Source organism: Patagioenas fasciata, chromosome 3 (genome assembly GCF_037038585.1).
Source record: "Patagioenas fasciata isolate bPatFas1 chromosome 3, bPatFas1.hap1, whole genome shotgun sequence".
NCBI lineage: Eukaryota > Metazoa > Chordata > Aves > Columbiformes > Columbidae > Patagioenas > Patagioenas fasciata.
The window spans coordinates 113,032,993-113,105,081 of NC_092522.1; the positions used below are offsets into that span (position 1 = coordinate 113,032,993).

Genomic DNA, 72,089 nt, shown 5'->3' on the forward strand with positions numbered 1-72,089 from the left:
GATTAGTAGCACAAAACCCATGTAGAGGCCAGTCAGTAGTGGGACACCACAGCGGCTGATACTGCGACCCAACACTGTAACTTCATCATTAATGACCTGGAGGGTGGGAGAGAATGCACCCGCAGGAATTTTACAGAAGATACAAAACCGGGAAGAGTTGTCGATACACCAGATGGTTGTGCTGCATTCAGAGGGACCTTGACAGACTGAGGACTGGACAGAATCTGTACTGGGTTTTGGCTGAAACCAGATGTGGCATGAAAAAATGATGCAATATTTCCCAAATGTGCAACCACCTAACCGGCACTGTGTTTTTGTAGGAATATATTGATTCCATTAAACACCTCAAGAAGAAAATGGGGGAGGAAGAGGAGAGATAATTTCATATGAAGAATATATGTCCCATATGTAAATGTACGAACAGAAGTCATCTTATATATTACTTACATTTTCCAGTTTAAATTTAGCTGAAATACAACTCAGAAAGTACCAACTTCTTTTTGCTTTGAAAATTTTAGTCAACGTGGAAAACATTATTTATCTGAGTGATGTGGTCTATCACAAACCAGTAAATATAATGTTAGTAACTATCCATTGTGACAGCCATTTAGTAGCAGCAGAAAGCTTAGAAGTCATAAATTACGTTTCAAACCCATTTGTTTGCAGTAGCAAATTCTAGTCTTTCAGATTCATACCAGCCTAAAATAATATTTTCTTTAACCACAAAACAAGGAAGTATTTTAGGACTGTTCTGACCCAAATTACTCACACTCATTTATTTATGCTTACTCTGAAATGCTGCCATTATCAGGCTAAAATATTTATCATACTACAAACATGTATTCTTACATAATGACGAGCCAAAGAAAGAAGAAACAATGACAAAATGGAGATCAATAACTTTGACCACTAGTCTATTGTTGTGGTTTAACCTGGCAGGCAGCTAAACACCACACAGCCATTTGTTCATGCCTTGCCCAACTCGGACGGGGGAGAGAATAAAAAAAAATGTGAAACTCATGAGTTGAGATAAAGACAGTTTAATATGACAGAAAAGGAATGGAAAATAGTGATAATAATAACAATGATGATGATAAAGGAATATACAAAACAACTGATGCACAATGCAATTGCTTGCACCCACTAACCAATGTCCAGCCAAACCCTGAGCAGCAGCCACCACCTCCTGGACAACTCCCCCTGGTTTTTTTGTTCTGCATGATGTCATATGGTTCAGAATATGGTTCTGGACATCCATAAATCCATGGGTCCAGATGGGATGCATCCATGGGTGCTGAGGGAGCTGGCTGAGGTCACTGCTGGACCACTCTCCATCATCTTTGCCAAGTCGTGGGAAACGGGAGAGGTGCCTGCGGACTGGAGGAAAACAAATGTCACTCCAGTCTTCAAAATGGGCAAGAAGGAGGATCCGGGTAACTACAGACTGGTCAGCCTCACCTCCATCCCTGGGAAAGTGATGGAACAACTTATCCTTGCTGCAATCTCGAGGGACTTCAAGGATAAGAGGGTCATTAGGGGCAGTCAACATGGCTTCACCAAGGGGAAGTCATGCTTGACCAAGCTAATTGCCTTTTACGAGGACATCATGAGGTGGAGAGATGATGGCAAAGCAGTGGATGTGGTCTATCTTGGTTTCAGTAAAGCATTTGACACAGTCTCCCACAGCATCCTCCTGGTTTGGATGATTGGGTAGTGAGCTGGACTACGAACTGGCTGAAGGAAAGAAGCCAGAGAGTCATGGTCAATGGGGCAGAGGCTGGTTGGAGGCCTGTGTCTAGTGGAGTGCCTCAGGGGTCAGTACTGGGGCCTGTATTATTCAATATATTAATCAATGACTCAGATGAGCGAATAGAGAGCACTGTCAGCAAGTTTGCTAATAACACGAAGCTGGGAAGAGTGGCTGACACGCCAGAAGGCTGTGCTGCCATCCAGCGAGACCTGGATGGGCTGGAGAGTTGGACGGGAAAAAATTTAATGAAATATAACAAGAGCAAGTGTAGAGTCTTGCATCTGGGCAGGAACAACCCCAGGTTCCAGTATAAGTTGGGGAATGATCTGTTGGAGAGCAGTGTAGGGGAAAGGGACCTGGGGGTCCTGGTGGACAGCAGGATGACCATGAGCCAGCACTGTGCCCTTGTGGCCAGGAAGGCCAATGGCATCCTGGGGTGTATTAGAAGGAGGGTGGTTAGTAGGTCGAGAGAGGTTCTCCTTCCCCTCTACTCTGCCCTGGTGAGACCACACCTGGAATATTGTGTCCAGTTCTGGGCCCCTCAGTTCAAGAAGGACAGGGAACTGCTGGAGAGAGTCCAGTGTAGGGCAACAAAGGTGATTAAGGGAGTGGAGCATCTCCCTTATGAGGAAAGGCTGAGGGAGCTGGGTCTCTTTAGCTTGGAGGAGACTGAGGGGTGACCTCATTGATGTTTATAAACATGTGAAGGGTGAGTTTCACGAGGATGGAGCCAGGCTCTTCTCGGTGACAACCAATTATAGGACAATGGGCAAGGAGTACAAACTGGAACACAGGAGGTTTCACTTAAATATGAGAGGAAACTTCTTCTCAGTGGGGGTGACAGACACTGGAACAGGCTGCCCAGGGGGGGTGTGGAGTCTCCTTCTCTGGAGACATTCAAAACCAACCTGGACACATTCCTGTCTCTCATCTAGGTGTTCCTGCTCTGGTGTGGGTATTGGACTGGATGATCTTTTGAGGTCCCTTCCAACCCCTAACATTCTGTGATTCTGTGAGAATATCCCTTTGGCCCTCTGTGTCCCCTCCCAGGTTCTTATGCACCCCCAGTCTCCTCGCTGGCAGGGCAGTATGAGAAGCTGAAAATTCTTGACTTAATGTAAGCACTGCTCAGCAACAACTAAAACATTAGTGTGTTATCAACATTATTTCTCATCCAAAATTCAAAACACAGTATTATACCAGGTACTAGGAAGAAAATGAACTCTATCCCAAATGAAGCCAGGACATCTATTTGGCTCTTTTTCCCACGGCAATTCATTTGCACTTACCTTAAATGAATCATCCTCTGGTGACCTTATTGATTACAAACGCAACCTGAGATGGCAACCATTGCCTAGCACGCCTAATGTGAAGATATCAAAGTCATAGAAGGGATTAATGCCCTGTATTCTGTAAAGCAGTATCAATAACTTCCCCTGGTCAAGATGACAGACAAGTGCCAAAAATGATCTAAAAAACCCAAGAACTGTTTAAGTGACATGAGGCTACATTGTTACAGCATACAAGTGAAACATTTGAAATGCTTTTTAAATAAACTATGAACTGTGTAAGTGACCCTACTATAGCTCACATACAAAACTTTAAATTAAATACTTCTCACCTTGTTTATGTTTTCTCTAAATACAGACAGTCCCAGTGCTTACTGTACCAAACTTTTTATTATTTTAAACACACTTCTGTACAAAAACATCAGAGCAGGCAAAGAAATTCAGTGACTTGGGCAAACAGCACATGACAACTCGCAGAATGCTTTAAGGTTTACATTTTTATTATACAAGTGACAAATAGCTTTCCTTTGGGCCACTCAAAGATAAGACTTCATCGCTTGACAAATAATCGCAGGTAAAGCATGTATTAACTTCAGTTACCAAAGCTCAACAGAATGACCTGTCATCCACCTAGATTTACCTAACTGGAAGTGACTATGAGCAAAGCAGGATTTCCCCTAATATACATTTGTAAGTGTCCCCCCATCAAAAATGGAGTTTGTAAACAGTGGATTTACTACTGTGAAAAAGCAGTGTGATCACTGCATCCAAAGAAAATAACTAGCGTGATGTCTAATTCTGCTCCCGACAACAACACAGTGATCTGCTGCTACAACTGCAGATGTGTGACACGAATGCTGGAGTTGCGGTGCTTGTCCAGTACCACGACACATGTAACGTTGGCACCTCTGGGGTCAGATCAGGCTTGAGAAACCTCATAGTGGTAGTTCTGCTCAGAAATGAACTCTAAGGCAATTCCTACTCCAAAGAACTTTTGATATTAATACCGTTTAAGGACTCAGTTCAACGACTGAATTTGTCACAGTGCAGCCGAGTTTCAGCAGACCAAATGCATCTCCAAAGTTTTACGGTAATGTTTTTAAAAGTGGTATGTGTGAAAATTCCAGTGATCACACAAACCCTGATTTACGTACACAGGAATAAGCAAATACAAATCCGAATCTGTGCACAAGCACTGGAGTTTTCACACACACATGCAAGCAAAGTACTCAAAATCAAACACATTTTCAGAACGTGACCTCTGCAAGAATATGTACAGCATCTGCAGGCCACCCAGAAGACACACTTAACAGAGCACAAGCACTTTCCTGCTTCTGGCAAGGTATTTCTATTCCATTTACTGGAAAAATTACTAGAAATAATAACTTGGCAAGGAAATCAATCCCTTAAAGTATCAATCACATCTCAAAAGCCAAGGAAGAGCAGTCAGCTGATACATATTTCTGTGTTGACTCCGAATGATCTATTGAATAATACTATCAAGGAACTTGATGGAGTGACTAACAGCTCAGCTCTTAAAACCTATTTATACCATCCCTAGTTTGATGAGGCTAATTTGACACTAGGGAAGTTTGCTGCTACAGTGGAGCATTCTGCTTTATACTGGTTTTATCAGCAAAAAACTTACCGAGTAGAGCTGTCTGAGAGAATGTTCATCATGATATATTTACACTGACAAATCTTTTCTATTTAAGTCAAGGCATTAGTATTTTCCCTTTCCTTTCTAAATCTAATAAAATTATACAGAATTTTCAAAATCCAGAAACGGTCTTAAAACATTTTTTTCCATTTATTTATATTGAACCTGAAAAAAGGATATTGATTTCCTCAACAGTTGAGAGGGACAGGTTATACTTAATAAAAAAGGTAAACTGACCTCTTCGCAATATGTTTTTGGATCTGAGCCAGCACCTAATCCTTAAAATTAGGTGGATCTCCACTTATTACAGGAAAGACAATGTATTTTATGAGACTGATAAACATTCAGGTTTTCTTCTATTCATAGTAGCTTGATGAGATCCTAAAACTGACTAAAATACTGTGCAGATGTTCTTAAAACATATCCAATGAATTTTACTTTCTCTTACATTAACTTTCTCCTTCTTTAAAGTTTTTTGTCTATGGTATCTTTGACATTTCAGATTGTTTGATTTCTATTTTGTCTTCACTACTACTTACTTCTCTGATAGAGAAGGTGTTTAAGGATTAAAATGCACAGATATACTGTTGTAACTGAAGTATCTAAGTAAAAAAGTATTCTAGAAGTCAAAAGATAAAGACTAGCATAAAAACTTAGGCTGCACTATATAAAGTCAGTCAGGTTATGAACAGATTCATGTATTTTAGCAATGTGAAGAAAATGGTTATGTAAATACACACAAGTATTAACATCAAACTGTATTAAATTATGTAAACATACACATCTTCTGTGATCAATACAAACACTACTTGTCTCAGGATACTACTGCAGCATAGCTCGAATTTGTTTTGAAGTAGATTCATCATTCAGGTGTTTTGTAGTGAACCTAGAAATTACAAGTTAAAACAATATTTTATAAAATGAATAAGTATTAGAAAAACCTGAAAATTTCAGTGCCTGTTCAATCAGTGCAGTTCAATTACACAAAGGAGGAACTTAGACGTTCCTCTAAACACTGATCACTGGAATTTAACTTCTAGTAGTCTGGTGTTCTTTATCTTCTAAATATCTCTTGCAATCAATTATTCCCTTTTAATAGATGGAGAATTGTGGCTAAATCCTGGCTAAATACTGTTTGTGATCTGCCTATAACACTGTCATAATTTTGACCAAAAGGATCTCCTTCTTTCCAGCTAAAAGCCTCAAAAGAAGAAAAAAAATCATGGAAAGACATAAGAAAATAGGTAGATACTTAGGAATCTAGATTGAATTTTGGCATAATCCATAAACTTAATTTTAAGCAGCTTTTTTAAATGTCCTGGGAGGAATGAAGAGCTTTAGTGTGTTTTTTTCCACTTAAGCCCAAACATTCTCCACTGCTTATGTTCCTAGGGAAACTGATTATCACATAAGCTCAAAACACATCTGATACCTGTAGGATTTAACTCTACATCAATTTTAATTCAAAAGACATAATAAGCAAACATGGAGGTCGTTATGGCTGCAGCTCTCACTCGATTCAAGCATTCAACAGTTAAAAGAATTAATTACAGCTCTGAAAAACTTGGTACTAAGGCTCCCTTCTCAGCTTCAGAGAAGTGTCAGACCACTGTGTCTTGCTTCCTGAGACATCACCTTCAACACTTAGCTACAGGATTGGGATTTAGGTTGCTGTTCTCTTGACGTTGCATCATTTAGCAAAATCCAGAAAGGAAAAAAAAAATAAAAATCTTGATAAAAATGAAAAAGAGAAATATCAAAGGTCGGAGAAATAGAAATTCTACTCTTCACTTCTAAAACGTCTAGTTGCTGGGGTATTTTATATAACAAATCTTAGCTCAGATGTATTGTTTACCTTTGATGCATTGTTTAGCTTTTACATGGCTAATTTTTAGGTAATAAAATAAACCTTAAGTGTCTCTGAAGGACATTATGACTTCCAATACTCATAGTCATTGCTTATCAAAGTGAAATGGAATTGAAAGGAATGAATATTACTTAAGAAAACCCCAGGTGACAACAGCAAACCTGAAAGGACAATTTTCTTAATAAATCAGGCTTCTAAGGTGAAAAGTCTTAAACATAAATAGATGAGGAAAGAAGAATTTGTTAAGACTGCATAAAACAATTATTCCACACATACCTGAGAGCATTCAGAAGTCCTTCCACAGCGTCAGGTGGTTGCTCCTTTAAAACCTTTATGCATCCCTTCATCTGGGAACAGAAGCATGCCACTATTGAACAATAATATATGAATTGCACTAGCTGAAAACAAGGAAAAATTTCACCACACAGAGGTAGGTTTTTTCCTACTGAGAGTTAATGCTGCTTTATATAATACAATAAACGCATTAAAACTTATTAAAAATATCTTAAGTAAAAAACCTAATTTTTGAGAAAACAATATCTACTTTAACAAGCTTTTGTAGATAGCAAATTATATATCAAGTGTATATATTTTAACTTGCACATAATTTCTCCAATTTCAACTTAGAAAAAAAATTGAGAACAGCTGATATAAGCTGATAAAAGAGATTATGGAAGAGGGTCCCATGTCATTGCTGTTAGCAACTACCAGAAGAGAAGGTTAAACTTAGACTTTCATTCTCATACTTGCACACAAGGAAGTAATTTTCAGTATTCAGTTTTGAGTTGCAAACCTAACTGGTAATAACTTATGATTTGTTTCACCACAAGTGGTTATGAATTTAATCTGAGATAAGAAGTCCATGATGTTGATTTTAAACACCACACTGAACAGATGTCTTCGTGAAGACTGTAAAAAACAGGCTGGAACTCTGTACAAACTTGCAAAAGGGGAAAAGGAGAGAAAGCAGAGGTAGAACTCATTTCACCCACTATATAGACTGCCCATCTAGTCAGTGGAGAGAAGTAAGAAATTCCTCTAACCTATTTAGAGTATACTTTCACATTGAATGAATCGTGCTTCAGAAGTACCTAGTTATTCCCACTGCTATGAAGACAACTAATAGCTATCCAAAAATCAGTCTAGATTAATTCCATCGTATTTGAAATTACTTACAAAGACAGGGCAAAGCCAAGATTTGAACCTTCTAATTTTCCAAGCCACATTACAGTGCTACATCTACATGCCAGTATTTTCTTTGCAGCTAAAGAGCAACTCTGCCTTATTACAGAAGTGGATGCCGAAACACCTCATGGAAGTCAGGGTCCATGTATTTGGCAATAGAAATTATTCAGAAAAAGTAGTTCAGCCTTCTGCACAACGACCAGCCTAAGGGTCACTGATCACTGCTCAATTGGTTCATTTCTACCTGGAAGATAAAACTAAAATAGCTTTGCAAACAGCAGATCAGATGAAATTCTCAGGGTAGATGAAATTCTCAGGTATCTCTCAGTACAGTTTCAGGTGCTCCATCAGATCAGAGCAGACAAACTCAAAGGGATAAAAATTCAAATCATTCTTTTCCATTTTTGTTAGAATCCCTAAAACAGTCCAAAAAGAGAAGCTGTTAGGACATCTAAGCTAGGAGACTGTAATCAACAGCTTGAAATATGGTCTCCAGTTGTGAAAGAGTAAGAAAAGGGTAATTTGTATCATTGTCCCTGAAATTCTCTTGAAATGGCTCCCAATAAGAGACTAGTTTGGAGAAATGAACTGTTTTTCACAGTAAAAAAACCTTGTAATCAGAAAAAAAGAAAACATACATATATATATATGTAATTTTTTTTAATTAGAGAAGAAACACTAAACTCATCAGGAGAATCAAGATTTGGGATCATTATACTCATTTTAAAAAACTGAGTCTTACATCTCCTACCTCCCATTTACATCTAGCTAACTTTCCTGTAGGATTACAGGGCTTTAGGATAAACGTGAGAAACAAAGTACACACACTGTATATTTGGTCCTATCAAAATTTTACTCGTCTCTGCAGGCAAGAGACAGAATGAGCAGTCAGGAAGTCTGCATTCAATTCCTGGGCTCTATCTGCTGCATGACCTTCAGCAAATCAATTCACCTCTTTGTAACATATCTTTTCCCTCTGTAAAACAGAGTCAAAGAGGAGATGTGGTAAAATACTGATATCTGCAGATGAAAAATGCTAACGAAGACTCACTGTCATGGAGCGCAATAACATATATGTTTTTTTCTTTTCTTTTGAAGTAGGCCCTCTTGTAAAGGGAAAGACTTAGCATATTTGTTCATGAATTACAGCTTATTTCTACTGAAAGATATGGTCTATGAGATTTAGATTTGTAAAAGCATGTATCAAAAATGAGTACTTTTTTGTGTGTACTCGCAGTATCTCAGATGGAAACAGAAGTCTGATTTCCCTGTGACTGGTCATGTAAAAGCTAAAACTGAAGGCTCATTATCAATATTGCAACAATAACATTTCAGTTCTGCTACTTCAGACCTCAGACAAAGCAGAGATGATGTAGAATATCTGCTATGTACAACAGCGCTATTGCCAAAGATAAGCATTCCAGCATAAATAAATTACATGATCAGTAAAAGCTTATGACCATAGAACTTATTCTAGGATAGGCGTAATACAAAATTGTTTTAGTGTAACCATGCAGTTGGCAGGAAAGCAAGACTAAAAGACAAATGAGCATCTGTGCCTGGAAGAAAATACAAAGAAATATAGACTGTTCCTTATTTTAATTTTAAAGAAACTGGTATATTAAAGTATGCAGGTGAAGATAAATTCAAAATTTTGCCATTCAAAAATAATTAAAATGATTCATACAAAGTAATAAGCTTAGGCTGAAAGAAAAAAAAAAAAAGCTGCAGACTAGTATTCTCAAACCTACAGAGTATTAAAGAAAAGTCACTCTTACATCAATCTTTGATGTCTTTGAGAAAGCTCCCACAGGATGAACGTGATCGTACAGAATAATAACTCCCACCATTACTCGCATGCAGAACATAAGGGTCTCTTCACTGGTGAATCTACTCCTGTACTCTCTAGAAAACAGAACAAAATAAACACTCTTGACTTTTTAGTGGACAATTTTGCAAACTAGACTATGAGTACATGAAATCTGACCATTGAATTTTAAGGTTGTAGACGAATCTCAGTAAGATTTTAAAGGGCTTCGAATTGCTAAGTCCTTGCCAATTTAGAAGGAAGGTTAGAAAGCAAATAAAGATAAGTGACCCCCTTCTAGCATCCCTTCACAGTTCAGATCCTCACTTCAGCAAAATGTCTGAAACAATGGCTTCACAGAAGACTTCCAAAGCTCATGAGAAGTTATGGAGACTGATCATGGTTCTGTTTAATCTTAGAAACACAACATACTAGGAACTCAAAGGAAAGCTACTCTTTTTGCTTAAATTCCTACTTCGAAACAGTTAACACTTAAATGGGATCTAACTTCAGCAGCTTGTAAATTTAGGGCTTCACTGAGGCAGTTCATAGTCATTGCTGTCTCTCTCTTTTCTATGTCCATCGGCAACTTCAACAACCCAGGTTCACTCAGCATCTAAAATGTGGAAAACTGAAAGCAGGACCGGACTGAACTAGAGTTTTTATTTGACTTTTCAATTCCAAAATAAGATTGTGGACAGCACAGTTAAGACAGCTCCTATCAGCTCTAATCCCTGAAACCATCATCAGGACATGAAAAATGAACTACAGCAGAGAAAAACAGAAATCCTGAAATAATCACAATTTTGCTAATAAATATTATTTTTAGTAGATAGTACACAGATTTATCTACTGTCACTCATTGGTTTTCAATATAAAATTTGATTTTTTCACTTAAACGTATTATTAAAAATACTAAAATCTGTACCATACTACCTTTCAGTTTACAATAACTTCAACTTTTATTCTTCTGTTTAAGTAACACAGCATCATAACATGAACAGATTTAAAGGCTACAGCCATTTTGACGTGAAAACGATTCATTATCTCACAGTTAGAACTAAATATGAGACAATCTTCTGGTAGATGACTCACAACTGTTTCTCTACTTTTGCCAAAAAATGAGCTGACACATAAGGTCACTTCTGTGATGTCCTGGGATTGTGAGATGAATCCCACCACCTACATACACTTCTCCAGAATTTTCATAAACAAACACAATAACCTCAGGAAATCTATCCTTTCCATGGCACCATGAACAAAGACAGGAAGACTACCTTGACTCTATCTTGCATTGTGCTTTCCACTCACAGAGATATCTAACCTAAAAAATACTTGCTAAATGCACAGCTAAACAATAGTAACCCCACTGGCTATACCTGTGCTAGCAGATAAGAAAACAATTGTACTGTTTCCATACAGCTGAAGTTTCTTGTACCCAGAGAAAGATGGCTACATCCAAAAAAGATGCGCTCAAGTGATCCTCAAAATAGTCCCTGTGTATCGTTTGTGAAAATGTTACTTGGAAAAGGCAAAATCTTGGCCTTAAGTTGCTAATAACTGAGCAGCACTGGGAACCGAGAGACAGCAGTTGGCCTGTGGCCCTGGTTAGACAAGACACAGACACTGAAGCCTATGAGTGAGTAAGATTACACCTGTATTTTAACCTTTTGTTGAAATCCAGGCTGGCCAGGTGAGCTCTCCCTAACAAAACTCAATGCTGATTCACTAAGTGTATCGTGAGGGGGTTAAAATAGGAGCCAAGGCGTTCTAATGCCAGGTCATGCTTTGTATAAAATGTGGTAACATCTTAAGGAATGAATTTGGAAAAAAATGTGTTCATCCCGGGCGGCTACTTAAAATAGAATACAAATTCTAACACGCAAGAAAAACAAGATTTAAGGTAAAACTTACGGTGTTTCCAACATGACTTTACATACACTAGCCATAGTACTTAGACAGTCCGTTGTATTTTCAATTGGCAACGTTTTGTTCTAGAAGGGTTAAAAACAGCCATCGGTCAGTAAACAATCTTGTAAAATTAAGAACAAAAATATCTGTATTAGACCTTTTCTCCCCCATTACCTACTTCTGATACAAAATGTGTAGTTGCATTACTGAGTGTTTTCAGCATTGGTGTGGCTTCTGCATAAAACAGGGACATCCTATTAGCCATTTCATTGTTCACTTCATTCTCAATGTCTAGCTGATGAAAACATGAGAAAAAATGGTCAGTAAAACTCTTTGAAATCTTGCCAGCAGCAAGAAAATGATATAGAGCATGCTCATGTCAGCAAGCAGATTATTACATGAATAGTTCCACTCTAATCACTTCATCTGGACTGCTGATTAACTCTCGGTGGGAAAGAACATGACAGCTAGCGAATCAAAAGAAAAAACATTGCCACAAATGGTATAAATGCATATGATGAATACCTCAGCATGAAGAATGGATCAGATTTTATTTACTTACATGCATGTTGTTTATTCTGTTGCGACTTATTGTCCGCCTATAATAACTGAAGTCATTCTGAATTGCTGGGTTTCTCATCTTAGAGGAAGACAAATAGGAAATAATGAGTCTTGGTTCAAAATACATGGGAAAAAATCAGCACGTATCCAAAAATTTTATTAACCTTAAGTTCATCAAAACGAAGAGTAAAATGTAAGATTTCCGCAAACTCTTTCGCTAGAGCCTGTTCCCGTTCCAGGTGCTGGGTTGGAGTATAAGGTGGGCACGTCAAGGACTCCAATAAGCTCTGCAGGGCTTTCTCTGAATAAAAATGAGAAGCACAAATTCCGTTCAGTCCACATCATGACAAAGTTTTCAGTAAGTAACTAAATACACTTTGTTTGAAGAGAAGGAACCCTCCGAATATGCAGAGCCCCAACAGAAATGTTTTCTTCTTGCTATTCTAAGGTAAGAAACATCAGTCAAAGACACCTGCCTCCTCAGGTTCTCAGCCATTTTCTCTCAATTTTGTATCACTTAGCTGTTTTCCCTTTTTATCACTCTTTATCTGGGTTCCCTATCAAAAATCCTAGAGAAAGCATTTTTCTTGTATTCAACTCATTCATCTTCCCCGATTAGCCACCAGTTCAGTATAGAGATTTTTCTCGCATCTGTAACTAAGAGTGTACTCTAAGGCACTGATAGCAAAGTAATTCAGCTCCCGTGGCTTCAATTACTAGCATAACTCAAAAAGCGAAAGACGTAGAAAGGAGGAGGATGTAGAAGTACTCCCTTGCATTGGGAGCTCTCCCACTTCATACATGAGATTTTGCACACTGGTTCTTTTTCAGAGCTGTAATTCAAGGAGTAATTACATCATGTTTTGGGTTTGTAGGGATGACAAAGTCAGTGCAAAACGTGCCCAACTTTGGATTTTCACGCTGTGAGAGATTTTGTTGATACTCTTCTCCATCTGTTATCCCTGTTTTTTAAAAGTCTCAAGATATTAATGGTTTGCATTCCTTTTAAAATGATGAAGGATTCAAAATATGAAAAATAAATTTAATTAGTACAGTATGGACCAATGAAGTGCAGAAGCAGGGCAGGCACCACTGAAAAACTTCCTACGGTTTTATCATGTTGTTTCCTTGTATTCTATTTAGATACTATAGATTTATTTTAAGTGACAAACTAACAAGCCATAACAATTTTGAAATGAAATTAAGATTAAAAAATATGCCTTGGCAAATGCAATTGCAGTTAAATGTCTGTTGATATTGAACAAAATGAATAATAAACCTTTAAAAGTCTGTGGAAAATTAAACTATTTATATACAAAGTAGGCTAATAAACAGGCATACTGAAACAAGGCTCACCTAATCTGAGTGAAAACTCATAAAAGCGCTTCAGCCTTACAACCAGAGGACATACTGAATTCCAGGCTTTTTCTTGCAACTGGATATCATTGGGATTTTGTATTGCCTGAAATGAAAATATTACTGTAAAGAACTACAGCATAGGAATAACAAGCAAAAGGTGGTCTGGAATTTTTCCACTATATTATTTTAGAAACTAAGCACTGCAAAACACAGAATAATTACGAGAAATTATGTTGCACAGGAACAGGAAATTAGTAAATTCAAAAAATGTTTTCCACCTTCCCTCTCCCCCTGTAACACACCCATTTTAAATTATTCATTCCAATGTACCACTGACATACAGAAATATGTTTTAATATATTTTTTGGGGAGCAAAACTATTTTAGAAGCATCAGGTAAGACCTTTTCTATGAATAGTGGTTGCAGAAATAGCCTTTTTTTCAGCTTTTGATATCTTCAAAATACCCAGGTTCTTAAGTAAGCAACAGCTCACGCTAACAGTAACTGTGAAGCTGATGCAGGAAAAAGTTTGGTCAGCTGAGAAAAAAACTAAGATACAGTTCAGAATTGTATTGTGGGGCCAGTTTCATAGAATAAAAAGCTTGTAAAGTGGAGGTAAGGTTATAATTTACTGTGGTTCATACACAGAACAACTATCTTCAACTTTTTTTATAGTGTATTTCTGACATCTGAGCGCTATTTCTTCCATGTCCTCAACTTTGACTTCTACCGCGAGAGACATGAAATGATGTATACGAACTGGCGTTTCTTGAAGTGAAAAATAATTAACGATTGCTACTAGTAAGCTTAAAACAAGGTCCAACAGCCATCATTTAGTTTCACATTAGCACTTTATATTCAACGTTATGTATAACCTGTACCATATTTTCTAAATACAACTTTTACGAAGATTTTAATATAATTTCATAGAATGTGCTTGGATACAGAACAGAAGCAAGGACCACATTAAGTTTTGCTTGATTTTGCTTCCAAAGAACTGTCATTAACTCTAACAAACATACATCTCTAATTTCTTGTCCAGCTCCTTTGTAAGCCTGAAGGTCTGCAAGCATACTTTCCGAGTCCTGCAAAACTGCACTGATCTGGTTCCATACCTCCCTTTCTCCATCTGTGGGCTGCGCATCTAAGAAACAGAAAAGCCAAATGCACAGAGTCAAAAGGCAGCTGCAATACAAACGGAAAGATTACTCAGTCCTACTTAACAACATTAAATCCAGCTTGACTATGTGTAACTCCATTCTGATGTGGTTTTTTAAAATATACAATTATCTTGCACTGCTATTCTGCTAACGTCCAGGTTTCTGCTTCTATAGCAAGGAAAGAAAAGAAGTACGTTTTTTTGTATGTTCTGGCTCATAATGCCTCTTCTCAAAAAGCAGCATTTTAAAGTGAAGCAGTATCATACGGCAATGTTAGTAGAAAACAGGATAATGCATCAGTCCTTCAGTAAAAATGTCCCTCTCTTTCATGAGTTCCACAGCTCGATTACAAAGAATTGTTCACTTTTCTTGCAGCTTGGGGATAAAATCAGGCCTTTCAGTGGATGGAGCAGTGGGATATTACACCACTTTTGACTTTCCTCCAGGTTTCCTTAAGCAGGGTAATTTATGTCTCCTTTTGTAAAACACAGATACCGTACTGTTAAAAATAAACATTTTTCTTATGTATGTCAGAGATTGTTCCTGCTACTAAAATAAATCCAGCTCTGTCAATGATCAGTTTTCAGGGTGGGAGTGACCTGTAGACCTTTATTGTTCAGAGAAATGACATTTGGAAGCAGATCAATTTTCCCATTCAAATCCTATCCGATGGGATTTTAGCTGCAGTGAAACACCAGGGAGGGATGTTATCCCCAGAATGCCTTAGATGAGGTAGAGATCTTCTGCCTTCTTTTGCTTTAAAACATAGAAATGACTGGCACTGATTAAATTAGATGTCCTATATATAGAATTGTAGTCAGTATTTGTTGAAACAGTCACATTGTCCCAGCAAATTTCTACAGAGAAACAACTCTTTTTTTTTTTCCTTAGATTTGTATTAGTTTATAATTCTTATGGAAAGAAAAAAAAAAACACTCTGAAGGTGAACCTTAGGATTTAAGGACCACTTGTTTGAATTAAAAGCGATGAGATACCTTCAGTTCAAAACTCAACAATTAGGAAGAGCTACTGTACACACCTCTATATCAATGGACAAGAAATGCTGAAAATACTTTTTCTATTTAGTCTTCCCAGGGTTCTTAAGAAATAAGACACAGTTTTCCACCCATGTATCAGTACAGGATTCATTTACTCACCCTTCACTAGAAACAAATGAACCAGTCCACCTTGGAAAGTATGGAAAGAGCAGGGATTCTCTCCATGATATTTCAGGTCAGGATAATTTGTCTAAATGTGTCAAGTTATCCACAGACCTTGCACAAACTAGACACAAATGTCTGAGATTTACATGTCTGTAGCTCTGAAGCAACTAATACTTAAAATCTTTCCTGTATTCCTATGTCACCATAAGTCCCATGAGGCTGGGCACAAGAAAGAAAAACTGATTTGACTTCCCTTTTATCCTATAAGTTTTCCTTTAGCTTGTTTAAAAGAACAAGAGAAAGTAAAAATAAGCTAGGCTTACTCGGCTGGGTTTTATATCCAAAATACTTAACGTAACTAAACAATTTCACCATCCTTCAAAAAGTGAGGGTAAGTGGCACCAAAGGGGAAAACTACCCCAAACAGGAAAATCCCAGCTGGGACACAGCTGTTGAACCGACCTACTTGTCACCCGGAGTCCACAGAGTTACTGACCGGTTATTTCCCCAAGCTGCAAGAAATTTCAGGTATACAGCATAAGGTGTCTGTCACCTTCTGATAAAGAAACAAAACAGTAAATGCCTCCAAGTTTAACAAAGAAAGTGGTAATCTTGCTGAACAGTTACATACCATGGAATAACAGAACGGGGGAAGGATAGGAGTCACCTATAAATCAGCATCTATATTTTAAGAGTTCAGTAAAAAATTAAAATAACATTTTCAGTGAAAATTAAGACAGAAAAGAGAATAAGTAATTTATTAGTACAGTTCATGAGTGTAACATTTGTGTGTTCATGTCACTTGAAGCGTGGCTTGGTTAACAAGGTACTTCTGTGTTACGCTTTACGACTCATTTGCTTTAAAAAATATTAGCCCCTAATAGAAACATAAATACTATAGACTGCTCAGGACTTTGGGACTTAAAAATGGCCTTAAATAACACCCTTTATTGTTAGTCTTTTTCAATTTTTTTCCAATTCATCTTTTGGAAGTTGGGGGAAGGTTGTATATTTGAAACCCATTGAGCTTTCTGTAGTAGCCCAGCACCTGGGGAAGCCGGAGGAGGAGGAAGGTGAGTGGGTGGAAGAGGGAAAGAAAGGGAAGGGAGATGAAAAGGGCTGCAAAGGCTATAGAGCAACAGGCTTAGCTTGCATTTGCAGAAGCAGTTTGTACTTATGCTGAAAGTGTTTAACTTAAAAATAAAGGTAAGGAGCATGATTCAGGCTCTACTTTAAGAAAACATGCATCTTATGAAATACATGCTATGCAAACAGATGTTCTGATAAGACCATGGCCATGTTTCAAAAGGGATTTTACATGAAGATCCTGCCAAGAATGGTCAGTTAGAATACCTGTAATTGATCACTTTGAAAAAATTTAATCTTGCTGTCAACAACAGTAATAATAATAGCAGCAACAATAACTAAAACAAATAGAGACTTCTTTGTTACAGATTTTGGTTTTCTGTTCCAACAACACCAAAGCTTGTTTCTCTGTTCAGAGTGAAAAAAAATGCCATTCCTGAAGCAAAGTGTGGAATCACTGCTTGGCAGTGCTCACCTGTTACCCCAAACCACTGAAGAACCAGCACGCACTTAGGCAATTTGAGCCCATTTTAAATAAAACTGTAGCCACTGACTAACCAACATTGAACACAAGCCCTCTCAATAACGTTACCATAAACACCAGACTTACAGCATTTCAAGTCTGAATTTTTAGAATACTCATGATTAGCATATGGAGCATGCTGTCTTTACTAAGACAAAACAGGAAACCCTTTCATTCACCTGTTTGTCCAAACGTTTCTAGCATGAACCCTAAACCTGACAACTACAATAAATGAATCCTCTATCAAATTAATTCAAGAGTCAAACCAGGCTTGACTCTTCTGTATAGAGACTCTACCAGCAAATTCTGTGGCTCCATCAGAAATAGCCAGGATATGACAGTTCATCCATTCCATGAACAATGTTTTCTTTCATCTTCACACATGGTCTATTCCATGTTTTGGATGGGGCTTCAGACTGCATTAAAAAAAGAGGGAAAGCTGCATCCACTACTGTCCATTTGTGGATGCACTAAATATTTCAGGTGCATGGTGGGGTGCAAAGGTGGAATCATCATTCTTTTCTTAGAAAAATATCTGTCGTTTGTTCCAAAAAAGTCCAACCCTAACAGCACAAGGTATCTACCTCATCCTTCACCAAATGTGCTTTAGAAGTAACATAGAAATGGCTACGTAGGTAAGACATTAGTACTCATAGGACAAGATTAAATATAAAAAATAACAGATTCGAGGCCTTTACCAATACAAAATCAAGTATAACAGTATCTCAGTAACTAATTTTTATGAAGAGATAACAAGACAGTACTAAAAGAAGTGCTTCCAACCCACACATCCTTTGTGTAGATGAAATGCAAACCAAATAGCACGGAACTTTATCCCACCCTCAGTCGAACTGGTGTTAGGTTAAGAGGATTCCCACTGAAGCTGGTTGGTGTTTGCATTTCAGTGAATGTGCAATCATGTTTGTCAGAAAAACATCACAGCCTCCCAGCCTAGTGAAAGAACAGTGAGTAAAACGAGATGTCTTACAGGCTGTGCTCTCAGCTTTTCTTGTCCTGTCCACTGTTGAAGGTGGTCAATAATTCCACCAGCCACTCACAGCACGTTAGAGAGCAATACATGTATTTTACTGTATAATGCTAAAGTCCTATTTCAGGTTTGTCACCACAACAATGCTTTTTCCCATTCCAATCTAGGACAAAATTAGACAAAGAGCTACTCCCTAGAAAAGACAAAAGGCATTACAACTACAGTGAATACTGCATTTTGAAGGGTATCAGAACCCACTGTTGTCCACACATTAAAAGATAGTATCGGGTAGAAACAGTACCCTATCCAGTCAACACTGGGTTTTTGAATGTCATCCTTTCTGAACTAGCTAGAACAAAGTGAAGCTCCCTAAACTGTTAATACTTGCTACAACACGGTGTGTGCCAGGGTTATCAGCGCCAGGCTCCGGCTCCACGCCCAACAGAGAGGACAGGGTCCCTTGGGCATTCGACAGTGCAGGAGAGCAGAGTTTAACCTCCCACAGGCTGGGTACAGATGACATCTCCAGCCTTGCCACCCGTGGAGCCAGGGTGTTAATTAATAACCTCTTACACAAATGTGGGCAGTTGCTCTGCTGCCAGACATGTCCTAATAATAGACACTTTTAATCATACATGAACAAGGAAAACTGAAAGTTTCATTAATCTTTCTGGGAATGGGGGGGTGGGGAAATCCTAGAAAGTAAGCGTCTTTGATTCTTGGGAGGATGAAGAGGATTAAATTAGGATCAGGTAATGAGCCCACTCAGGTAACATTCAGGAAAAAAGGGAACATGCTTAGGTTAAGGTTAGAGAGCTTGGTCTTACAAAAGTTATTTGTATCTGAGGAGTGGATGGGACTTAAGGACACCTCCTCCCAATACTCTATAAGCTTTAGTCTTTTACAGAATCACAAAATGACTGGGGTTGGAAGGGACCTCTAGAGATCATCCACTCCAACCCACCTGCTAAAGCAGGTTCACCAGAGCAGATCACACAGGAAGGTGTCCAGGCAGGTTTGAATGTCTCCAGAGAAGGAGACTCCACAACCTCTCTGCGCAGCCTGTTCCAGGCTTTGGCACCCTCAAGGTAAAGAAGTTTCTCCTCATATTCAGGTGGAACCTCCTGTGCTTCAGTTTGTGCCCATTCAGGTTCAAAACAAATCGTTGTTACCTCAAGCTTCGAATTATTTCCAAGAATTTGTGTGGAATTAGTTACTTTGCCCGAAAAAAAGCCATCTACGGGCAGCAGTAATATGACAATGTTCTGCAAAAACAGAGCACTCGTAAGCTGCTATGGAAAGCCCCTCAAATACCCAGAATTCATTTACCTGTAACTAATTTAAACAAGGCCAGCAACTAAAGAACAAAACAGTTATTGAACTGACAAAATCAATTTCAAGGTAATTTGCCTTTATGGCTCATGAAATCCTGAAATCCACAGACTCTGAAAACTTGCCATGCACTCACTCTTCCTAACGTTATTTTTGAGCTGAGAGCTAAAAAGGAATTAAGGTAAAATAAGTGGTATATAATCAAATCCAATTTGTAGCAGTTTGATTAAGAATACCCACACCAAGACCCAAGTGTAAAACAGCAATGTGGCTCACCTTCTGTTAAGAAAGAGATTATTTGTCTTTAAATAAACGTTTCAGTAGACCTTCAAAAAAGTCATTTGGCTGACTGCTTACAGTCTGCACTATACCTAAAGATTTTTTGACCTACACAAGAGAACACTTTTCTCCGTATTACTCACTGAGGTTACCACAGTTCCCATTTGTCCCCATTTGCTTTCAAGGCTGGACTGAATGGATCTTCAAATTGTTTCTTCTTGCACAGATCCCAAATAACTGCATAAAGTCTTAAATGATTACTGGACAGCATACAGAACTGCTTTTGCTATACAACATTAACTGGAACTAATGCTGGATTCAAGGTTTTTCAAGTATGATCATGGAGTTATGAAACCTGGTTCCCAGTTTGGAATGAAGAATAATGCCAGTAAAAGATGTCGTAAGAATTGCAACTGCTGATACAGACAGCTGCAGGAAAGGGGGGGGAAAGAGATGATTTCAAACTTTTTTTTTGGAGTCTAAACTTTTCTAGGGAAAAATTAAAATAGCTATTAAAAAAAACCAACCAACAAAAAACAATGGGAAGGTAAAATTTTGAAATGTACTTCTCTTTCTTTCATGATTCATTCCTGTTTTCAAATATAACACAAGACAGAATTTTTAAAAAACCCACAACTTTTAATTAGGTCAGAAAACTTAATTTTTCTAAGTTTTCCTGCTTCTACCTGCCCATTTTTCAAGACCTCAAGAATTGCATAGAAGATGAGGGGGGAGGGACCTAAGCCTAAATATAAAAGAAATCAGGTTGGTAAAAATTATTATTTAAGAGAAAAGTGAGCATGAACCTGATGAAAGCAACTTGTAATAAAGTATATTTTAAAACAAACACACAAAAAACCCCAATGATGAGATTTTTCAAAAGATGCAATATAAGATTGTCTTCTTCAAATTTGTCATTGAATCAGAACTCTGCCCTGAACAATAAAAAAATCACAAGAAAACAAATCCATTTTTGTTGCACAGAAGAAGTCATCCTTATAACACATTGCCTCTAGAAAGCATATTAACCATAGATAATAAGGTAAAATAATAAAATAACCTACCACGCTGACCTTGCTGTTCAGCTTCATGGTTGACCTGAGTTATCTAAACCTGTACAAGTGTTTGCCACCCCCTTGCACATTCTGTTCCCATTCTGTGCCACCGCCGCAGCTCTCCCACCCACACTAGCATCCACAGCACCCTGACCGGCTGGAAGAGCACTCGGGGACAGAGGTACTTGGGTGGGTTTAACAGCTAGATCTTAGCAAGTTCATTTTCCCATGCAGCCATCATTCACGATGGGAGTAATCGTTTTTGTGCGTTTGGATACGAGACCATGTGGCAAAGCATCACCCATGGGATGGCCCCTCTGTCACAGCACACACTATATCGACTGCAAAATGAAGTTAACACCTCAATATTTTTTTCCCACTTTCTTTGTATAAACTCTTGTATTAGTTTTGACCGACATCAGCCCACAAAGCCTCTGATTTTTGAGGCATGGAGACAGACTGTATGTGTTCTACTCCTGTGCACAAGGAGAAAGGCTGTTTCCATTTTTTTTTAAGCAATATTTGTGTGGTATGTTGTGCACTCAGCAGGAAGGAGTATGTCACACACCCTCCTTTTAGGTACAATACATATAAAATGAAGAGTAGCAAAAAAACCACAAGGGCAACAGTATCCCAAAACTCCATAAAATTTTCAGCGATGCTGACAGATTTGAGATTTCAGCTAATGAAAAAGTACACAAAAACCAGAAAGCAAGATGCTGATGCAAGTAAGGAAATACAGTAAACACATTGACTCAACATATCCCTCATTCTCTGAAGGGCCCACGGTACTGACCACTTTTGTCCATGAACTCAAACTGAAAACTCAGGCCACAAAAAGTTACACATCCAGCAAGCACACAAGCGGCTCTTATCTGTGTCCACTAAGAGAGTCCTTTTACACCGTACCCTGGCTAATTAAAGGAGAACAAAGCACACACCTACAGGCATCTTCAGTCACATCCCTTCAACGCAACATGGATTTTGTGCCATAAAAACCTATAGGACATTATTTCAACAAGTAAAACATTTTAACCTTTCACTCAGGAGCATCAAACTCACTGAAATTTGGAAATGACAGATCTGTTTCTCTCTAGGTAGATGTGCCTGATTAGCGTGTCCACGCGCTTGCACTGACCATTGGTCACTGCCCATGGGAAAGGTGCTTCACCCCGCTCAATTCTTGGCAATGGACTTTTGGAAAATAAAACAACCTTAGCTGTCAAGGCAAGGAAACAGACATATTCACCTTTCACCATCACCTCTGCTCCACCAAGGCTTCCTGTTTCCAGAGCCAACTGTACAGCCTGGCTTGGGAGAACTTTCTTACCACCCAGGTCATGATGGGGCTGATTAAACCTGGAAGCTCAGAGCAGCTGAAAACCCTCCTAAGAGCTTGGCAAAGCCACCGAACACTACCGAAGCCTTCAAAAGTTTGATAGAAAGAAAAAATATGTGGTGGTTTGGATAAAGGTTTGACATCCCAGGTTTATAATTAAACTCTCAAATGATATGGGCAACAGAGAAAAAAGACTACACGGCTCGCAGGACCTTCACCTAAACCCAAACTGATTCTTCATAATGAGAGAAAGAAGATCTAGATGAGAAGGTATGTGCAAAGTTATAGTCATACACTGTAGCTTTCATCCAAGGAAGCATGTTTGAACAATTTCATGAGATTAAATATGTGTTTAAATGACTTTTTTAACCAGTGCTTCAGAGCGCACACACATGTACAGTCTCATATCACGTCAGTAACTTTTTTTTCAGAAATGTAAGTCAGGAGTAAATTATTCCAGAAAACTATTTTGAGGTGATAAAATATGTCTAATCACGTGACATTCTCTCTTAAGCCATGCATCAAAATAAAGTTATTTTAAAAGCATTGGCTTTTCAGTCAAAACTTGTTTGGTTTTGTTTTAGAATATAGGTATTAAGAGACAAAACATTGCACACTGTTAGCATTTTAAATAAAAAGCATTTCACGTAAGTGGCAGAGTAAGATAAAACCCATATTTAAGGATTTGATGACCAGTTTTTCAAGACAATGTCTAGAAGTACATGCAGGGAAACTGTAACCACAAAAGTGAAATAGTTTTGAATAAGATATAGGTGTGACAAGGAAATTAGAATGCAAAACACTGTTTTGCAAACTGATAACCATGCAATTAAGAGAGATGCAATCAAGCACATACACCATGACCACTTCACTACCTTTTAGCAGCTATAATAATCCCAGTTAAATCATCACTGAACTAAGTAAAAGTAGTGTCACCTCCACTGCTTATATTTTTTCAGCTTTATATTTCTGTTTCCAATATATTTCTATTCACGGAAGCAACATAAATATTTTTTTTAACCCAGATTTGTTAAAGAAAGCTGAGGTCAAGCTCATCCATACGTAAATTTAAGTATGGCTCATTAATGTTTTGAAACTAATTCAAGGTAAGGTTTTACTTGTATATCTATCATTCTGCCCTCTTCTCTGCTCAGAATGAATTTAAGTAATTTTGTATGGCTTTATGAGTATCAAGTAGTAATATCCAACTGAAGTGTAATTTGATTTGTTTGCAAATCCCTTTTGAATTGCTTTATGATGCGTAAGCGCATGCAGTTTATTAGGAAACAATAAGCAAAGAAGGCAAGCCAGGCAAGAAGCTTTGCTCACTTTCAAAGTCAAGGAAAAAATTTGGCCCCTGATCAAGCTCTGTGCAAGTGAGAACTTTTAAAAGATTTCCCATTTGGTTCCTGAAAAATAGAAAAGGAAGAGAAAAGGAGTCCTGAGTGAACAAATGATTTCAGAGACAAGGACTTGGACAGGCTGGTTGTGCTGGAAAATACAAACTGCAAGCAATCACATTTTGAAAGTTTTTCCTCAGTTTGCTGTTAATCAGGGAAAAGATTCTCTCATTGTCTTGTAGTTGTTTGAACTTACTTTCAAAATCCAGGAAAAAATGTGGATAGTTTTCAATTTCCCTGGTAAGGACCTTAAGAAGATTACCCATCCCAGCAAACCTAGTAAATGCAACAAAATCATAAACAGTTATATACGTAAAGTTAGAATACTACAACTAAGGGCTTGATACAGTCTGCATCATATAGTAAACATTTTGGCAAGTTCTGGACCATGAGAAACATTTTGATGGTCGGTTCTGCAATATTAATGCATGGAGACAGAGAGAGTAAAACCTTAGATAAACACAGAAATAATTCCATTCAACAAACTGGAATTTAAACATCAGTATAACATCACAGAGTACAAACATATATTTATGAGTTTATTTATTTAGTAAGAGAAACAAACTTGGAACTATATCTGTATTTGTAAATTCCCTCAATTGCTAGATACAAGATTATAGAATAACATTCCAGGCAAAAAAAAATATGAGGTCTTAATCCTTGGTTTGGATTCCTTAACATAAATCCATGTTATTCAATGAAAATAACTCAATTACATCTAATTTTTTCAATCAGTAAGGTTTCAAAAAAATACTACTATAAAACATATCAGAAAGACAAGCTAAAAAGCTTGGTTTTTTAACCTTGTAACTTTAATACATGTATGCATTTAAAAAATAAAAAAAAAAAGAGGCTCAAATTCTGTCCTTTTATCTCTTTATCTTTTATCACCTTGGAAGCCTTTGCATTTCAAGTTATGAAAAAGTCCCCAAAGGAAAAGTGACCAATTCTCAAAAAATTCTCTATGCAAGACAAGAAGGAAGGACGTCTGAAGAAAATTTTTTACCAGTACAGTCCTTAGGAAGATACATTATTCTAAAATTATGTAAAAATATAGCTTTCTTGGGCAAACTAAACTTCTCCTCAGAAGAGAGAAAAATTAAACCATGAAAGGCACATACAAGGATAAAGAGGCCTGCCTGGAGGGATGCAGAAAAAAGTAATTTTAGATTTAAAACTCAGATTGAAAACTGATTTTTGCCTCAAAGATAAATATTCTCAGTACTCTAAACCATGGCTCTTGGGGCTCACATCTGATGCTCATCTATTCTTCAGTTTAACTCTTTTCCCACTTAAGAAATCAGACCGCAAAAAATTATTCTAAGCATGTACATGGTTCATACTCCATATGAGGAGACAAAGTGTTTTTTCAAATTCTCCCCCAAGCATTACAGAATAAAAGTATCGTGAACCCTCATTTCTATATGCATATTAGGGATACATTTCCATAGCAGGAAAACCTAGAAAGGTAATGTAGGTCTTGGAAATTTTACAGCAGACACAGTCATTCCATAAAATGATATAAATTTAACCAATAATCCGTTCAGTGCATGCAGCTTCATGTAAATGAGGTTTTTGTTAGACAAATGGCTTCGTTTTGCATTAACTACTTCTTCAAAATTTTCTCTCCAGAACAAATCCAGTGAGCAGACTGTCAAGCCCTTTAAAATTAGCAACATCTTGCATATACAACATTGAAACATGAAGAAACATTCTCCATTATCCATACAGTTACAAGAAAAACAAAATACACGGTTTTACTTTCAGAACAAGATCTGCTCTTTATGAACCAAGCCTGACTTTCTGTTTAGCCTACAAAGGGAAAAAACCTGCAAACAGAGCAAAATAGATTTTATACAGTGTTAAAACTTGTATCTTCGATAACGTTTTCATCACACTGGTATAATACATTTTATCAGTACCAGGTAAAAGGGACAAGATAATGGGCATACTTTTAATTTCCTTTTCATAACCTTCAAAGAAACGATTGCGATTATTATGAAATACCATCACAATCTAACGACTCAGTTTGGATTCTTCACTCTCAACTGGTTTCCAGCCGTCTCTTACCTCATTGCCTTCGATCTTCAGAGAGCCTCCAACCATTTCTTCTGCTGCCAAGGCGGGCGCTGCAGCCGGCGTGGGGCTGGGCCCGCGGCTCCTCCCGCCAGCCGGGAAACCTTCCTGCCAAAAACCTGCGGATCCACGGCCTCACCCGTACCCAGCAGCTCCAGGGCATGTGCCCAAGCTCTGATCCTTCCTACAGCTCTGGAGATTGAGTACTTTTTCCTGATTTTTGACTATATTTCTTAGCTTGCTTTTCATTTCATGCCCCTCTCCTTCAATCTCGCTATAGAAACCGATGCAGCTATTCAGGCTGCAAGTATGAAACAAGAGCCCTGCCACAAACTTTATTCCCATTTTCATGGTCAGTCTGCATCATTTTCCAAGGATCTCGAAGGCACTGGTTTGACATAATTTCTGATGTACATCAACCCCCCAAAATAGTGATATTCAACATCAACATCTAGGAGATATGGTTCAGGCAGTTGCTAAACATACTTTACTTCTTTATGATTTGAAAAAAACCAAACCTAAACATTTCAAGAAACTTTTACGTTAAACTATAACTCATCATTCAACACTAAGTTTTTAACTCTGCATTAAAAGGTCAACCTTCGCCTTAATGTAAGTGCTAATAAATATATTCCCTTGCCCCAAAATGGATTATTTTTTCTTTATGGTTTGCTGCTTCCCAGTACCTGGATTTTCTAAATTGTCTTTTCCTGGAAACTGTAACAATGTATTCCTAACCTCAGCAACTACAAGTACCTTCCAGGAAAATTTTTAATGATACTTCAAAGTAACTAATGACACAAATTCTGAGCAGGTCAGTATATACACTGCAGTTGTAACAGATATGCAAATAAACAGCTGATGCACAGAAGCAAGACAGAATGGTTTAACTGAAGACCATAACATTCCATTTCATTAAACTGGAGAGCATTTTGTTTTTCTTACTGTTAAATCAGTTTAAATGTTGAAATGAGACACAATGCACATATAAAATCTTGCTGTTGCAGCACTTCTAAATGACAGCAGCTTCTCTTTAGTGTCCCAACCCCTTCAAATCCCAGCTTAACAGTATGCTTTAAAAATGATGACACGCTGACATGACAATGATATTTTCACGTTTTCTACTGTTTTCCAAGACATTAAAGTTTACTCTAAGATATTACATAAACATACAGAAAATACTTTCTAGCATAATATTGACAGTTTAAAGCTCATTAGTCAATTTTTGATGCTCAGTATTTAATTAGCAGCACACAGACATTAAACTGTAAAAATAGTTACGAACAAGTCATGAACATGTAGCATTTTGCATTTTTATATACCATTATTCAGGCAATTATTTCAAAATGCTGAGCTCTGAACAAAATAAAGCATGCTGGTTTTCTAACACACCACTTTGTTCCTAAATTTTCATTAATTTAATTTTGACATTTTACAGGCATTATGTAGGATGGGAAAATAAATTCCTTCTCCTCCACTAAAATGATCAATTTATTTTTGAATTCTGATGGATAAAATACTACCCCTTCAAAACAAATCAAAACGCAACCTTTCAAATCTGACATGGATTTTATACACACATACTGGAAATATACTGTAATACGTATTTATTATATTCTAAAAGAGTTTTGAAAATTTAGTAAATGTTCACAAACCGGGTTATTATCTACTAAATATAGCATGCCTAAAAATAAATCTCATGTTATTTAACTCTTTAAAATATTCGTTTACACACAGTTTTAAGTAATTACATAATTTTGAAGTGTGGAGTTTTGCATTATTTTGTAAATGATAGCTTAGCACTATATAAATTGCTACAGAAGTACTAATTTATGTCTTCTTCCTTTACAGGACTAATTTAATCAATTCCAACCAAAGACATCAGCATCACTGCAGCTACACTGAAGGTACGACAGACAAAGCATTTAAACCTGGTTTTAGTGAAAAAAGCCACATTCTCCAGGTCAACCCTTTGCTCCTCACCACTGCTCCTTTGCCAGATAGTATTTTCCTAAATCTGCCTGCTTACACAAACATAGTCTAAAAGGCTTGCGTCAAAATGAGCTGGATCAGCAAATACCTACTGCTTAAACTCATTCAGATCTCCCTAACGAAGCAGAGTTGAGAGTGTTCTCATGAGCGGCTCCATCGGGAGTTTCAGGAGAAACAGAGACTCCCAAGTTCAGGAGTGGCAATGAATGATTAGGAAAGATAACCCCTAATGGCACATCTGCATGGGCAGAGACAGGCATCCTGTCCGCAGTCTGAGGGAACTGTATTGCACGAAGCATATTAGCACCATTAAAGCTGTGTAACTGATCTTACTGCATGAATAATTAACTGTGGTTTCAAAAAAACACCAGCATCTGAACTCAAGATCTCCCAAATCAAAAGCACGACTCCAAATCGTTGTGATATTCATCGCTATAAAGTTTGTTGAGGTGCTTAGAACAGCAGAAGAGCAAGACTCAGAGAATGGTTTTATTCTATTAAGGAATAAAACAAAAATGAATAAAGATTAAAAAGAGCAGAAGTTTTTGAACAATGATCATCTACTTTGTTTTCTGAAGGAAACAGTGTGTCACTCACTAGTTTTTGGTTGGGAGAGGAAAGAAGATATGAAACAGAATTTTTAATTGCATTAGCACACTCTATTACTAATGTTTTTTCTGCTTTTTTCGTTTTCTTTCTTCTATGCAATAAACAGGGAAGCATTTTGATTCACATTGACAGTGGTGCTATAGAACTGTTACAGTTGGGGTTATCTAGACCCCAAAGCAGGAACAGCAGGAGCTCTGTCATTCTGCACTGATGTTTGTCTAAACTCTGCTTAAAGCTCTTCAAAAAGCTCCTTAAACTCAATCACGAGAGTTCACATTTTATTATACCTTACCAGTCTCACCGCCCTTCTCAGAAACCTCTCCAAGAGGTAAAAATTCCACTCAGCTCTCAGTAGAGTGCTCCAAATGCATTCAAGTATGGTGCCTTATAAAGAAGGAATCGTGTTGCAGAAAACTCTGCTTTTCCCTCAAATACTATTTGTACAGTTTCGTTTCACTCATTGCTTTCCCTTCTGCATTTTGGTCTTTCATTCATCCTGCTTCTATACAGCACCTTATATTTATCACCATCAAACTCCACATAGGGCTTTTTTTTCAAATCATCTCTCCAATTTCCTTACAGTTAAATATATTTTCATGGATATAGTAGTATCATTATCTACACTCATTTTAATGGTAAATGTTTTAATTTTATAAACTGTAGTTGCATTGCTGAAGAGAAATATAACAGCTGATATTTAACAGATAGCTGTGCAAATAGATGTTGTATTTGAAAAGTAGTATTATTCCTCTCTGGACTTTATTTTATAAACAAAACTGCATTGTTAAGAAAAAAAAAAAGTGTATTGGCTTTATAAGATTTTCATAACGTAAGTAACATATTCACACAACAAGATGCACCAAGAAGCAACCGACACACAAGCAAAGAAAAAACAGTGCCACACTTTCTTTATGCAAGCGATGCAAAAACCACCCCAACGAAACTCAAACCCAAAAAACAGATGTAAAGAAGTGAAAAGCATAATAAGAGAAAAAAGTTGCTTGAGGTGAAAGTAACTCAAGATAAAGGAATCATTTCTGCTTTGAACAATTATTTTATTACAATTCCTAGATAAGCAACACTTCAAGCCAAGAGCCTTTGCTGTTAACTGATTCGCAGATTGCAGGACACAATTAAAGCATACAAAAAAGGTGAGGCAAATCAAAGGGAATTAATAAACAGTTTGTAACGACAAATACATTTTTCACTAATCATAAAATGCTAAAAGAGCTGGCCAACAATATTAGTACCTGTAGCTCCAAGGATTAAAGAGCTTGGCTCATGGTTTCACTAAAATAAAAACGGTTAGAAAAGCTGATTACCTCAGATGAACTTGTAACTTACTCAAGGGGGCAATTTTTCCAGATGCCAGCTCTCACACCTGAACATACTTTGAACAGAACTCCTATATATTTTTGAAGTGCATAATGGCAGAAGAGCCATCATGAAAGGATGAAAACCAGGCAACCAGAATATCTGGATTCCAATTCATAGCTCACAATAATAATTTTTAAAAAGAGCAGAATGGAAGTCAATTAAGTAATTAGAATAGAATTATATATGAAATGAAGAAAACACTGCTGTACTTTGATCCTTCCACAGGAGTGTACAGTGACTACAATAACCTAGTTTGAATAGGGTTTGCATGCACAGACGCTGCTACAGAAAACAGGGAGACAAGTTCCCTGCACGCAATAAATGAAGCCTCTATCAATTGATGCTGTTTGGTAAGAAAAGCACGATACTAATGTTTACCAAACTGATACACAGGAGAGAGATACCTTTAACAGAAACAGAACAGGTTTGGCTAGTTCAAGAGTTTCTTCCTTCAAAACAAAACCACTTATTTTTTTTTTTTTTCCAGGTGGAGTTTGACTTAGAAAAGCAGCCACATCATCATTTTTGTCTTAGTTTTCTTGTCCTTGTCTTTTCTCACCAAAATCATAGTGAAAAAGAAAACACACCATTTCAGAACATGCTCCATTTTGGAAATCTCAGGATTTGGGCATTTGAACAGGTATCTGGTTTTGACATTTGTGAATACGTGTAAAAATATCTACTCTAGATCATATACATTCTTCGATACAGGATCACAAACAGGAATCTCAGGTGAAAAATCAGAAACAGAAAAAAATGTGGCTGGTCCCTTCTGTTAATGACTGTCAAGTATTCAGCCTTTTGACTTTACCACACGGAGTACTGTGTACTATACTCACAGAAAATCCAAGGCAAGTGTCTGAAAAAACAAGATGAAAACCATCATATTCTAGTTCTTTGTGCAACTGTGGTAAAGATTTTCCCCAGAGTGATTTTATTTCCAAGTTATTTCTTGTGCCAGTTGATAATGGAATAAGTCTCTGCATGTTAACTTTGTTCTCTATTTATTTTACTTCTCTGTTTAATACATAAAAGCCAAACCAGCACATGTAATCTGAGTCGAGCAAGACATAAATCCCAGAGTGACTGGATTTCTTATTGCATATTTGCTAGTGATCTGCTCTGAATGTGTCAGTATGTAGGACATAATGTATTCTGCTGGCTGAATTTGTACTTCTGGTTTGGAAAGCAAGGATCTGTAAGATATAGATCTGAAGCAGTCTTTATAAGTATTCTTTACTGGAAAGGGGAAGAGAAGTCAAACAACATCTTATAATACTAATCAGACAATTCATTCTGATCAAACAAACATATACATATTACTGGAATTAAAATAACTGTCTGACACAATATGTATCAATAGCTCAAGATTTAAGGAATTGAAGATGAAATGTGGTCTTCATAGGGATTAGCTGCCATTAGCTTAAAATACTGTCGTTTGTATAATAGTGGTCTGCTTTAATACCTCATTACACAAAATAAGAAAACTTGCTGAACAATTTGCATTATGATGCTGTTGATGGAAACAGCAAGAGTTCCACTGGGCTGGGGGGGGAATAAAATAAAGCACTGTAAATGGACTGGAGGACAAAATATACCTTTTGTTAAAACTTAAAATCTCAGAAAAATGTCTCTGGGTGAGGATAAAAGAGGAATGAACAGGTATCATCCCAAGACAGCAATGTGAGAGATCACCTAATCCCAAGAAAGTGGTAAAGAAATAAGGTTTTGCTGAACTATAGAGGCATCTGAATAACAGAATAAGACAAGAACCTACAGGAGGGTTCATTAGCCAGATATCTGTAGAAGCTCCTGGAGCTCACTGGTGATAAACGTTCCTTCTATAGCACAGAGGAGTTTACCAAAGGAATGGTTATTTTAGACTTGTTTGGTACTTATGTGGAGAATTAATTGAATAAGGATGGAAGCACATGAGAAATCATTAAAAACAGCAGACGTTACTAAACAAGGAGAAAACAGCAAACTGAAGATCATGATTTAAAAAAAAAACAGTTTCAGCAATTTCACATAACTGGAAGAATAGGTCTCTCAGAAAGATGATTTTTGGGAGAAGGGAGTGCAGGAAACTCGACAGTTAAGAAAATACAAAACAGGTTATTCCCATGGACAAAACAGAGACTTCAAAATCGATATGCCTGTATAAGCGTACGGAAGAACTAAAGCAAAGGAATATATAAAGGAGGGAGTTTTGACAAATGACTGGAGATGAGAAAAGAGAAAATGCTATTTAGTATCATAAATTTGCTGTGACACTGAAAATCCGAAAAAGTAGTTGCCACTGGTTTACTGGCAAAAAAGATTATGGTATTTTTAAACAGTATCTGCTATCTGCTGTATAGATCTGGTTTTGTTCAATAATTTTAATTAGTGACAGAGAAGAAGAAAGTACCCTTTTAAAATATGTACCAAGCTAGAAGGGAATTAAAATATCCTGGACCCTAATTCAAAATCACTTTGATAAATTTGTGATATCCTCCAGGAAAAATTCACTAAGTGCAAATGGGAAATACTCCAGGAAAACAACAAATCAATCCCAGAAATGCAGATGGAATGGTAAGCAGAAAGTTAGAGGAAAAAAAAAAAAAATATTATTTAATCTTTATACTGGACTATACATTACAAAGGGCAGAAAGCTGCTAAACTCCACAATTGTTCAAAGACTGCTCTCAAAGTCAAGTTAAGCGACAAAGTTACTGAATACTGAACAAGAAGAGATATTCTCCAAAACACTAGTCTAATCTGTAATTATGAAGGAGTTACAGAAAATTATAAATTCCGATAAAACTTCCCCTTTTTTCTTAGTCAGTTTTGTGTCATTTTTTAATCCCTTCTGATATTATTTTATTAGTTCATGTTCTTTCACATTAAACACTCAATTCATTAAAACGTATTTCGGCAGATTGGGTCCATGACATTTTTCTGCAAAACAGTCAGTCTTCAAAATTGCCTTTAGTTAACAGGCAAAAACACATTAATGATGTTAACATAAAGAGATCCTCAATTTTGCATTGTGCCCAACACTTTAAGAAGTGCATTCCCTGGTAAATCTATTTTCAAATAATGTGTTTTACACACACAGAATACCAAACAAGCTTTTGTGCCCCAACATGAGCTACTAAAAACCAGTGCAACCTCTTTTTATACATTAACAAGCCTGCTATTTGCCTAAGACGACCAATAAGGAAGGAGTACTGTGGATGCCGCTGAGTTAAAACCATGTTTAATTTTAAAATTAGATTTTTTTTGTAAGTGTAAATGAAAATTAAACCTCCACACTGACCCTGACATGCTTCACAGTAATTAATTCAAATCACTGCTGAAAGCTATTCCTAATTTAGCAATGAAATTTGCACAGTAACTTTTTATTAAGACAATAAAATTAATGCACAGTGGTGACTTTATATCCCACTCCTGCCTTGCTATAAAATCTATTTTTAGCTAATTGACAAATCTGGACGGCGATTAATCACCAGCCCATTCACGGCACAGCTCGCTCCCTTCCCCGTTACGAGATGCACAAGCCTATAGAGGCCCATTATACAAAGAAAACCGAGCATTGTTCAACCAAGCGAGTGAAATCAAACACACGCATAGGGTGGACACGGGGCGGGGCCGGGCCGGTGACAACCCCGGGGCCGGGCCGGTGACAACCCCGGGGCCGGGCCGGTGACAACCCCGGGGCCGCGGTGCCCGCGCAGGACGCGCCGAGCCCGGCGGGGCGGGGGCGCCCCCTGCTGCCCCGCGGCCGCCCCCGCCAGTGGCCAAGCCAGGGGTTTTGACACAAAGAGCAGGAAAATTCATGCTCTGGAAAACAAGTGGTTGACTTCTCTGAAACACTTGTACCTTTACGCCTCAGCAAACGGCCGGGGCTAGATCTCATCATTAGTTTATATGCGCACCGAGTCACTGCGGCCTTTCGGTACTTAAAAGCGGTCTATAAGAAAAGTGGCCTGTAAGAAAAATGGGGACAGGTTTTTTAGCAGGGCCTGTTACAACAGGACACAGGTTAATGGTTTTGAAGTAGAAGATTCAGGCTTGACATAAGGAAGACATTTTGTAAAAAAAAATACACTGTCCCAGGTTGCCCACAGAGGTGGTGGATGCCCCATCCCTGGAGACACCCCAGGCCAGGCTGGACGGGGCTCTGAGCAACCTGACCTAGTTCACAGAATCCCAGAATGTCAGGGATTGGAAGGGACCTCAAAAGATCATCCAGTCCAGTCCCCCTGCTGGAGCAGGAACACCCAGATGAGGTTACACAGGAAGGTGTCCATGCGAGTTTTGAATGTCTCCAGAGTAGGAGACTCCACAACCCCCCTGGGCAGCCTGTTCCAGTGTTCTGATACCCTCACTGCGAAGAAGTTTCTTCTCATATTTAAGTGGAAACTCCTGTGTTCCAGTTTGAACCCATTGCCCCTTGTCTTACTGGTTGACACCGAGAAGAGCCTGGTTCCATCCTCATGACACTCACCCTTTACATATTTATAAACATTAATGAAGTCACCCCTCAGTCTCCTCCAAGCTAAAGAGCCCCAGCTCCTCAGCCTTTCCTCATAAGGGAGATGCTCCACTCCTTTAATCAACTTCTCTGCACTGGACTCTCTCCAGCAGTTCCCTAAAGATGTCCCTGCTCTGTGATTCTCTGATTCAGGGGGGTTGGACTAGGTGGGGTTTGAAGGTTCCTTCCAACCCAAACTATTCTGTGATTCAATGCTCAGTGCTAACCCACTTCTGCAGGAGATGCGCGCTTCAAACTGAATTTTTGCAGGGACTACAGCTCCAGTACCAGTGGATGACTTTGTCTTCTACTCTTACTTTTCAAAGCCAAACTAATCTAAGTAATATTTTAATAACCACACGTCAGAACGAGTAACAGTATTAAAAAAAGAAAATAGATCATATTGCTTTCCCTTTCTTCCCACTGAAACTCAGAATTTAGTTGAAAAAGAACTGTGTCTGCATCGAAAATTTTGAAAAACATCATTTCTACTGGAATGCTAAACAGGGTAACCAGGCTTAGCAGAGAGCGAAGTCCCAAGGCTGAGAGCATTCTTAGCAAGGCATCCCAGCCCGGCATCTGACACGGGCTATGTCAGCCCTCAGCTCCAGTCCTGCACCCTCCATGTGAGCAGAAATACCACTTTTCTTTGCCTTTATCCAATGAAGTTACAAAGCAGACTAAAAGCTGAGAAGGAAAAAACTCTGGTTTCCCTTTTGTAGTCACTGACTAAAACCCAGATACATGGGATGAGATACGTTTAGCTTTAAAATGCCAATAATCTACAATGAAAAATGGAGTGAGGTAGTTACATTCAATATTTTCTTATTGCCTATTTAATACTCCTGTTTGAAAGACAAATCAAGTCTTTTAAAACCAGGAACTATAGAAAAGGCACTATGTTTAGATTCAGAGCAAAATTTAAGTTTTGATTTTACTTAAAAAGATCTAAGAATATTGTTAATGTCATTTTCAGTACAAAGTTAACTCCCCATTCACACCTGAGTACAGATGACGTAAGTCAAATGTAAAATACATACACCCGTGTAAAGGTACAACACATTACTTTCTGTCAAAACTTCAATTTATTATCAACTGTTTAAATAGTTCATTTAAAAAAAAAAATTAAATGCATATAACTTATTAAAAACTTAAATTGTACAAAGATCACACATTCACACAAACATGCATAATGTATGTACATATACACATGTACACACAGCATGTTCAACAAAGAACTGAGAAACATTTGCTTTCTACAGGAAAAAAAATAGATAAATCAAGAATACAACTTAACACAACAATAGAGATTAAGATTAAAATAACTGACTTAATGACACTGAGTTTGCTGACTCAAACCCATCTCCAGGTGTCTGCAGAAACAAGCAGTTGTAGACCCGCAGCACAGGGTATAGAGTCAGGGAATATTAAAACGTCTTAGCTCATGACTTAGATGTTGTGAGTTCTCTGGAGGATGGGATGGGGCAGAAAAAAACCCCTCAATTATTCTCAATTTCATAACGAACAAATGGAAGATAGAAATTTTCTGAAAAGTGTTAATATTTGTCATTAATAAAACCATTTTGTGGTAAAGCACTGAAACGTGGCTGGAAATTGAACTGATCTTTTCTTCCTCCTTCTTTGAGCCAATCATTATTTTAGTTGCAGTTTATTCAACTGGCTTACTAATAAAAACAACATAACTGAAAACTTTAGAAAAGCCTGAGAGATGAAGTAAAAATATGCTCAGTGACTGAAGATTATCAGGGTTGAGAGGAGGTAACAAAAATTAACTTAAGGAAAAAAGTTCAAAGAACACAGTGTAAAGACTGAAAAGGAATGGAAAGACCTAAAACAGTGTATGTTTCAACAGTGCAAAAAACCTTTTCCACAAAAAAAGCCAATAAATTGCAGAGGATAGTGCTATTTTATTATAGATTTTTTTTTTTTTTTTTAATACCGATGTTAGAAAAAAATATACGTATATATACAAAATATAAACTATATATGCATACGGAAAACGGTCTCAGATACAAAGTTTTAAATTTTATATGTATATATCAGATATACCATGTTATTAACACTACCATCCAAACTACTTAGAGAAGTCTCTGTGAAAATAATATATTCAAGAATTAATAACTGTAAATGACAGTGATGGGACATTTGGCGTCTCTCTCACCTTTCTGACATTTTAAAGCAGGATTATTTGAAGTCCACAAAAGTCCAACTAAAGCAGGACCCAGCCCAGTGCTCCACTCCCCTTTTCTGTACGCTCTCCACAATGTCATCCAAGAAAATGCATTAACTACTCTCAGTCTGTTTCTCTTCAATTGAGTTCTTGAAGAACTGGCTTGTTCCAGTTCAGTTTGCCCGGCCACCAACCTTACAATCGCAAGTGCCAAAACCAAGCATTGCCTAAACCACCAGAATTATCACCATATTACCAACTAAGAACCAGTGCAAAAGGACCAAGATTGTTGTTTAATCTATCCAATCAAATTAAATATGCAAATAAGAAGATAGTTGTTTTCCCATAAGAAGCTTAAAATTCTGTTACAAATGATGCCCGCATTTTAATGCATTTTATCTACAAATCAAATTGGCTATCAAAAACATCGTAAAATGGGGTTAATAATATAAGGTTCTTTGAAAACATGCTACAGTCAGCACGTTCTAGCCAGGAGGAAAATCCCAATATAAACCAAGATAGCTGCTGCTGCTACCCGATTATGTTTTGAAAAAAGGCTGCAGTTAAGGCTGTTATCCACTAAGTGGCATCATCAACTCAAACACCTAAATTTGACAAAAAAATAATCATAGTCCACTGCCTTTTAACTCCTACATATAAATTGATGGAAAACATTTTCTTAAGTTGATTCATTTTATTCAAGTTTTTCAGAAATTTAGGGATGATTACAAACAGTCAAATGCATTAGTAAATGAGCAGTACCAATTTACTTTTCACACCGAGACATTTGTAAATGTTTAGCAGAATGGTCAGGTTAGAAATAAAATTATCATGATAGACATATTAAAGAAAGCAACCAAAACGCTGGAGTAATATGAGCTCAAATCAGACACATGAAGGCATAAAAAGGTATTTTTAAAGTAGCTGGGGTTTCAGAAGAAGTGTTGTACACCAGCAATTCTAGTATTTCGTGTTGTGAAGCGTGAAAATACCAAAAGTCACACCAGATGGTTAAACACTTAAAAAAAACCACCCAGTAAATCCAATAGAGTAGATAAACTGATGCCACCTGATGCTAGAAGGTAATGAAAAAACTACAATAATTGGGAAATTAAGGAAAGCATTACGTTTCACTAATTATTTAAGGATCAGTTTTTAAAATGTTACTTAAGGATTAATGACTGTAAATATAGATTGTTGATAATTGTTCAGAGGAAAAAAAGCATTTAGGAACAGCGTAAATACAAGAAAAAATAATAGAACTCTCATTTAAAAATAGTTTTTGTCCTCCCTATTCCTATTGTTTGTCCCTGGTCTTTTATCACTGTCAAGTCGTACACACTTAAACAGCAACTGAAAATAAAGGGAAAAAAGAAATCAGCATTGCCATGTATAAGAGTACAAGAAAATGAAATAAGCAGCTACTTCTGTGTCTCTGCCTCTTAAAAGCACATATTTTAAGCTTGTGAAATGTCCTATACATGCACTAAAATTCTGAGCATACTTCAGTGCTGGAAGGACTAAGACATTCTTTTTTTTAAGTTATTTTTTTTTCCTCACTGGCCACAGAGGATTCGCATTAGGACATCGTCCTCCTTCCCTACATCCGCCTATGACAACAATTTGCTTCAAGTCAGCGACTCCAAAACCAAATTGTTTACAATTAACTCAAAAAGCCATTAAAAAACTTGTTTCTTTGTTCCAGTTGGAAGGGGAGACAGCCAGATGTGTGGCTTGTTGATCTTGCTCTTTTCTGACCTCTGAGTGTAGGAAGAACTGCAGCTGAGGAAGGAAGTCAGCAAGTTGTGTTAATGAAGGTGAACATGGCAAAAAAAGATGTTTACAATCTTTTTTTCGTGGAAGAAAAATCTCTTTGAAAGAGTTTGTGTCAAAAAAATAGATATTGCAGAGCCTTAGCTTCTGCTATTGCTGGGGAAAATAGAGCATTTATTTCTAGAGAAGTTAGCAGTCTGCAGGTTTTCTTACTTTTGAAAAATTCTACCCTTAATTTCAAGAACTTCATGAAGTTTCACTGCTGTAAATTAGCAAACGCCTCATCATTAAAAGCTGCTGGGAGACCATCCCCCTCTGAGGATGCAAAATTCAGGAAAAGCATTTTAATTTTAGGCTCTGAGTCACAGTCTACCACTACAGACTAAAATCAGGCCTAAAACTGAATTCCAGACTCAGAGAGCGCGCCCACTTCTTTGGGAAACACATCTGGCCAACAGCACGAGGCAACAAACTACAGTTACCTGTCTTCACACCTCGCCCTGAACCAGGTTTCTGCACTGAATCTGTAAAGCACCTGGCAGTCAGCGAACTAGAAATCCATGCTGAAAGCTTCATTGCGTGGTGCTCCTCACAACAGTACAGAACAGCCCTGTACAAGATACCCTCTGAGCATAAAAAAGAACAATCTTTTAAAGATTGCACAGTAACAGATGTGAAACATTATCATCTTATTTCTGAACTTGGAATTCTTTTCTAAAAAAAAAAAGAAGTCTAGAATGCATTCTGAATTTCTACAACCACAATGTTCCTCATTTTCTCACAGCGCCTGAAGCACAAAATCACTCCAGAGATCCAGTTTTAGATATTAATTCTAGCACCTAAGCATCAATCCAGACTCCTTACGCAGTCATTGGTGACAACCAATGATAGGACAAGGGGTAATGGGTTCAAACTGGAACACAAAAGGTTCCATTTAAATTTGAGAAGAAACTTCTTCTCAGTGAGGGTGACAGACACTGGAACAGGCTGTCCAGGGGGGCTGTGGAGTCTCCTACTCTGCAGACATTCAAAACCCACCTGGACACCTTCCTGTGTAACCTCATCTAGGTGTTCCTGCTCCAGCAGGGGGATTCAACTGGATGATTTTTCGAAGTCCATTCCAATCCTTGACATTCTGTGATACTGAAGCTTCTCAAATGTTCCACAGGCATCCAACTTAGTTGTCTGAATTTGGTTAAATGTTTGATATCACTCCCCCTGTAACGCCATCTTCATCTTAACAGCTCACACTAGTATTGGTAGAAAATTATGCCTAATTCTTGTCAACCAGTTACTATTTTAAAAACACACCATCTGAAGACCTGAATAATATCATCCTAGTTCATCTTTCAACTTATGTTTATTACAATATTAATTAAGAAAATTTCCTATGTGTTTTTAGAAAACAGGAAACCGAAAACTCTCTCCTCACTCCATGTTCTCCTACCTCCAAGGTAATTTAAAAAACAAGATTAATAGATCACCATGCACATGCATGTGAACACGCAAAACTATTTCCGCAAACAGTTACATTTAAACTGATAAGAAAATTCAAATTCTGGAGAATTAAAACAATATTACATGTCATCTTTTTCAGAACAGTTGTAAGGGATACTGGTCATTTTAAAAACAGCCTAAGAGTTTCACTCTTTCTCTTTGCAGTAATAGAAATGAAAAACCTGATCATGTAAGACATTCAGCACAGCTCAAACAGCTCACAGTTACAGGCACAAAGAATTGCATCTACTGCATTAATATTTAGAAATCATTATTGGCTTGTCATCATATTAAGATTTTATTTTCAGAACCTTTTATTTTTGCGAAAAAATAGTTAGATGCTTCTACGGCCCATATTGTCAATCTCTACGGTCATTAAAGACATATTTAAGAGCTTCATTTTGAAAAAAATAATTGGCCTTATCATCTGTAAAAGGTCTCTAATAGCAAGCAGTTTGGACTTCAAAAATTTAGCAAGTAAAAAAATTACTAAAAATTTTTTCTGCCAGTTGCAGTTCCTACTAAGCTATCAGTTCCTACCAATGGAATGAATAAAAGCAGTGACCTACACTGCAGTAATGTTAACTTTCTACAGACTAAGTTGAAAAGAATCCATAATTTGGCAAACCTCTGTTTCCTCATTTCACACTCCTCCTTCCTCATCACTTCCTGCTTCTTCTGACGTTAAAGTGCTCATCTCCATTCCTGTCACTTTTCCCTTTAATTCTTCCTTTTCACTCTGCTTGTCCTGTCTCTAAGAGATCCCTTCAGCTTATCTCAGCCCCCCCTTTAGGGTAAGCCCATCCAGAACACTCATTTTCGAGATCCTCTCCAGCTCAGAAAGGCCTTTCTTCACTTAAAAAGTAGAATGGACCTTAAGTTTAATTGAAAATCTATTTCACTAAAATTTATTAGGTCTGTCATAAATTCCATACAAATGTAACAAAATAGAAGGCTGGAAGATCTTTAAAGTGATAAAATAAAGGGTAAAAATAAAATAGACAAAGCAGCTTCACTGTTTAAGTATACACTCCTTACAAACATCACACGATCAGTTTTCAAGGTAAGGAAGAATAGTTGACTACACTGCAGAAATTGTCAAAGCTACGATGATAGCCTTTAATCTCAGTAAGTCTTTCCTTAAAAGGTTTAAAGCAAATAAAACAATTTGTTGCTGCAAGTACTGGCACCGATTTCCTCGTGTCGACACCAGTACTTGTTTGAGTCCGCAGCGAGCTGACGATGCAGAGGTCTGAACTGACCGAAAATTAATCCTCCAAGAAGCCTTTGCAATCTTGTAGATTTTCAGCAGCAAATTCCTTAAACCAGCAGATCCCGGATGAGTGCAAGTGTTGATATAAGACAAAGGGCAGACAGAACTGAACCGCCACTTCCAAGGGCAATGAGCTAATCAAACAACTACATACTCCATCATAGATAGACCATGCAGAGTTGCTGGTGTCATTTCTCTCAGTGAATATAAAAATTTTAAACAACTGTTATTATTTAACATCTCAAATAACAGTGGACTCATTCAACAAATACATAAACACTGTACAAAGTGAAGTCCAGCGTATTGTATTCTTTAGCTTTCTCACAATTCATGTATAAAAGAAAGGGGGTATGTAACACAAACACTTGGTTATGTCTTACCTAGAAATACAGTCGTTCCAATTCACATCCAAAAATCCAAAGAGGTGATGCTAAACATTCAACGTCCGTCTGTCATGAAAAACATTCAAGATTACACTTGGGATCACTGTGGTTTTCCCTCTCTCAATTTTCAGATAAAACTCGCTGTCTTTAAAAGGAAATATACCTGATTATATCCATGCAAAACGCAAATTATTATTTTAAATGTCAAATTTATAACTTGCAAAAATTTTCAAAGTAATACTATTAAGAATCCTGCTGGGTTGAAATGATCAGGTACTTAAACTGAATTTTTATCTCATATAATTCTGCAGAACAGTTTCAATTTCATTTCAACTTCATAATGAGGTGTTGCTAAGACTGGTACAGCCAAAGGTAAATAATGTTCACTAGTACTGGTATGCGTTGTACTAAGAATTAGAAGAAATAATAAGGAAATAAAGAAAATGCAAATCCATTTCCAAATTATTTATTAATTTATTTTAACAGCTACATTTATTCAGAACAATATTTACACTGAAAGAGGTCTGGTTAAAGCTGTTCTATGTTCAGAAATGAATTTTCCAATCTTTTGAAACTACCAAAATACATGACGTAATTTAAATGCTTAACTGATCATTTCTTTCTGCAGGCGTTGTGAGAGAAAAACAAGGGGACCAGGTCCTTCACAAGGATCTAGAGCAGGGGTGTCAAACTCATTTATACAGTCCTGAAATTACATTCGGCCATTTGAAGGCAACTGTGAGGCCGATGTGGCCCCCAGGGAAAATTAGTTTGACACCCCTGCCATACAGGGACAGTTGTGCTTAAGGTCTAGCTCTTATGACACTTTTAAAACTTGTTCAGTAAAAGAACTTACAGCGATGTGAGTCTGCACCCAAAAAAAAAGATGAAGTCAAGAAATCTGCTACAGAAAAGCTCAGGAGTGAACTTCTGTCTCAACCATAACCTCAACATCGCTAATATAACTCCATAAATGATCTCCTTCCCAAATATTCTGGTTCACTATTCTGACGACTACAGAACAACAGAGGTCCACAACTACAGAAAAAGCGAGGTCATCGGGTCCATAAACCAGTTGAATTAAGTTTTGGCTCTGAAAAACCCATGGCTGTTTTTCTGCAGCTATATTTATAAAGATATGACTTAAACCTGGTTCTAACTAAGGATTTTAATTCACTTAAGTCCAAAAGACTAAGAGTGCTTGATCACCACTTAAAGAGGAATTATCTTTTGAAACTCGGGGGTGGTGGAGTGCAGATTTTTTCTTTTTTTTTAAACTACATTCCTTACTGAAAACTATAACAATTCATTATAAAAGCAGATTAAATTAAATCAGAATGTAACACTAATTTCTCAAGTAGAGCACCCACACAGGGAACTAATTAGGAATAGCTCCTCTGTGTAAACAAACCTTTGTACCAATTAGTAGCTGGTCAAGTCAGGGAACACCCTTTCTCTAGGGGAAAAAAGTCTATTTTCAGCATTGTTTTATTTTGCTGCTGGTGGAAAACTGCCTCTCCAATTCTGTAGCAACAGAGGGTGTTTAGAACTTATATTTCAGAAACTCTGATGGGAACTTGGTCAAGACTTGAAAAAGGAAAAAGAATGGCAGCAGAAGGCCTAAAAAAAATTTCATAAATTAAAAAAATACCATAGAATTAGAATTTCAGAAGGGATGAGAACAAATCTTGTTCACTGTCTAGGCCAACTGGCCAATTCTGTCCCAAGGGTTTACACAGACCAGAACAATAACAGTGAAATGATTCAAAACAAACAGTGGAGTAAATGAAAATAGTACATGGGAAGAACAATTCTCAGTTGTTGTTCTATAATAAGAAAAGCAAACAAATAAAAACCCCAAGGCGATCATATTATGCCCAGATAGCATTTTCACTGCGTCAGTCAGGTGCAACAGTAAAACTCCATAACTGGAGGCCAATCAAGGGATGGTGAGAATTTCATTTACTATGTTCAAATCTGAGAGGCAGCTGCTCTATGCAGGACAGAACCTACCAGAGCCAACTCTTACCTGTTGAAGATGATCCAGAGCCTTCCCGTTAATTACACAGAGGCTGTGATCTGTGGATTTTAAAATTTGTTTAGAAAAATTGTTATTAATTACTAAGTAAAAATCAGAAAAGTTACTTAAATGTAATTTCCTTTTCTTTTTTTTTTAAAGCAATGACTACTGCTGCAAGGTATATTTACTGTGCGTTACGCCCAGAGCAAAAGGTCAATTAATCCCATGGTACAGTGCATCAGGGCAGTGAATGACCATGTTTAGGATGTTTAGTTAATTCTGGAGAGTGCTGGAGCTTACACAGGAAAGAAGCCGGGAAGGAGGAAATTGGGAATGGGCAAAGCAGGAGCACCTCGAGACAGGGAACGGCCTGGGAGCACCTCGCAGAACCCAGAAACTCATCATTTGCTACAGAGCGGTGATGCAGTAAGAGACAACTTCTCACCCTCCAGCCGTGCTGGGTTGCAAAAACCAGCTCTAGATACCACCGTTTTCTACAAAATTTAGTGGTTGAAGCTATAGGAAAACATGACCCCTTCCCTCTTGACCCAACAACAAGAAGAATGACGAGTCTGAAGGGCTGAGGAACACTGGCACTAATTAAATGAGCACCCGTGAAGAAAGTTCCAGAGAGGGTATAGATGAAAATGATGAGAAAAGATCACAGGTGGGAAGAAGACACTGGAAAGAACAGAAGCAGAGACTGTGGAGGTAAAAAAACAGGACTGTGAAGTTTAGATGCTCATCAAAAGTAAAAAAGGTGGAAGTTAGCTTTGAAAGGGCAAGTTTAGCACAGACGATGCTGACACAACATAAACTGGCTTTGGAGGAACATCACAACATAAAAAAAGACCCTAAGTCAGTTTGAGAAAGGGGTCAAAAGCATTTGTTGGCTAAATACCTTAAATACATTAATTAATCAATCAATCAACCTCGTACCAAAGCAAGCACCTGCAGAACAAGATTTACAAGTTTAATTATAGCAAAAAATTGCCAGGAACATTTAAATCAACTGCAAGTGGGACAGAAAAAAAAAAAAAAAACAAGCTAAAATTCTACAGAATAAAAATAAAAGATTGCTATAAGAAATGAAATAGCATAACAGTTGTAAAGCAGATGCAAGAACAGAAGGTCAAATATATTTGATTGAAACTTTAGAATTTCCACATGGCAAAACAGGACAACCGGATTGTTTTAAAAAACTGTATGCTCATCAGGGCACACAAGCACATTATTAAAAATCTTGAGATCTAACACAGACCAAAAGAAAGGTAAATGAGAATTTTCTTGAATTCATATTTCCATATTTTTATGTTAGACCAGTTTGTTCTGTTACGTAACTTGGCTTATTTGGAGAAAATTAACAGTGCTGGCACCAATAAACTCTCATATAAGAGGGGCAAAATATACTGACAGAAAACTTACAGACTGTGGCTGGGAAATAGACTATAACGCAGTCATTCTGGAAGCCAAAACTCATTTTTATATAGAAATAGTAAATTTTGGAAATAAAAAAACCCAGCAAGTATCGAGGAGCACCTCCTCTTCAGCTGAATGATGAGACTACCAAAACTTTGCAGTTTAACACAGGATAGCCATCCTAAGCAGAACCTAAGCAGTAGCTAGCACTGAATTTGATTTTTAACAAAACACACATTTCAATCTGGAAGTCTGCTTTTTAACCTTTTTAAAAAACTTGTTTCAGATATCCAAATGTCTTTCAGTCTAAACCAGAACCAAATGAAAACAATCTCAATGCAATTCACAGAGCTAATATGACAAAGGGGTGGGAAATGGGCATTAAAAAGGACACAAACGTGCCACAAATCACTTCTTGTTCCGCAGTGGGAACTGCATGGAACGGCCAGTTCACCGAGGTCAGACGTAGGGACTGACAGAGATGCCATCGAATGGCAAAGCACGTGCCACAGGACAGAAAAAAGACAAACTACTCCGACTGGAAGAGCTTCAAATCTCCAGTTTTGTGTCTTTAAAACAATATATTCCTTTAGAAGTGGAGAAAAACAGTCCAAGACTGATAACAAAGTCTTCCATAGGAAAGACAGGCGAAATCAAGAGGGACAAGACCTTAAAATGTTTATAAAATAACTAAATACCAAGATAGTGCTTACAACACTTTGACCTAAATATGGGGTGAAGGAACGTGTTTATGAGCAACTGCTCCTCTTGGGAGACTTTGCAAGTCAGGAAGAAAGGAAAATTAACATCTCTTAACACCAGCATGATAAAAATGGACAGAAGCAAATAAGACACTCTGGAAAACTTAGCAAAAACCTTAATACTGCTCTAAGGAAAGGATGTCAGCAAGGAGGCAAACCACCACATACTAATGCAGAAGGGAAAATTCTCTTTTACTGTTTTGGTAGCAGCCAGTAAGTCAATTTATCCCTAGTTAAAATGCATTTATAGGATGAAAGACAGAAGTCAGGTCAGTACCCTCGGTGTAGTAGTCTGGGGGACCTGTTGGCAGCAAAGCTTGTTATCCACTCAGGGATTTGAGCAGTCAAATTCAACTTAAGGCAAAACACAGCTGCCACTTTGAAAGTTTCCTGCCGCGTGAGAAATAATTAAGGCTGTATGATCAGTAGTCAACAAAGCATTAAGAGCAAAGACGCTAAATTAATTCTACTTGCAAATAAAGAGTTAGGTGAAGTTGCATTACAGAACGGACTACGTAATGTTGTAGTTCAAAGGCAAAATAGAAGAGGTAAATAAGATGAAATGTGCATCAGAGGCCAGAGTCTGAATCCTAACTATGTAACTGCAATATCACTTTATGTTTTAGAAGTTCTTTACTCAAAAAGTACAAGGTATCTCTTCCAAAATGAAGTTACAAATCTATATTTTGATTTAAGATACAGGGAAAAAAAAAAAGAGGAGCAGAACAAACACACTTAGCAATAAATGTACTGAAAAAGCACAGGGTCATTAAAGCTTTTACTACCAACCTCCTACTATTTAAAAATTACGCAGAAAGCTGTGAGAAATGTCGATGGTAATACAGGTAATTCAGGGCGGTTCACCCTGCAGAGCATCCTGACCCGAGCTTCCTTTCTCTCCCCACACAACCCTCAAACCACAAATCGCATCAAGAACTCCCAGCCCAGGAATGGCACTGGGCCCGTCACTGTCTGTGTGGGGACCAGGAGCTCGGTTTCCCATCGCTGGGACCACTTCCAGGCGCAGGGATGTGTGGCCAGTTCACCAGGCAGCCCACGCCACCCCCACAGCTATTCCTCACCTCTAACAAGAGAGACCCTGCGAGACAGATGGAAGCGCTCCACCGACCAGAGTCAACCCCTAGGTTGTCTGTTGGACCAGACTCTGTTAAGTCATTAGGATGCTAAAAGCTTTAGCACTGCTAAAAAAACCCCACAAAACCACAAAAAACAAAAAACACATAAAAACCCACCACACCTACAACATACAAATAACAAAAAAACCTCACACCCTACAGTTTTTGCTAAATATGAAGTTAGGAGGCAATCGGACAATTACAATAGGGCTGAAACATCTGCTTGAGACAGGGATTCCCCAGGAAAAAACTAAAGATCCTGCCAACTCAGGTTTGCACTAGCAGGTTACTACTTCTCCTTTAGTTAAGCTTAGGACAGGATATATTTTACTGCCGGGATATACACCCTCTGGTTGAGGACAGTGTAGATGCCATCTACTTACATTTAATTTATTCATTTTGATTTAAAATGCCAGGCCTTAATTCTTTTTTAAAGCTAGCACTTTCAAAATGGTTAATTACACCTGTGTATTCCCTGGAGCTTTTCTTAGAAAAACAAAATGAAACTCAATTATTCTATAATTTTAAATGGCTCTGGATTATTTTTCCCGTTTTCCAGACACAGCTTATCACTTTCAGGTTTGACAGAATTTTTTCTCCTACCCTTCTAAGCACACAAACCCAATCCTGCCATTCTCTTCCCAAAGGAGCTGCTGAATCCCAGCTTCCTGGAAAGCAGGATCTGTGGCCACATATATGTCAAAAAATAAAACAGACCAGGGCACACAGCCATGCTCTGGGCTTGGAACCAGTGAGCATGGTACAGCTCATGGCTGTACAACTAAAACCCTATCCCTCTGAACAGTCTGGACAGATCCAAATAGCCTTTTGAAAACAGCCCACCGTCTCTCTTAACCCCAGAACTAGGCTTAGGTATGATCTGGGAGAGTTTTATTTGGCACAGCACAAAACTGTGTCACGAACAGTACTAAAAATGTAACAGTGCAGTCGCATGCCATATCCATTCCTCATTTAGTTCCTACTATGAAAAGGCATCACAATTATAGTACCCAGTTGCTTCTGGAGAACATCGTGTATAGAAGTTAATTCCATACGTAGCCAATGCATTTCAGAATTAACAGGTCATTTTTTCCAGGAATTATTAGTTTCTGGCATTAACATCACATCATCAGCTAGGTGGCTGTTGCTTTCAAACCGTGACTACAGAACCAAATAAACATGTAACAGTTGATCATTTGTGTTTCTACATGTATTACATGCAGCACGTGAAAATCCGCACTCTCTAGGTTTTGGACTTTTTCAATGTGTTCGGACAGACTGAGGATGAGCGTCTGACTTCTTCATTTCAGCAAAGCCTGGACTGCGGCCAGCAGGACGCTGGTGGAGCCTGCCGGCTGGTGTGAGCAGGCACAGCGCTACCCACAGCTTCCCTGTGCTCGGTAGCTGAGACGCTGCATCTCCAAACCTCACCCGCATCAGGGCGGTGGGCAAGGAAGAAATCCAAACACTTTACATGAGTAGTGTTTCAGGAACAAATTCACTGGGTTTTTTTAAATAATTCACAAATTTATCTATGTCTTCACAAGTTTGTTTATTTCTTCTAAATCCGAATCAAAAACATTTACCTTTAATTTGCACAGAAAGAATCACAGGCAACAAGTCTTTGTAAACACAACAGAAGCACATAAAATTTTCCAAAGGAAAACATGACTACCCTACTGCAAATTCCAATGTAAATATTGCACTTAACAGGAATCGCTGTGTTTAAAACTTTGTATATATGTAAGTGATAATAGTGTCACAGGATACTGAAAAATTACACTAACAGTACAAAAGCCTACACCCCTTTCACAACTGCTTACCTACAGATCATCTCACTACATGCTTCTCCATTCCGAACTCTGCTTATCTTGAAATAGTCTTAAAAATGTAATGGTACCGACAAAACTGCGTATTATTCTGTAAAGCCTGGACCAATCATTTATAACTGTTGGAATACTGGCTGCCAATCTGGTCTAGTGAGTTCACCTAATAACCATCTGGTCCAACCTAATAGCCCCAGATGATGAACTCCCACACCCTGATTTACCTGGCAATACTTTAATCATAGCGCCTTGAACTACAGGTACAATTTATGTCTCAAAAAGATGAAAAGATGACACTTCTACCCCAACAGCAATATCAAAACTTGACTAAAGACCATCACTCCAATTAACCAGAAAACTCACTATCAGACTGTCCAAGAAAAAAAACCAAAAACCTACAACACAAAAAAAGCCATATCACATTAAGTGAAATAATGAGTTTATTAAATTCCAGCAACGATAACACTGCTGGCATGAGACAGACATACGTTTCTCACAGATCTTGGCCTACATCCTAGTTCTGACGTGGAAAAAAATCAATAAACCATCTTGAAGAAAATGTGACCTCAGATTCAGAATTAGCATGGTCCTTTTGCTCTGCTCCCAGGATGCTTACAGTGACACTAGAAAAGGATAATGTTAGGAAATGATTGCTCATTACTAAGATCTTCATTTTCTCTGGCTCCCTTTGGAATCCTTAAAAAAAAAAAAAAAAGCTTCATTTCATAAGAAAGTAAATGTTTGGGTTGAAGATCTCCACTTTTCAAAGCTGTCAAAGAAAAAAGCCTGGTTTCCACAGGTAGATTCATTCTGCTGTGATTTCTAAAACATCTTGTGTTGGACTGCGCAAGAGAGATGGCTCATGTACGTGCCTCCATGTCAAGTCATTTCACAGCATCAGTAAATAAAGGGAATGTACAAGGCTGACTAAAGCCAAGCTGATCAATACTATGAATCATTGACTCATTGATGGCTTTGAGTGCACACAGAGGACATCTGCAGGCAGCGTGGCTGAAGCTGACAGTTTGAGACCATCCTGCATATTCTGAAGCTGAATCAGGAGCCCATCGAACACCACTTAGTAACCCAGGATAGAAGCTGGGTGGAACATATTTAGAACTGTTAATTGTCTTCACTCTGTGGAGAAAATGTGACCCTCATCAGCGGGAGGGCAATGCTTTCTGCCAATGTGTCAAAGGGAGTCAGGCAACTCCTGCTTCATTGTACTCTGAAAGTCACTGTCCGATGGCAGTAAGTGGGCTCAAGGACTTTCTCAGTCATGCAAAGGCACCAATATCTCCAGATTTGATTTCTGGACAAGTCTTCAGAGAATCAGCACAACAGTCCCTCTTCTGGAAAACTGGAGATGAAACTTTTTAACTGTGCAAAAAGCAACAAACTTAGGCATGTCTACCTGCAGTCACTGGCACAAGATGGGAGAACACCACACACAGTCATTCTTGAACCAGCAGCAGGAAAGTGTCTGCAGGTTTGGAGCAGGGCCTAATCTCAGAGAACTGGGATTTTCATCTTCTTTCCAAACTCATTTATATCCAACTTCCCTTCAGAATCTCTCATCCATATAGAAAAAAACCAAACAAAAACAAACAAAGAAACAAACAAAAAAACCCACAACCCAACACACATTATTAGAAGAATGAAATGTTTTACTTTGGTGTCAGTTGAAAGAAGTACTACCACATACTCTGCTAGCAATATCACGCTGAACACAGCAGAATGTCTCGCACTGTGTACAAGAGACAAAGCTACCTGAATAACCTCCCCCCAATCCTCATCTTGTGATTCTCTCTACAGTGACTCATATGGCAGCACTTTTCTCCTTTTATAGGAAATAAAAAAGGAGAAAGGAAGTCTGCACCCCGAGCGGGACTGCACTGCCACATGAATTGAGAAGCTCAGAGCTGTATTACCACTCACTCGTCCCTACCTCAGTGCATTAAGAATATATACCCTGAGAGTTGGATACCATGAATCAACTGGTATTTACTTAAAGCAGACATAATTATATGTCACCAAGCGTTTTGCGCTGAACTCGTCACTACAGAATGTCTTAAAGAACTACAGGATAGAAGGCATGTAACATATTTGCATTTGCTTATCTACCATCTCCTTTCTTCGTGTGAATGTCCTGTCAATAGCATGAGAACCTCTTCTTCGGGAAACAGCTGTAATGACAGTGTGACTCAGAGCAGCAATTAAAATTATAGTACTTTCTGCCACATATAATTCCACACATGTCCCACACTGCCCCAGTGCCCACCACCCCCACCCAGCTTGGTCCACCTTCCTTATCTTCAGCAGCTCTACCAGATGGAGTCAGGGAAAGTTACTAATCATCTCACTTACCAAAGTTGGCTTTTTTTGAAAGAACTGTGGAAATTTTGTTACCCCGACACTAGAGAAAGGTAAATGACATACATAACTCCCTGTGTATTGGAGGGGGGTGGGAATAAATAAATAAAAGCGTTGTTGTTCTTTTATCAGTAGAAAGAAATCATTGTTTCTGCCTCAATAACTGACACTAGAGTTAAAAGCCTTTATCATGGAGGACTCCTACCCATAAATAGCTAAAGAATTGAAAAATGATAAGGAAAGCCTTTTTCTCTCCATGCACAGGTGATGCGATCAAGACTTTGTGAGCGCTCCCACCCAAGCACAGGTGCATCTCTCAGAGCATCTGCAGGTACCTGCAAACATCTCCTGTGCAGCCCTGGCACATACTCATCAGCCTCACAGGTATCCACCGCTGATCCAGAACCACCTCGCTTTCCCTCGGTTGCTTATGTGCAACCATTCTGAGTTTCATTTGAATACTGCAGCTCAATATTTGACTGCTTTGTTTGGGAGTGATCCTGAAAACAACTGAATTCAATTACATGAGTTTGCTTGCTGGGTCACAGCCCACACATCAAAGTTAAAAGACAGATAAGCATTTCCAGGGTCAGAGTCTCTGTCCTTAAAAGCTTTTTTCTATTTTTTTTTTTCTTAAGGAAGGAAGCAGTCTCCTTGGTTATCAGATCATTATCAGATCAGATGGCCAAAACAGCAGAGTTCAGTAAGGAGTTAAAAATAATCTCATCGTTTTTTGAAGTCTAATATGGGTCTCATACAGAAAATGGAATTTGTTAAATACATGTATATATGTATTTGTTCTTGTTAAAGATTACTGTTTGCTACTTGGAGGTTTAAAGTGCTACCGGTGTGTATTTAATTATCTACAGACAAAATGTTATTCCAGTATAAATATGAAATATTGCTTTAAAAAATAGTGGTTTAACCTGTAGGTGTCCCTTTGCCTTATGAATAAATTAGAAGACACTGAATAACAGCAACCACGAAAGTACAAACACTTTATTGCAATTGTGGTGACTCAGACTGCCAGGATTTGGCAGCCCACAGTGTTCCTCAGCAGCAGAACAAAAGGGTTTTTTTTTTTTCTTAGAGATTCACATTTAGTTCAGTAAAGGACAACATGATACTGTCTGTGCCATAATGAATCAAAACCTTAGGCGTAAGTAGTCAGACCCCAATCAGTTTCTGTTCCACAGTGTAAAAACGCACAAGCAGATTATTTATACTTCTAAGGTCTCTAATATGGTTCCCTCTCCCTGCCTTTTGGGAAAATAAATAAATAAAGGTAGTAAGATTATCTAGTTGCAGAAATGTGAATCAGTTCCCAGAATACTTCAGGAAATATTTTCTATTTTCCTCTTGAATACAAGAGACACTGATACAAAACAGTAAGTGGATTTCTTAACACCTTCTCTAATTAAAAACATAAACCCCATAGACCTGAGTATCTCACTCTAACAAAATCTCTCAAGCATTCAGAGCATGAAACACATTTTGAGAGACTTGTTTTCCAGCACCCTCATCATGATCTCATTTGGAACAGCAAACCATCTCCGCAGTAATTGGTATTACAGAGCTCGGCTGCAGCACAGCCGTGGGAGAGGGCGAGGGAAATATTCCAGTCCTACAGGGCATTTATGCTTTAATAATAAAAACATACGAAAAACGGTTACAGAATATCAGCTCCCATTTCCTCTGCCACCATCAATTACTAGGGAGATGATTACAGACTTATTTCCAGAAGCTTCCAAAGATGCCAACCTTTGTTATGAAATCTTTATCTGAAGGAGTCACCAACAGTCTACAGATGATCCTTGAAACAAAACACTGTGAAATTACAAAGCAACACAGTACAGAGGCTCAGACTGTGTATATGTGGGTGGGAGAAAGTATAACTGAGACAAAATTAGACAGTTCCTGGAAATAAAACATAACGAATTTAACAATCTAGCCTTCTAAAACCTAAATCCCTTTAAACGACTCTGAAGAATATTATCATAGAATTTTCCCCTTACCATTGCCTCTATCCCCCAACATAGCATTAAATGAACCCCTTCTGAAAAATTAGGACCAGCAAAATCATCTGTACCAAATAAAAGCCACTGCACATCTCTCATGAAGGCTATTTAAACACAATCCTGGAATCAATTTAGCGGAGATAGGATCATATGGATCAGTTACCAGAGAGCATTTTCCTTATTCTCAAAAACCAATTCAGCTCCGTAAGGGGCACCATCACTCAGCATTTCTGTACCAGCTAACAACCGACAGTAATGAATTTTTGCCCCACAGCTCCACACCACTATTAATATGCATGAGACAAACCAGAAGATGAACTTTCTGCCCACCTTTCCCAGAAAGCCATTAACTCAAGCTAACCTCCCAGACTTAATCTGGGGTGGCTGCAAAATGAAAACTATAATGACGGGGCCTGGTACCAAATATACTTGCAATAAAGAAAATAAAACAGAAATCAGTTTTTCTTTGAAATGTGTTTGAAAAACAAGAAAACAACCCCTTCCTCCTGCTTCTCAGTCTAACCACATTCAGCCTAGACAACAAAAGTCTTTGGACACTATGGGGCTCAGCTGAGTTGTAGAGGCAAATAATACTGAGCTGTGTTAAAAGCTCCCACTTTCCCAGTAGGTGCTACTCCAAGGACATGGGTCTTCTGGCCATCTTGCATCTGCTGGCCAAGTATAGACACAGTGGATGTTGCAAAGCATCTCAGCAAGGATGAGGTGCTGATGATGAACAACTGAACCAAACCAGGCTCAAATTGTGTTCTAACCCCAAAATAAAGAGCTTCTCCTGAAGCGAACCTCAGTCTTGCCAATTCTGGATATCATAAAAAAAAAACCTACACTTTTCTTAAATTTGCTGGTTCATATGAGACTAAAAGCACAAAATGGACTCACAGGAGAATTTTGAACATAGCTATAATAAATATAGGTATATAATCTAAATTAAAATAACTGGGATAGTAAGCAGGAAGCCATCTAACCTAATAGGAAACAAAGTTGTGAAGGCTGTACTTTAAATGTCACCTATCCCGAGAACTCAAGAGCTACCTCTGTTATTAAAAAGGTTTGTAAAACCTTCGGGCCTCCCCAGGAGCAAGACACTAAGTCATCCCTTTCACAAGCTGGTGAGGAAAGGAGTCATGCAATTTTGAAGCTCTGGATGAGCTGGCAGGACCATGCCCCCAAGCACCGTCAAGCAATTTAAGAGCATCAGGAAAGCAACCACAGAGGAAGCACAGTGGGCGGTTGGCGCTTTCCAGGCTAAGGCTGGCTCATAACAGCATCTTCACACGCCAGCCGAGTGCCCTAACCCACGGACTATAGTCTGTCCTAGGCTATTCCTGCTTGAAGCTATGACATGGAAAAATATTTACTGGATGAAAGAATGAAACACCCATAGAAACCAGATTTCCCTCACCTCAGCTGAATGCCTTGATCACAGGGAAAGAGTCACTCTCCCTCTGGTCTAAATTATTTTTTTGTTCAAAGTAACATGGCTGCAGGTGAAATAAAGGACAGCTTATGACACGCAGCTTGTTCCCTGGGAAGAGGGACGTGAGCTCAAGTTACTTCGCGCTGAAAAGCGAACAGAGAATGAAGCTTCACACTTCATGAGTAAGGGATGTAACTAATGCACCACTGAACATAAGAAGAGGAAGAGATAAACATCCTTGGAAATGCTTCTTCCTTGAGTTTGAGTAAACAGCTTACACTCGCTTGTTTCTTAGCAAAACAACCTTTTCAAATCCTAAGAGAACATTCCCATTCCAGGTGCCAAAGGCAGTCAGGCAGGAGGGAGATGGCGCTCTCCAGAATGGTCACGGTAGTAACAGCTCTGGGGGGGATGCAGAAATGAAGCTCTGTGCATCTGATTTTCTTTGCAGTAAAAACTACAGACAACAGCGTGCTCTCAGACATGAGTTGTAAGAACACTGGCCTTAACTTTGAGGCATCTAATTGTAAAATAGGCCACCTAAATAATTTATGAATTCAGGCTGTAATACAACAGGGAAAAAGATTTCCCTCCCTCCAAATCCCATAAATTATATATAAAAAAGCTTCTAGCAACTACTTAAATTTTAAGTTAAACCTATGTGCATCAGAGAGCTATACGAGAGTACAGAATGGCTGTTATTTAAAATGTCAGTGTGAATCTACACATCCCCTTAAGAACACCAAGCTGCCTCCACAGTGTTATTAAATCGTGCAAACACCAATGCCCAGATATGACTCAGTCATCCAGAGCTCACCACAGACAAACAGGGGACCAAGCTCCAGATCCCAGTACGCTCCATGCCATATTCGAGACATGGCAAGTCCCATGCCATACCATAGAGTCAAAGAATAATTTTGGTAGGAAAAGACCTTTAAGATCATCGAGTCCAGTTGTCAACCCAGCACTTCAACAGGTCTGAGGGATTTACCGTCATGAATCACATTTATCAACATAAGACTTCAACCAAACCAGACTAGCAATTTGTGATAGGCACATACACCACAAGCTGCAGTGCAACAGGAACCTTCAAATGAACTTTTTACATACTTCACAAAATCCTTACACAGATTTACTCAAAAATAAGCCTCGGACTTATGCATTAGCTTCACGTTCTGCATGGCCATTCATCCAAACCATGATGTTAAAAAGTCAACCCGTCCATTTCTACTACAAACAGACCCACAGAAGTGTTGTCACAGACAAGAAAAAAAAGCATAAAATCCACAAAGAAGTCCCATAGAGGACGGGTTAGGTAGTCTGTTGACAAGTTCATAAATGAGACAAGAATATTCTACCTGTTAATATGCAGAAGTAACCATTCCTGAATTAAGGTAAGACTGACTGATATTCAGCTTAATGTAAACATGGAGAAACCAACCATGAGATTATTTCTAAACATTTAAAATCCACGTGGATAAATAAAAATCAGTGCTGTACTAGGACATATCTGTCCTAAAAGGTATTTGTCCTATATCCATTACTGTTATTTTTCCTATAGAAGCAAATCCTGTTACCAGTTTAAATCAAGAACTTGTATCAAGAAGTATAAAAAGACAGAAAATAAGACACGTTTTTCATTTTAATTGGAAATGGGCATTGAAATTCTGCAAAAGTAGAAAAATGGTAAATTCAGGATTTCAGAAGAATTAGGACCTGCACATCTCACATCATTCACACCGCTCTCATCATCATTTACACGAGTGCATAGCAGCTTCTATTACAATTTTAATTTAAACAAAATTCAAATCTATGATTGCGTTTTTCGCAACTCTCAAGCTGCCTCATCTACTAAGTATTCTAATTCATGCCTCTCAAACTGTTTTGCCTGATTTAATGTTGCTGTTTTGCATTCCTAGATAACATGAGTAGAAGGCACTGCTAAAAAATGATTGATAATACTGAAACAGATCCAAATACATACTGAATTCAGCATGGAGGAAATACTAAGATGTTTTGGCTCCTTCAAATCAGCATATATTGTTAATATGCATATATCCCTGTCTGCTGATGTTATAGGTCACACCGATATGTTCAGTTTGTCTCTGGGGTTTTTAAAAGTATCACAGTAGATCTGTACACAGGTTTTGAATATAGAATATCCTTCTGTTTTGATAAAATGTTAACTGAATGCTCAAGTTCATGAGCTACTGCATTCATTATAACACCTAGTGCTAAAGAATGCCAGAAATTCTACAAAACTCTTACAATTTCTCTAAAAACTCTAATTAAAATGGTACTTGGAAATACATACAAATACGATAAATTAAAGAGGTCTTATTTCTAGTATCTGTAGACCGATAAAATATCACTTCTGTTAAAGTATGGGAATTGTTATTCATCTAAAAAACTTCTGGTATTTTTGACACACATTTTAAGTTCTCATTTTGTATAACACCTAACGTAGAAATCTGCAACAGGGCACATGCAAATCCTCAATCTTTGTGAGACTACCATACTGCTGAGGACAAGATATTTCAGCCTGACAAAATAGTGTCAAAAATGATGTCATGAAGACAAGCTAAGCACACCAACAATGAATTATCTTCCCACCGCTGCAAAATTCACTAATAGACTCACTATTATAGTGAAATGACATCTGCTGACACTAACTATGCAGTAGTTTCCACAGCAATCACCATTTTTCCTTTGTGAATTAACCAAGTATTTTTTCTTCTAATTACTGGTGCACATTGTCTTTTTAATCACTTGCAGTTTGTTTATTTTCTGTTTTTAATAAAGAACAGAAGTTCACAGAAAAATGAAGTGTCACTGCAAAAACAGCACAGGAGGGTAGTAAAAAACAACAGAGTATAATACAGTAAAATATTGGGCAGTCATTAAGAAGACATATAAATCACCCAGAAAGCCTCACTTATACTTACTATAGTTTACATTTAAGTGAAACCTTAAATACCAGATAGACTATACTATAGTGGTTCAAATTGAAGTTGAAGAATTTTATTCATGGTTGCTATTTTATGCTTTTTATGAATTTAAGTCAAACCCCTCATGCTATTCCAAATAATCCTGTAAATTAATTTCATTAAAACTTTTTTTTTAAAGTCTACTCTAGGAAAGCTAAATTCATGAGTAGTAGGGATTTATAATTAGCTTTAATTCGGGCCTGGTGAGGTGGCAGTGTAGGGGAATTACAGGAGAGTTGAAAGGAGAATCAAGCATGAGAAATTACAAGGTTTATTCCTTAAAAAATAAAGAAGTACATTGCTGATGTATAAGTCTTCCTTACATGTTACAAAAATTAGCATAATGGAGAAAAGGGAAGTATCAGCTTGGTTCTTCCCTGTGTAATACGAGTTGGGGGATTTTCGTAGTGCAGTGCTGAACATGTGAAATTCTTTGCCCACAAGGCAATCTCATGTCACAACAGCATTTAATTCCAGATCTCCCCACCTACGAGTTCACAGCCAAAGTCATTTTCTTCTTTTTCTGACCTTGCAGATGGTCAGAACAGGAGAAGCAAAGCAAAAACATCCATCCCTGTTTCCCTTAACTTACCCTCTCCTCTCCCCATACACACACTGACTTTAGGAGCTAGTAAACAAAAACAGAGCAAAGACAGGATATATGGCAATGAAAGAATACCAGGAACAGGCTGGAAACCAACCCACATCACCATCCTTGGCAAGTCATTAGCAACGCCACTGAAACCATGTGAAGTTAAGAGTCTTGCTGTGTTGCCAGTGAATTATGGAGCATTCGATTTCACACAGTGGCATCATGTATTGCCAAGACCTTAGCGTAACAAAACCCAGATAAATAAAATTAAAGCCAAACGGTCTTCAAATTGAATTAACGAAAAAATAATAGGAAGAGTAGATGCAAGCATGGTATCTGCTCACTGTAACACAACTCAACATGGACAGAGATTCAAATGACGAGATGAATGCGGTATTACTGATCGAGTTTTTCCTCTCACACCCAGGCACATCCCTCTGGAAACACCGCCTTTACAGCCCCCTGCAGCCAACCACCAGCAGCTGGAACAGAAAGTTGTCGGTATAATCAAAGTTGTGAATCTAGCCCCCCTCTCTCCCCCACTACAGCAGGGCCGTACTTACTCCAGTAAGGCACAACGACGAGCTTGATGGATATCCTTGGCCAGTGCCAGAGTTAAGCCAGGCTTCCCTGGGCCCGGGTGCAGGCAGAGCCAGATCCCCGCAGCTGCGCTGCCCTCCCCTGCGGCCGCGGCGGCTCCGGCATCCACCGGCCGGCAAGGAAAACCCGGAGGTTTCCACCCTGTGCCCGGGGGAAGCGTCTCCCCGGGCTGGGGCGAGGCCAAGCGCGGAACCTCCGCGGGGGCTCGCACCGCAACCCACGCCCCTCCAAAGGCAGCCGGTAGCCGAGGCGAAGCGAGCCCTCCCAGCGCCCCCCGCCCGCTGCTGCAGGCTGGGGCCGGCGCTTTCTCAGGCAACAGTTGGCTGTGTCCCCCGGCGTCCCCCCCGCCGCCAGGCCGCCCCCGCGGTGCCACGAGCAGCGGCCAGGGAGGGGTGACCCTGCACCGAGGAGGCGGCAGCGAGGGCTCCGCAGAGATGGCAGCGGGGCGAGGGGAGCCCTGCGGCTGGAGAAAGCCCAGGTGCTGCTGCAGAGCCTCGTTCCCGCCCCGCTGCTGGCGGAGCTGATGCGGGGGGCGTTGCGGGAACCAGCGGCAGAGGCGGCTCAGCCCGCCCGCCCCCGCTTACCTGAGCCACCCGTCGCCGCTCGCCTCTGCAGGGACCCTCGTCCATCCCCCGCGCCTCCGAGACAGCCGGCGGCGCGGCCCGGCCCGGCCCAGCGCGACGCTCACAGGCCCGCCCCGCCGTGGCTGCGTGCGGCTGCCGCCGGCGGGCGGCCCCGGGCGGGCGCGGCTGCCTCGGACCCGCCTCCTGCCGCCGCGGGGCAGAGGGGGCGAGCGGGGCGCCCTGCGGCGCCCGCGGGGGCTGGAGGGGGAGGAGGGGGGCCCGGGACTGTGGGGACTGCGGAAGGGCAGGCGCGGCGGTGAGGCTGTGAGCAAGGGGAACGGGGAGAACGAGCGGCGGGGGCGTCCCCCACCTCCGCACAGACCGTACACTGGGACCCTCGGGCTCCTCAGTGCGGTGGGTGGGGGGGTTTGGGGGTGTCTGCGCAGAAATAAGGACAGGGAAACCTGCCGCTGTCACCCCGACCCAAATCCGCCCCGTTTCGCAGAGATCCCGTCCTCTCCCAGCAGCTGGTGCGCCTCTTTTTTTTTGGTTTTTGTTTTTGTTTTTTTTTTTTTCTGAGCGGGGAGTCGGGGGTGTTCAGCGGGACTGCAAATACATTTTTTGCATTTCTGGCTTTGCAGGAGGCAGCACTTCCTCAAGACGTCAAAACCAGATCTGAGCCCATTCGCAGCTCGTGAAAATACTTTGTACTTCCTCTTGCTGTTTTGAGGGTTAAATAAGGTTAAAGTTGCAAGAGTGCCTATGAAGCCTTTGGCTTCCCCCTTCCCCAAAAGCCACTCTATGAGTCATTTACAGGAAGAAAGAAAGAAAAGAGGAAAAAATAAATAAAAAAGCTTACAAGTAACAGTATTGGAAGTACAGCACAGAAATATCTGGTTACTTGTTCGTACCGGGGTTCTGCTTGCCGACCTGTGTAAATGTGAGAAGCCGTGATGCTGACCACAAAGCCATTACAGCACTGTGCCAGTGAATCCAGAGTTCACAGCTGCCTTCTGCCTGGGGCAGACACGTTGCAGAAAGGGCCTGTGCGCACCCAGAGGTGTGATTCTCATGAATAAGGCATGTTTTGAAGCCTGTGAAGCTGTGTGGTTTGGTAGAGCTGCGAGCACGTAGGGTCTGCTGCTGACCTGACCCTCTGGCCTGTCACTCCCACTGAGCAAGTGTCCCAGAGCAGCATCACTTGCAGGCTTTAATTTCTTGCCTTTACCCAGGCTGTATCCATATGTCTTTGAATTGTTCTTCTTTGGTCTGAAAATTCCAAATTTTCTAGTTGGAAAATAATTCAAATGACATACTTAGTCTATTAAAAGGCTTGGTAGCATACTGTAGCATATATTTAATATAGCTACCTTTATAGCACCCAGCTTAGTACAACACTAAGCTGCTGGCTTGCATTTTTTATCCACAAGTCTCAAAGTATCTTTTAAAAGAAGTAAATAGCATTGCTTCACTTTCAAGTGGAATAAACAGTCACATGGAAAACTTGAACCAGGAGAGAGAGACGAACCTCATATCCCCAGCTAGCAGCTTAATGTCCCCTTTTACTTAGCTTTCTGGGGCATGCCTTCTGACCGCTGTATCATGGACATGAACTGGATGCTTTTCCACAGGAAGAGGCAGCTGTCACCCATCATTTGGAAATATTCTAACTCTATTAGTGCGTGTTATGAGTGCTTTCAGATTGGCTGCACTGAATGCCTCATGGACTTAAGCAGAAGAATATTTTGTTTCTGGATATGAATAGTATTCAGGAGTTAGAAAAGTCCAATTTTTATATCCTGCCAAAACAAGGGGACTGTTACGTATTGACGAAGTGGACTACAGAACATCTACATTGCTTTAGCATCACATACCGCCATAAGACTGAAGTTGAACAGCCTGTAGGGGAATGGTGGGTGAGTGATAGATTTCGGATTCTCAGCCTTGGACACTGACGTTAGAGATCAGGACATTATTGTTTAACTGGCTACTTGTGTATTAGCCAAGCCACAGCAATTGCCTGTGCTAAACTGTTATCCCAGTGCTGGTGTGAGACAAATTCTGTTTGAGGCACATTTGTAGGGTTCAGATTCCCCAATAAAGTAATCTCTTACCACTTGCAAGCTGTGAGGGATCTCACATAACACCCAGTTTTTGCTTTGAAGAAATGCAGAGTTTCCATAAAGTTCTGTCTCATCTCTACCAGCCCCATCCCTGTACCTCAAACACCCTGCATTTTCTCAGATGAAAGGATGTGCCTGTATTTACATAGGTGAATTGTACCTCTAAATTTGGGTATATAGACACTTGCATCTTCTTAGACATTAAGGAGGTGTCTGATCTCCCAGTATGGTCAGTAGTAGGGTCCAGGTCTGGTACTTTCATGTGGTTGTCTCACACATCACAAGAAGCAGGTAGGTGTCTACAATCAGTTCTCTGGTTAGCAACGCAATGGAACAGCCACTTAGAGGCTGTGTTATCATAACTCAAAGCTCCACAGGCTTGGTTTACCTGGGTCCTGATCCATGGGTGGGATAGGCTTTTCAGGAGGCATTTAGGTATTCTACCTTGTGTTTTGCTGCTCTTCCAGAAGCATCAGATCTCCTGTAGGTCCTGTGACCCACAGAGGTAGGTCAGGTAGCTCAGAATGCCCATTGCTAGACAAGTGAACCTGTCTTCACTACAGTGGAAACTTAAGCACCTAGCTGAAGATACTTGCATACAGACATCTAAAATTTAGGACTCTGAGTCTCACACTGAATCCCATCCAAATTGATTTGCAATCTCAAATCTCAGGGGAATTTAACACATTTTATTTCACAGTTATGACAACATATTCACAACCAGTTGCTGTGGCTCAACTGGAACATAGCAGCAATCTCCCAAATTTTTTAGATGCTGGCCTTATAACATCTGCTGTAATTTGAATGGTGACATGGTTTTTTTCAGGAATGATGCAAAAAGTAATCTACAATGTGGATTCTTTTATCTACCTGGAACAGTGTTGTCTAGTCTTTTGTAGCGTATGGTGCCTTGCAAGGCTAGAAACTCGTGGTTTTATGCAGAATTGCACTAACAATCATCTGGATGTAACCAGCGGTCTCAGAACAGGTGGGAATGTGAGTTTTCAGCTTTTGATGTTTAATTTGCTAAGCAGAACTGATGTATTTATCTAACAGCTTTCTCAAGGATTACATGTAGGAGTTGTAGAATAGGAGGACATCTTTCTTAATGCTGATTTTAGCTCTGTGCAGACTGAAATGAAGAAGGTTAGTACAAAGAGCATTCTCAGGAAAATAAAGGTTTAGGGCCCAGTTCAGAGATTACCAAATTCAAAGGAAAGAGTCTTCAGTGCCAGTGGCAATTGAATTAGCCCCTTAATCATCTACTTAGTCTGGAAGTACTTTATTTTTGTAGTTAACACAGAAAAATGGGTAATTCTAGTGTATTCTATGAAGTAAATTATATGAATATTCAGTATGATCCTGTCATCACTTGCATAATTCATGGTACCACTGATATTGTTTGGAATTGTAGCTGTTCTTCACTTCTGAAGGTGAACCTGTGTGCTATTTTGGAATTTAAGGGCATAATTTTATTCTCAGTTATACCGCTGAAAATTAGGAGTAAAACCAGTAACATTTGGGACACAAGGAATCAAAAGAGGAGAAGAGGAAGTTAATATATCATTTTACAACTCTGAATTGTACGTGAAATTGTTTCCTATGAGAGAAATGTGTTGCTGTGGTTTTCTCAGTATTTTTTTCTGCTCTCAAAGAGCCAACCACTAGAAAGAGAAAACTTCTGTGCTTCAATTGTTGTAGATATCTTCAGCTTGAAGAGCTTGCTTTCTCGGCATACATTGAGCTTTTATTGCAGTAAACCCCCAGTTTGTTTCTGGTACCAGCTGATGTGTGACGTTGGAAGAAGCAATGGGCAGACAGCCCTTTGCGGGCAAGGGACCAACCCTGGCAGATCAGAGCAGCCACACCGCTCACCAGAAATACGGGCATCTCAACCAAACACAGCTGGAAATCTGACTTGTGTTTATATACCTGTTTGGAAATTGATATGTAGGAAATATAATCCCCTTTAAAGTACATGCACACACCTTGAATGGCACACAATGAAAATGTAGTTATTTTATACATTAAGTATTTTCATTAGGCATTCAACGCAGACTCATTGTCATTGTGATTCTTATACAAATCAAACAACTTTTCTCAGGCAAGTGATATGATTAAGGTTCTGGTACAGGCTTTTAAAGATATCGATATGCATGCATACAGCTTAAAAATAGTTGAGATTTATAAAGTATATTATAAAATAAATTATATTTTTAATAATTTTTTAGCAAGTTAGCATACTATATATTAAATAATGGGACTTTGGCTGTGTAATTGTATAGGAATGTGATTAGATCCTCGGACATTTTTGGTTCTCAACTGTAACTACCTTGTCCACATACACATGGACAAAGCATAATAATAGTGTTCCTGTACACTGATAGATGCTTATTGTTAATGCTGTAGCACTGGAAATAATAAAAACACTTAGCAGAAAACTTACCTTTGAATTCAAAAATTTATCAAGCAGCTGACATGGAATATTTATTAATTCTCTATGATTCTTCTACAATGAAACTGCAGGATACATTACTGGAATTACATTGTACAAAAAATAGTTCAGATTTGCTTAAAATTATATTCTTAATGTGAAAAAATAGCAATAATTTCAATTGCTCACTGGGTATGTAATGTTTCATTTATCACTATTAATAAGAAAACGTCTAAGTACCAAACTATTTTAAGATGGTCGGCACAAACCCATTTTCATTTGCATCTAGCAGGATGTATCCTGGCAACCGTATATTTTTGGATATGTAACAATTTATTCTATTCATTTTATGCAAATGGAGTAACCAATACTGCAAGAATAATGAGAATTCTAGATGGATAACTTCCATCGTTCAGAGCTATAGATAGATGACTAGGATTATATGTGACTCATATTTTTTTTTTAATAATCTATCAAACATTTTCTTCAATGTATCTACCCAGCTAAATGTTTATCTGGCATGATTCATGTACTTTTACTCCAAAATGGAAAGCAGTAGCAACACGAGCTGTTTTCTGTGAAGTAATGATTGCGCTACTCCACAGCTTTGCTTCTGCTTTGTTCAGTTTTCTGAGCTGAAAATGCTGCATTTTTTCCCAAACTCACATAGAGCTTATGGAGAGAGGATGAAGAAAAGAGGCTCCAAACATTGACCACATCTGTGCATGCTGACTTGAAAATTTGATAAGCTAACACAGGACCTACAGCAAACACCACATTTACATGATATATATGGGGCTCCTATCATATTGTTTGCAAGTGTCATTGAAAGGGTATTTTTCAGAAAGCTGTCTTCTGGTTTTGGTGGGTATGTGTGAATGATTTGTTTGCATTTGCTATAGAAGAATGTTTACAGTGACCTATGTATCTTCAGTATATTCTAGTATTATCAAAGCCTTTTTTGTTTGTTTTGAGAAGATCTAAGGAGTTCATCTGGGACAAAGTTATGTTTATAGAAAGGTACTGTGCATAATACCCACATAAATGCAGAACATTTATAAAAATAATTAATTCATTTTTTAATTTGTATTCTTCAAGTGTTTTCAGCCTGGATCAAAGTCACTGAACCTGAATACTCTAACAGACAAGTTTACGTAGTTCCTCCTAAAGCAACAATAATAAGTGACACTTTCTGTAGCAGCAAAGCTGGTGGGCGTAAGCAGGACCCTCCAGCTATTCCTCAGGGAACACGATAGCTATTGTTCCACTGTGACACTATGATCTTCCATTGCTGACTAGTTGGACCCAGTTGGACCCAGAATAAATTCAAATTGGACAACCAAAATGGTCCTCAGTCACTTTTCCTGTCCTTGTATCGGAGTTAAGTATATATATAGCAAGAGTGGTTGAACAGTTTCTGAAGCAATTCCCGAGACACTTCAGTTTTCAGCTGATGTAGGACCGTTTTTTCAATTTACCTTCATACATCATCCTGACCAACACAATATTCAGATCATGCTTCATGATCTAACCAGTGGAGCCTTGGGTACAACAGGCTCTTGTCAAAGGAGAGGAGGATGTAGCTAATGAAAATGGAAATCCCAACCATCTGGTTTTGCCCCATTGCTACATGGCAGTCAGTGAACTCGACTAAAATCTTTGTTAGAGAGTTAAAAGGTCAGGACTCCAACTTGGTGATGTGTGAAGTGATGAGCAGTTGTTAAAGGAAATTACACAAATGTGTTAAAGTAATGGTTAGGTTGCTAAATTAGATTCTTGGCTTTTGCAATAGGAAAAGCCAGGATTTTAGTTGCCCATACAGTCTTGGTGTGGATCCTGAGATGTATACGTTATGGTATTTTTTTCAAACTCCATATATATGAATGCCTAATGCTTATAAACCAACACATGTAGCCTCTGACTCAGACAAGAAACAGGCCAGGTGTCCAACTGGACTGCAGAGGAGTTATACTAAAATCTCCATTCTGATATATCCTAATTATTTAAATCTTCACTCTACAACTGTAGATACTGTGTTTACTACGTGTTTTATGTATGTGGCACAATTACTAAAGGAATACAACAGATAAGATCTGATACCCTGTTTTGCATGGAGTATTTGGAAAGGATTTCCAGGATCCAGGCTCTCCTTTGTAGAAGCACTATGTCATGTTATGGGTGTTGTGTATGTTATCTTCTCAGTTCACTGAATTTGTAAAGAACATTACCACTCCCAGCTGTTTGTCAACTTCTTGCCTGTGTTTATTGTCCCCTAAGATCTGCTGGATTGATTTGCTAATGTAGTCAAAATGAGACAGGTTAGATTAAACAGTTTATGAGGTCTTTTCTGGGTCACTTTATTTTGAATGAACCATGTTACAACGTACTCATTGTGTCAACTACGCAAGAAGGCAGAGTAAATGTGGCAACTTCCATCACAGTGTGCAGAGAGACGGGCAGGTTGTTCCTGGAGTGCGCGTCTGCTTGGCGCTCAGCAGACCGAAGGGGTTTAAAACTGGGTTGTCTCTTCTATAATTATTTGTCTCTTCTGATAAAGCAAAAATCTTAAAGCACATGCTATAAGTTTTATTAAAGTCACCTGGATTTATCTGTTGTTTGCTCTGTCAAAAGAATTGTCAGGGTAGATAAAATATCGCTAGGAGTAAATCTAATGATTTTTCCTGCAGGGTTCTTTTTTCTCTTTATCCATGTTTCATGAATTGTGGAAGACCTGGACTACCTGCAAGACAGTAGAAGACTGGCTTGTCTCTGTTTACTGTTTTTATTTGAGGACAAGGAGAACAGATAACTTTAAAACTGTCTTGCATGTTTTAGTCATCTGACAAAAAAAGCCACATTCCATTAATTACTATTTTCACCTCAAATCTGGAAAATAGAGTAGTACCTCTTTTAAAATGAATGGTTTTATCTTTTAGTCAAACGTTCAAAGAAAATTTAAGTGTAACAGCACTGTTAAAGACTATTTGAGATGGTGCCAACATGAAAACAATTTAAGTCCTTTACAGTCTAGGCATTCCAAGCTTAGACTATCATTTCTCTGGTTTGTAATACAAACAGAACAGTAATAGAAGTGCTGGGAACATTGAGATAACGGTTTCTTCACTTATCAAAACTGCATTATTCTTTTATGTCTTATTAGAGTTAGAATAATCATAGCCCATATACCATCCTCTGCTAGTGGTGTTTAAACTGCTTAAAAAAAGGTAAACGTCCTTATTAGTAGTAAACTAGTTGGTCCTTTTCTAACATCTAGAACTAGGAAAGCTAAACATTCTCCTGAGTTCTCTAAACAACCATTACATCTCTTCTTGCAAGCATTGGGTCTATATGTAAATGAAATAAAATATTAATAATCTGAAGGCTAAATACAGCAGTAATTATGAAAAGTCAATAGTCAGCAGTCAAGCAGATGTTTATAATGAACAGTAATTAATGCAAAGTCAATTATAAGGATAATGGAAAGTTAATTCATATGAATGAAAAAAGACCTGTTTCCACAATAAACTGAACAATCATCAGATCACAGGATCATAAAATAATTCATGTTGGAAAGGACCTCAGGCAGTTTCTAGTCCACCATCATTCTCAATACAAGGTCAGCTGCAAGATCAGATAAACGCTGGATCAAAATTCAGTGTTTATGTAGTTGAGTCTTGAAAACCCCCATGAATAGAAAGTGCACAACCTCTCCGAGCAAACTGTTCTACTGCTGACTGTGCTCGTCTTGAAAAGGCTTGTCCTTACATCCAGTCTGACTCTCTCTTTTTCCAACTCATGTGCATTGTATCATGTCCTCCTGCCGTACATCACTCTGAAGACCCTGGCCCTGTCTTCTTGATAACCTTCTCATGGGTATTAGAAAGCTGCTGTTAGTTCCTCCCTAATAGTGATATATGATAGACTGTAAGTCTTTGCCTTGTTTTTCCCATTGGTTGCAATAAATAGGAAATAAATATCTTATTACATCTCACTTTCTTCTGTTTACCCAATACTGCCACCTCTCCTAATCCTCTGCCCCTTCCTTGTTCCGTCTTTTGTGATTCATTCGCCCCAAAGCCCCTGGAGACATCTTACACCATGATGTTGCCTTGAGCTTTTTTTATTGTAGGGAAAGGAGCTCTTCAATTACCAGTAGTAACCAGAAGTTTCTGGGAGTAAGAAAAAGTGTCTCACTGCATTGGCACGGCTGCTTGCAACAGTCCTACTCAGACATCCTGCAGTTCTACCTTGTACAGTTATTTCAGCTTTGTCACTCCACTACAGACCAAAGTATTTCTCTGACAACACGAAATGCAAACAGTCTTTTCTAGCTAGGTGGCAACAGAAGGCTATTTCTGCTATGACAAAGCTTGTTTTCATTCAGTTATTAGGAGGATCAACCGAGCATTGAATTGTAGAACGATTAATTTTGCATGAGACAAATGAAACTCATAAAAGGCTTTTTGTCAGCTCCTTATAGATCTTGTAACAGGAGTGAAGCATATTCTCTGCTTTAAGTCTTCCAGTGCATTTTCTACATTTCTTTGCATATGAGAGGTGGCTGCAGATATAACTTTTAAAAGAGGTTGTAGGACTGAACTGAGAGCTGTATCACAGGGCAGCCTTAACAAGAAAATGACCAGCTGTGCCATAGCTTCCATCAGGGTTAAAGCAGAAGAAAACCATGGATGAAGATGGAAAAACATTTCCTGGGTGAGACAGCCTCCATGTCTCAGAGATGGCAGAGGAGAAAACAAACTATATACCTTTTCTTGCCATCCTTACTAGATCAAATAATAAGCAGATCTATCTTCATCAGAGATTTTGAAACTAAGTAAAAATCTGAAAAAAACCCGTAGGTGGATGCTGTTCTTCCTATTACTGCATGCAGAGTAGAAAGGAGCTCTGCCTTCTGCTGCGATCAAGATGAGGGAATGAATTTCTTTTCTGTGTGTTTTATTTGTGTGACCGATGATTGTAGATGATATTTTCTTTATCCTGAAAGTTCAGCAGTAATAGGGAAAGTCATGCAATGAACAACATGTGATGTGTCTTTAGAGCTTTTCCTTCCCAAGGATTAGTTTGTATCACATTTTGTACTGAACTGTACTGACTTCTTCCCACCAAGTAAAGCACAGTATAAAGAGGAGGCTTAATGCAACAGAGTCAGTGAGGTAATTAGTGGTTTATTCAAACAAGCAGGTTCAATTCATACAGTACCAAATAAGCATTTCCAGCTCTGCTTCACTGGCAATCTTTACTATTAATTGAGCACATTTAGCTTGCTGTTTGCTGAATAGCACAAAGATGACGACATGGGCCGTGCCGCTGCACATGGCTTGCAGTCCATTGATTACCCTACAGCAAATGCAGAAAAAAGGGAGAAGGTTAAAAGTTGTTTTTTAATCTCTTAATGGCTATGAAACCTACTGACTTCAGGGTCTGGTTCAGGGTTTCAGTGTCTGGCAGTCAGCAAGGTTCAGATCTCTCGAGGGCTCCTCTCTCTCTCAGCAGAAGCAGCACAGATATGCATATTCAGTTCTGGGTACAATGGCTCCATTCTCGCTGTCAGGTCAGCAGTCAAGTTCAGTGTAAGTCCTCCTTCTGTTTCTGAATCATGACTTTATGGAAATGCTGAGGATTTTTAATAAAGCAACTCTGCTGTGAAACAGATCTGCCCTTCGTGACAGCTCCTTGCTAAGCAGCACCAGTGCGGAGCTTATTAAGTCAAAATTTTAAAGTTCAAAGGCAGAATCAGGTTTCCGTAGGCGTCTCTCCTCATCTGCTCTTCGCAGCAATTTAATTTGTTACCACCCATATTTTTATTACACAAGTAACGTCTACATGCTCTTGCTGTTGTAACACTCAGTCTATTTTAGTAACTAGTGAGCTATTCACATGTTTTTCCTCAAAAGCTTCAGATCTTTAAACTGATCCTCAGCCTCTTTGTACCTAAATTTAGTTGCACCCTGTGATTTCTAATGAGCAGTAAGCTCTCCCATAGCCCTAGAAATGGTCATTTTCGGTGATCCATATCACTGTGCAAAATTAAATTCATGCATCACAGAGCAGAGAAGAATATTATTCCGTGACTCCCAGTTCAGTCATTTGTATGAGCTGACTTATGGTCAGATGTTGCTTCACAGAATTTGATTTCTCATGTAAGTAAATTACCCTTTTAAACTTTAGTGTTATAGCCTTTGCAAAAACAAACAAACAAAAAACTGTTGCAGGTGATTATAGTCCTGAGTGAAATCAGCATCCAAAATACTTCTTTTTTAAAACAAAAATGCAAAGCATGCAATTTCTGGCAACATTCAATTTTTTGTTTGGTTTGGCTTACTTTTGTTATAGAAACCCTGAAACCCTAAGAAAAACTTTTAAAAAAATATCATTGCACCAACTCATGGTAATTTCTCTTGTTTTTATACTAATTTCTGTGCTTGGAGCTGCACTCACGTGGAGCCCAGTTTTTAAGTGCACAAGGCTTGTAGTAGTGTTAAGTGCATGGAAAATGATTTCCTTTAAATGACTCGTTCTCGTGGTGCCTGCCTGTAGGCGAAGTATTGGTCAGCCCTGCAGTTCCCCATCATTGCAAATCCATCCACTGGCTTGAGTGGGTCTCTGGCCCCAGTTTTTGAGGATTTATGAATACAAACATACTCCTTTCCTTGTTCATCCCACAGCAATCCTATAGATTTTTTTAATTAAATCAAATAATTCAATACCATCTTCTGGGATTAATTTCATATATGACCAGTGAACTCAATGGGAGATAGATGGCTGTGTCTGATAAAAGGATCTAACTGATATATTTTTTCCAAGCTAAACTCAGCCATATCTTTTTTTGCTATTGTTAATTTTTTGGTCAAAGTTTCCATTTTCTGTACAGGAAGTTTTCACCGAAAGTGCTTTGGTTTCTGAAATGGTATGTGGTCTATCATGCAAGGTGACAGTAGAGTAAATAGGATGCCTGTTAACGAAAGTGAATTTCCTTCTACACAGTCATTACTTTTGTCATGTTAACTTTCCATATCCTGTAAATACGAACCTCACTGTGAGCAGGAAACACATGTGCGCACGTTCTTGTCATTGAAAAAAATTATAGAAGGCAAAGTTAGCTGGCACTGAACTTTGAGACTGCAATGTTTGTGAAAAGCCACAAGCATAGCAAGAAGAGACGTATATAGGAAATATGAAGCGTGAAATTGTGAAGTGAGAGGTGAAAACCAACAGTGATATTGATTAGATTTTCTTAAATAAACCTGAGCATTCTGACTTCCTTTCCTTCAGGCTGAAGGCTTTTCTTGTGCATATAACAGAACCTAAAAAACTCTAGTAATGAGAATTCATCTTTGAAGTCTTGAAAAGTTTATAATACTGTACCTATACAGTTCTATAGCTGTCAAGGGCCAGTTTATGTTAGCATAAACTGATATAGCTTGAACAAAATTAAAGGAACCACTTGTGAAATGCTTGCATGTGTATAGTAACCTCTGTTTGCATATATACAGAAATATTATTACTATTTTACAGAGCAACAAAACCCCATCACTTCACAAACAATTATTCTTAAGGGAGGCTTTTTATACCTTGCACAGAAAAACATTGCACAGATTGAGTTTTAATGAAGTTTGGGAGTGCAACTTCAGGGAGTCAAGGGAGAATCTGATGAAGAAAGTCTCTGATAGCTTTTAATTACAGAGAGACTACCTGCATGCAGTAAGGAAAAATGTGATTCTTTATCCCTGTGTTCCCATTCACGGCTGGATGCATTAGGACTGTGCTGCACTATGTGCACTTCAGTGAGGCATAATGGCTATGGTGGCCTGGATAAGTTGCTAAGAACAGCAGTAACGGGGCCAGGAATATCGACAGCTATAGCAACAGTATGTGTTACAAAGGAAAGAAAAAGGAGAAATCTTACAATGTATTTGACAAAAATATAACATGGTTATAGAAATTTACCTTTCTATAGCAGCTGTCATCTCAAAACATATAGGTAATGCCTGTAGTGTTGAATGAAAGTCATGGTAATTCAGGCCAAAGCTGAAATTTGATGGGTTGATCTGGAAAGGCAGTTCTTAAAATTCCCACTTCACTTTGTGGGTAACTCAACATTTCATCACTAGTGTTGCTTACAGCTTTGATTCGAACATTTGCTTAAAATTGCTGCCATTTTAGAGCAAGCATCTATATCCTTATTTCACAAATAAAGCCCATTCTAGGAGGCAGAAATAGTTACTCTGCATCAATCATGTGAAAGGCAGAAACTGCCAACACATTCTTGGTGCACACCAAGGGGAAGGCAGAAGAGCAGAGCTTCACCCACCGGCCTGGCCACAACTTGTGATGGGAGCTGCCCTTGGATGTCACGAGCAAAAGGATGTGGGCT

The 72,089-nt window shown here is 38.7% G+C and overlaps 1 protein-coding gene across 9 annotated transcripts; it reads right to left on the reverse strand.

The window, feature by feature from the left end:
• Window positions 1–3,410: 3,410 nt before the first annotated feature.
• On the reverse strand, window positions 3,411–59,310 carry CYRIA (CYFIP related Rac1 interactor A). 9 transcript variants are annotated; one of them, XM_065834150.2, is made up of 13 exons: window positions 59,159–59,310; window positions 43,434–43,483; window positions 41,402–41,470; window positions 23,644–23,723; window positions 14,412–14,533; window positions 13,387–13,492; window positions 12,195–12,331; window positions 12,032–12,109; window positions 11,648–11,764; window positions 11,473–11,552; window positions 9,530–9,656; window positions 6,843–6,913; window positions 3,411–5,585 (listed from the first exon to the last, which is right to left on the reverse strand). In XM_065834150.2, the coding sequence occupies exons 4-13, from the start codon at window positions 23,714–23,716 to the stop codon at window positions 5,522–5,524; spliced, it is 975 nt and encodes a 324-aa protein (XP_065690222.2). In that variant the 5' UTR covers window positions 23,717–23,723; window positions 41,402–41,470; window positions 43,434–43,483; window positions 59,159–59,310; the 3' UTR covers window positions 3,411–5,521. The 9 variants fall into 9 exon arrangements, with proteins under 9 accessions (XP_065690222.2, XP_071663181.1, XP_065690225.2 ...); XM_071807080.1 differs by having other exon boundaries at window positions 6,843–6,964; XM_065834153.2 differs by lacking the exon at window positions 23,644–23,723 and adding an exon at window positions 23,911–23,990.
• Between the last annotated feature and the right edge of the window lie 12,779 nt (window positions 59,311–72,089).

Bases quoted from the DNA above. Each gene is read 5' to 3' on its own strand.
- CYRIA (XM_071807080.1), bottom strand. From the start codon at position 23,716: ATGGGAAATCTTTTAAAAGTTCTCACTTGCACAGAGCTTGATCAGGGG. The intron at 12,332-13,386 runs GTGAGCCTTGTT...ATTTTTATTCAG, and splicing joins TGAGTTTTCACTCAGATTAG to AGAAAGCCCTGCAGAGCTTA. The intron at 11,553-11,647 runs GTAGGTAATGGG...TAACCCTTCTAG, and splicing joins CTACACATTTTGTATCAGAA to AACAAAACGTTGCCAATTGA.